The 72,089-nt window shown below is 41.5% G+C and overlaps 1 long non-coding RNA gene and 1 pseudogene across 2 annotated transcripts; one reads left to right on the forward strand and one right to left on the reverse strand.

The window, feature by feature from the left end:
* Window positions 1-35,377: 35,377 nt before the first annotated feature.
* LOC102004783 lies at window positions 35,378-36,070 on the reverse strand (annotated as a pseudogene).
* Window positions 36,071-46,383: 10,313 nt separating this feature from the next.
* Window positions 46,384-49,393, forward strand: LOC102005111. Of its 2 annotated transcripts, XR_001236332.1 has the most exons (4): window positions 46,384-46,581; window positions 47,635-48,118; window positions 48,235-48,465; window positions 49,132-49,393. It is a non-coding gene; the product is annotated as an uncharacterized LOC102005111 (long non-coding RNA). The 2 variants fall into 2 exon arrangements; XR_001236331.1 differs by having other exon boundaries at window positions 48,235-49,393.
* The last annotated feature ends 22,696 nt before the right edge of the window (window positions 49,394-72,089 follow it).

The raw sequence follows: 72,089 nt of genomic DNA on the forward strand, positions 1-72,089 counted from the left end.
TCCTCAATATGTATACCATTTTCTTCTTTTTAAAAAATCTTTTTCTGTAATGAAGAAAATTCGGTGTAATGTAGATAAAGCATGCGGAGGCCACGGCTTTGCCTTCTTCGTCATCACGGTGTGAATGGGACCAGCGTCTCGAGAGGAAGTCTGATGCGAGTTGAAGGCTTCCGCTGGACTTTTCCCAACCAGGGGAGACTGGATCCCTCTACTCGGGGTCTGTGTCTGGATGTTTTGCACCCATGTTCCTTTGCTCACGTGTGCCCATCAGATTTCGATGTCAGATACATCTTGGCTACATTTAATGAGTGGGAAAGTGTTCTTCCTTATTCTCTGGAAGAGTCATGCAAAATTTATGCAATTCTTTCCAAAAAATTTGATAAACATTATTAATTTAATTTAAGACAATCTTCAAGAAAGAATTGAAACTCGGATTTTTTCACATCTTAATTTGCATTTTTAATGAATTGGTTAATTTCATGGTATCTGCCCAAAAATTGTGTCAATTTCCTCACAATGTCCTCTTTATAAGGATTATAACTATTAGTGCATGGTTCGTGCAGAAAAGAGTGTGTTTATCGTGATGTTTCACACATCCATATAGTGTTCTGTGATGACATCATTTCCTACCCCCGCCCCTTGGCACATTCCCTCTTCTTCCACAATGGCTGTCCTACGAGAAAACGTGTGAACACTGCTATTCTGATTCTGCTCTATTTCACCTAATATGATGATCTTGAACTCTATCCATTTTCTAGAAAATGATGTGATTTATCTCTTTATAGGTGAATAATAATGATATTTATGATTTATATATATATATTACAGCCATACACACACACACACACACACACACACACACTGGTGGGTGTCTAGGCTGATACCAAGACTCCACTGTTGTGAAAAGTGCTGTCAGCATGGGTGTGCACTGTCTCTTTTACGTGCTGACTTTCATTTCCTAGATTGTGTACCCAGGAAGGGAACAGCTGGATCACGTGTCAGTTCTATCTTTACTCATTCTGAGGAAACTCTGTACTGCTCTGAGTAGCAGCTGTACTAATTCACACTCCTGCCAACGGTGTGTCAGTGTTCCTTTTCTCTCAACTTCATTAGTATGTTGTGAGGACTTTTCCTGGCCTGGTGGTAACAGTCACTGTATTACTACACTGAGAAAGAATCTCACTGTAGCTTTGATCTCTATTTTTCTGATGGCTAATGGTGTTGAACAGCTCTTCATAATGGATGAGCCATTTTTTACTTCTTTTGAGAAGTTGTCGGTTCAGCTTATTTGGCCATTTACTGATTAGCTGACTTCTCCCCTTGCTAAATGTTGAGCTTTTTATATAATCTGGATATTAATCCTCTGGCAGGTGAATAACTGACAAAGTTTTGCACTGATTTTTGTAAGTTGTCTCATTTCTTTTGCTGTGCAGAAGTGTTTTAAACTGATGTAATCCTATTTGTCAATTCTTGCTATTATTTCCTGAGTGATTGGAGTCCTGTTCAGCAAAGTGCCATTCATGCTACTCTTTTGAAGAATTTCTCCTTCATCTTCCATCTCAGTAATTCATTGAATCTGCGTTGGTGCAGGCTTTTTAATTCCTATTCTTGACTCCACAAGGAGGACTTCAGTTCTTTTGACTGATCTCATGTATGGCTGAAGTTTGCTTAAAATAAAACAAAACAAACCACTGTATTCCATGGTTTGTCTGCTACTGTCTTAGTGTTCGGGTGTAATTGCGTTAAAATTTGGGGGGACATTTAATTCTAAAATTTTATTGATATTTTTCACTGTTTTATTTATTAGAGAATGACAATTAAATAATTATTTAGCTTGAAATTCTAGTAACTTAGCCAAGACATAACTTACCTTTTCATAAATAAATTCTGTCTTTATTTCATGGAAATATTCTGTATTAACATATAACCATATTTTCATTCTGAATATTCCCTCTTTTGGTATTCCCCATTTAGTGTCAAATGTATTTTGCTTCATTTCAAACATTCCCTGTTTTTAATATTCCCTATGCTGTGGGAACAGCTTTCCCTAAAGTGTCATCTTGGTCTCTTCTAAATCTTATGTTTTTTTTTTTCTTGTTTTAATCTCCTGTCTTTTGCTTCTGTGGAGAGAACCACGTAGTAGATGATGCCTGAATGGGACCTAGAGCTCCCTGGAAACCACTGGAGTATCCCAAGACATCAGCACCAAGGACAGCTCACTGGACCAGGGTTGCCTTTTCTCCAAAAGTTTCCCTACATTTTTAAGCATTGCTCTTACAAGTGAATCTGATTCCTTAACTTCCATATCTTTCTGGTATCTGGAAGTCAATGCAGTTGCACAGCTCTTCATCTTCCAAAGAAATGTCCAGATTATGTGACACATTCCCTTTGGAATCAGGAATAAGAAATGGGATGAGAAGCATTCCATATTACCTATTTCCAATTTTTGTGGGTTTTTTTGTACAAATACATATAAATAGACATTTAAATAGACATTTCTTCCTCGTTGAAACCCAGTGGTGGAAAGAATTGGGAAAGATGGTTTAAACGGGTGAACCCTCCTTCACACTTTCCCTCCCCGGTTCTCACTGAACAAGTCAGTAAATGCACCCTCTCGCCTGGCTCCTCCCGATTCCACAGGAGTTCTACTGCTCACTCTATCAATCCTCTTGCAGCTTTCTTCTGTGTCCTTTGTAGTCTGGTTAAAAACTTTCCTAATCCATAATTATTTCAGATCAATTATTTCAGTTAATATTTACTGACTCCCAGAAATCTTTAACTACACTCTTGATTAAACAAGATGTTTTTGCTCCTGTAACCTTACCACATGGAGTGTATACCTTGGGACACTTGTCCTTAATTATAATTCCTTATCATGTCTTCCATTCAGATAGCCTTATCCATTCGTAGGTATGTAGACAAATTTTTCTCTTTATTTTGCCAGCAAACTTGTAAAAGGATTTGGAAGACATTCTATCTTTTATTTATGTATTACCTCTTAAACATTTATAAAGAATAGTCATAGTTGTCCACCAAGAAATATTGTAAATATGGAGCTGTAGTATCTATAGAGAAGTATGTGGGTGCTTTTTAAAATATGACATAAAACTTTATGCCTAATGCATCACCCAGGACCTACATATTAAAAACCTAATATTTTATTTTAAACTTTCTGGGACAAATATTAACACCTTTCTTTCAAAGAGATTTTCCAGATTGCAATTTAAAAAGTTCAAACACAGAGGTTAAATTAAACAAATACACTTATTAAATATTGGTGGAGGCAATGCAAAATCAGCTGTCAACACCTGAAGAGTTCTGGGTTATTTTTCAACTTCTTTTCCATTTTGAATTACTTTAAAAAGTGCAAATTGTCTAGACAAGTAGCTAATGATTTTAACCATCATAAAACTAAGCTTATTATGCTTGCATATTTTTTCTTAGAGTTACAAGGGAAGAAAAATACTTTGAAGTTCTTAGAAAAAGAAGGCAGTAGAAATACAAAGTAATACAATTTCATTACAAACCAAATGCCAACACCATTAATCACAGAAAGTGAAATAATCATACTGACAATTAGACTATTCTTCTGGAGCCAACGACCTTTTGTTATCCTAAACTATGCCAATTTCCAATTATTATTGAATCTGGTGTTCACCGAAAATAGTCTTAATCTAAATGTGAAAAGTAGAATATTGCATTAAAGAAGAAAATATGTAATTATTGCATTAAAACCTAATTATAGCAAATGAATTGCAGGTTTGTTATTGAATTAACTGGTATTTCTTCTTACATTCCATCAAGACATTCAAAACTAAGATGCCAGGCACAATACTGCAGTTTACCAATATTTCAATTTTTCTGTAATTTTGCTGGTGATGAATAAGAAAGTCTTTGATACACACTTGTAAAGGACATATCGAAAGAATGATGCACGTTGCAAAACTCAATAGATTTGGTGTTTATGAGAAATATTAGGAAATTGTTTTGAAATTGAAATGGAAGCCCAATGTGAACACAGAAACCAAAATATTACCAAACCCCAACTAGAGAAATGTTCTCTTTTGAAGGCAGCTAATCAAAGCCCTAGCTGATCTTTTGTCAAGCACAAAAGTGCACCAAACACCATTCTGGGAGGAAAATGTAGGCATTGTTTTAGCAACATTACAGCGTCCTTAAAGTTTGATCCATACCTAATTGACCAAAGTGACATGGGGGGGGTAATGGCCTTGGGACAATAATCAAAGTCTTGTCCTCCCTTGCAGGAAACACTTGGTGGCTTGTGATGTTCTTCTCAGGTCTTCCTCAAGGTGGGTGATGCATCTGAGGTCTGCAACCCTGCAACAGAGGCTGTTGTCGTGTCGAGGTTGCTGAGGTCTACTTTGGGAGCACTTTAATATTTAAGATGAATTTAAGGTCTTTTTCAACTGGTGACACATTTCCTTCTTAAGTTCATTATTTGGGCCTTGATGTTTCAAAATGAGACAAAAATTTAACAAACTCTAAGCTTTGGAAAAAGCTGTTATTCTATACAAGGACACTTTCCTTGTTCAAATATAGATTGGTTACCAAGAAAGCAAAGAGAACATCAGATACTGGAAGTTACAAAGCAATGATAGAGCTCCCACAAACGTGTACCAAGAGCTGAGTCTCTGACCATTACCTGCCTCTCTCCCTCAGCTGCTTGGACCCTTCTTTCCTTGTGCTCTCTGACCTCAAAGGCTCTGTTTGCCATTCACCCTTACTGTGCTGAACAGAATTACAAATAGTACCAACTCACCAGTGCATGGTAGTTTTAAACCCCGCTGCTATGGTTGATGCATTGTCTAGAGGCTTGGCTAAGTGACTCAGCAGTTCTGCATCCTGGGGTCAAAAGGACATACCATTCCTGCTCTCGGATGTTGTTCATCGTGTCAATGTGAGAAGTTTAGAAGGTTAACTGTGTGATTCAGCAGGGAGCCAAGGTGCTTACTTTGTATTCATCTGGAGCCTGTGCAAGAGGAGGGCATGCAGATGGTGTGAGTGCTACATGCCCCTCCTTATACTATAAGGGAGGGAAAGAGGCTTGCTAGCTCTGCCATTCCCCCCTTTGCTCTTGTTGCTTTGCTGTTCTGCCACCATAGACGTTTATCCTCTGCCATGTGCCACTCTGCCTAGGAGCAAGCCAAGTATGGACTGAAACCTCCACAAACTGTAAGCTAAACAAACCTTTCCTTCCTTCATTTTGGACATTGGGTATTTTGTCTCTGCAATAAGGGAAAGTAACCAAGGCAATTGCCTAGCTGTTCAGCGCTACTGCAGCCAGGTGAGGCACCCCTAACTTTGCTGAGAAGCTTTCCCCCACTTCTTTGAACCGGTGAGTTCAAAGTTCCACATTTTGGAACAAATTGCTGGAAATTCAGCAATTTGCACCCTAGAGACTGGATTTGGCAATCAAGGTATCTTCTAGAAGCTCCATGCAAGAACAGAGATTTCCCGAGCTCAAGCTAGGCCTAGCTCTGTGTCCAAGAGTGAATTGCCTAAAAACTTCAGTTATCAGTTTAGCTAGAGCAAACTGCATCTGAAAATATAATACTTCCATTTAGAGGCAAGGCGTTGATGATACTCTGGAGTTAGTAACTAAACAGTATTGATGTTCTTCCCTGCCAAGTTCTCCCTGAGCATGAAGTCACGGCATGTGTGTGGGACAGGAGTGGAGAACCCAATTCCCTGATTTCACAACATGTACATGTTTCATGCATCTTTCCACAGAATCCTCTAGCCAGAAATGGCAGGAGTCTGTCTAGCTCAAATCCACTGAACAAGGCCTGTCCTGCATTTTTTATTTAAGGATAAGAGATTGAAAGGTCTGTATCATTGTTCACTTTTTAGTTCGTTTGCTTTTTATTGCTTGTAGTGAGTTGAATATTTGTTCTCATTTGCTCTTTAAAGGTTGACATAAGGTGAAAGTTTTGGTCTAAACTATCCCAGTCAAGGCTTTTGTGTTCAGAGTTGGGGCTTCAACAAATAAGCACAAGTTTAGTGGATTAAAACAACACACATCTATTCTTCTATGAGTCTGGATTTAGCGTCTACTGCGATCACACATGGCTACAGTCAAAGTTTGGGCAGGTCTCGATTGCTTAGAAGCTGCAGGGAGAATCCACTGTCTGTCTCTTATTCCTACCACCTTTAAAACCAGGAAAGCCTGGGTGTGATGGTGCAGGCATGGAACCCCAGCACTCTGGAGGGCTGAGGCAGGCAGAGTGCAAGTTCAAGCTCGTCTGGGCAAGGTAGCGATTTAGAGAGACTTCATCTCACAATAAGAAATAAAAGACCTGGAAATGTAGCCCAGTATAAAGGTTTAATCCTCAGTCTTGAAAAAAGGGCAACGAACAGCTCCTGGTTTTCTGGCAGCCACTCTCTGGATCTGATGCAACGCTTCCTCCATCTGCTGCCAGTCCTACTAACGATGTGCAACGGGGTCCTCCTGTCAGAAGTTGGCTGGTGAGTAAGCTGCAGCCTGAATCCTCCCTTGCCACATGGCCTACCATATTTCTCGGTCCTGGGAATTAAGATGTGGACATTTGTGAAAGTCAGTTTTCTACTTATCACACAGCCCTGCATGCTCTTTATTTTAATGAGATATTTGGTCATGCTGTTCTTATTCTTGAAATTAGCTCTGCTTTAAAGGCAAATTGACTCATTATTTTGCAGCTTAGCTGGCGAAGCTCAAAACACTGATACCTGAAGGAGGGAATCTCCTCAGTGTGATGTACTCTGTGGGAGGGGTCGGAGGCAGGCACTCTGCAGAGGTGGGAATGAAACGCGCTTCATAGGACTCCAGGACTCACCACAATATTATTCATTATTTCCGATAACCTGAGATGCGAGCGAGAGGGGAAGATAAAGCTAGAGGGGAGCTCATCTCCTTCCATTCAATGAGACCACGTAGCTTATGTTTGACTTGAATGAGTGGAAATGGATCCAGAAGGCATCCAAGAACATCCTCCACCCATGAAGAGTGAGAAGAGAAGAACGTATCAAGTTCAGATGTGTGGCTGGGCCTGTGAGGATGCAGGGTTCTCTTGCTGGAAAACGTGCTCCTGAGCAGAAGTGCGGGGCCCACTTGTGAGGATCAACACTCGTACTCAGCCACCCACTCAAAGAATACTTTGCACAGATCAAGACTCAGAATCCTCAGGGCTGCCTGCATGGCATGTGAGAGAGAGGACTTACCAGAGCTGGCAGCTAATCATCGCACCTCTGACCACAAGTGCTCTCCTGACCTCTCATCCCTTAGACTCTGCTCTAGTTGAACTCGTATCCTCACCCAGGCTTCTTTTTCTGTAACCTGCAGTATGATCTGAAGAGGAGAAAAACATAATTTTTGTCCCCAACACTCATGGATTATTAATCCATCTGTTAACAAAAGATGAATGGACAAGAGAGAAATAAGTGCCCGTAACATCATGTGTCATGTCTCTCATGAAGGGCGGCAGCCACCCAGGAATGAGGCTCCTTCTCAGAGCAGTGGCTTTTCCTCTGCATCAAATCCTGCATTAACAAAGAGCAATAAGTCTTTCAGTAATGAGACAAAGGAGCAAGGAGCTTCAGGCTCTAGGGCAGAAAAACCTTGTGTATGTGGGGAAGACTGCTCCCAGATCCTCTGTTGTGCAGTGGCACCATCTCAGAGCTGGCGAGAAAATGTCCCCAGCGAGGAAGAACTGCCATCTCCAGCTCTAAGCAGAGGGGAGAGTACACAGGTCTCTCTGTGTGAATCTCCCTCCTGCCATCACGCAGAGGGAAAAGCAGAGAGACTTCCTCTCTTTTAGCTCCAGTGCGACAATTCTCAGTATTTTAGGGAGAAATACGTCACAGGTCTCACTTTCATAAAAGTCTCGCACATTAGAAAAACAAACAAACAAAAGAAGGATACAAAAAATATCAAATTTACCTCTAGAGTGGGAATGTTTCAACGTGGGCAGTGATGATACAAATGAAGAAATTTGATAAACCCTAAATTCGCACAGTAAGGGATTATTTCAGTAAGTATAAGGACCACTGATTTCCCTGCAGTGGGGGAGAGAGGTCAGGTTCAACTCTGAAGACAGCAAATATAAATTTGTGCTCTACCATGCCAAGAAGCACAGTGGTAGTTAGCAGATGGAAAATTACTAAGTGATTTCAGAGGTGCTGTGCTGCTTTGAAATGATCCAGAACATAGTTTGCTACTTGAAAGACGTTCTTTCCTGTGTTAACAATTTGACACGATGTCTTTTCAGCTTTCACACAGGAGAACTCACAGTGCACTCTTTCTTATCTGACCCAATGTATGACCTTTGACCTCAACCACTGAACCTCAAAACACATATAAACCCAGGAGTTGGCCTCAGCCATAGCAGAGCTACACTTTGTTGGCTGTTTCTGAGTCCAGCACTCAAGGGGCCACATGCTTGGAGACTTTGAGGCCCCACCCGTCAACACTGGACCCTGTAGCATCCGGGGACCTTCAGAGTCCTCACAGGTCTTCCCAGAGAGTCCTGCCTAAAAGGCAACTGAGAAACTGGAATTTAATAATTTCAGAAATCAGTCACTGTGATTAATACATCCTGTATCTTAAGAGAGTTCTTCTTGAGATTTGTTTATATTACTGTCTCCTTCTTTAAGCATTGTGGATCCAAGAGAAAATATCTCTGCTTGACAATAAATTTGTGATTCAGGAGCTCCTACTTTGAGCGTCCTCGTTTTTTTGCCATACAAAAGTAAGCATCAGGGGACTGTGGCTACCGCAGTCCAACAAGCTTCTTCCTGGAAGCAGGGCAGAGTGATCAGACAGCATCGGGTGGGTGTGGGGATGAGGGACCCAGTTGGCTTACTTCCCTTGTCCCAGGTTTAACAATATGTTCTGCAGCCTCAAACACATAAAGCACTTTGTGGGAGTGTCTGGTGGGGGAGGAATGCTGATGTCACAGTGGCTGGGAGGCAGAGAGGAGCCAGGAAGGGAGGTGCACCTTTCCCGGTCATGCCCGCTGACCCTGCTGCTCAGGCCAGGTCCCACCCCTGCACACACTGGGCTGTCCTGCCCCTGTGATTCAGTCACATTGAAAGCCTCACTTATGAATGGGTGAGGCTTTGGGGGAGCATCCAAGTACAGACCACACCCAGCATGTAAGGTGGTCAGATAAGGAATTATAAGCTTCCTCCTAAACTGACTAAGCTCTTTGCTAAAACTGCATTTTACAAACAATTACATAGATGGGCCTAAGAGAAGGTCCAGGAGTCTGGCAAATATTTGACCAAGAAAATAATTCTTTGTGGACTGTTGAACTTCAGTGCAGTTTCCACTCTCAAGAACTTTTCAAACAGTTCAGGTTCTCATCAATTTGCTGGAAGATGCAAAGATGAATGGAGCAAAAGATCTCTTGAGACCCCAATGATCTTGTGATTCTTATTTGCTATTAGCATTAAAATAGGTTAGAAAATAAATAAGCTACTTCTTTTTCAATTTCCCTAACCACTTAGGTTTAAAAGCCTTTCTGGACTAATCTTTAGGCATTCACTGAACATCATTCACATTCTGACTGGAGCTACATATTCATAACACTTGTAGGTCTTATCTCTGATCAGTACAATGAAACTACACTTTAGCCCTTGTAAAAAGTACAATATAGCTGTATTCCTGCAGTGCACGATAATAGATGTTTTAAATTACAATAAGACACAAAGGAAACAAAGCAAACAAAAACATTCCATGAAATTTGTTGACAACAAAAGCTCCAGTCAAGAAGGCTTTATCATCAATCATAGCATCAATCCAGCAGTATCAAAGGGTAACATTCAGTTCCGGTAAACACCAGAGCGAGTGCATTTCACACCCCAGAAAAGCAAACTGAATCACAAATGCTAGAATGGAAAGCAGTACCTGGCTTCTGAAATAATCATCTCCCTTTATCTTTCAAGAACTGCAACTCCTGTAACTCAGTCCACCTCTGGACTCCAGCTGTGTCCCAAGAGTGCATAATAAACCCACTCCCTCCATTGTGTGGACTTCTCTGCTCCCACACAGTGTGCTACACCCCCAAAAGAAGTGGGCTAGAGAATCAGCAAGCATGCCCACTGTCACACAGCAGCAGTGGGAAGAAGACCTACCTGGGTGCCCAGGACGCAGGACCAAACATGGTACCAGAGACTCTGCTCCCACCCCAGGGCTCCTCTTGCTTTGGGGAAGCTGTTGGTGGGTGTGGGAAGGGACAGCTCCACACACCAGGGAGCCTCTGCTGGCCTCATGGGTGGCAGCCGGCTTCCTCAGAAGTGGGGTCCACACATCTTTCAAGATGGAAGCTGGGATCCATGCAACACAGTCTCAGGAGCAAGACTCATTCATATTTCCATGATATTCTGCTGTGACCCAGCTCAGCCCTGTTCATCACAGGAAGGGGCAAGGCAGAGACACGAATCCAGCAGGCAAGAACCTGGGGTTGCTGGGAACCTGGCAGTCACAATCCCAGTCCTCATATCCAAAACTTTCCTCTACTTCCCCACCTTTCCCGTGGTTGTCCCTTCCATGGTGACCTTCCTGAGAGTGGCAACCTCTCCCTCCATGTCTCATTCCTACTCTGAAACTTCAGAAAGTTGCTAAGTGCGTGAAAGTCCTTCCTGGCTTGTATTTTTACATCTGGACAGCTTCTGCCCACACTTTCAAACTGGGGTGCCGTTCTAGTTCTTGCCACACACCCTCACACTGTGGACTCACTTCCTGTCTCCCAGGAATGTTCTGGAAGCTGCGCGTCGGTCTTTAACCTTCCCACCACACACTTCCCAGTTAGGCTGTGAGGTGAGCCACCCAAATCTCCTGGCTTCTCAGTCCTTAGCTGTCCTTCCTACCAAGAAACGAGTCTGTGCTCCCCAAGCAACACACTGTCCTGACCTCGACTCAGACCTGTGTCAGCAACGTATCACCCAGACAACTCTCTTCTCCCATGTTCATTCACTTTTAAAAATATGTATCCATGTTGTATGGATATATGCTCAGTGTAATTTCCAACCTGCAGGAAAGGTGGGAAAGGCATCACAGAAAGCTCCCATATATACATCCCTTATCATACATGGCTGGGGCAGTACCTAAAGAAATTATTTAAATTTTTCTGTAAAGGAGTATTGTCTGTTCTTCACCATTTACACTGTATGTTTGTGGTGTTTACTTATATCCCTGTAGACTCATGCATTAGTTTCTAGTCCTTAGCTCCCTTTTCAACCACTCCAATTACTGCTCTTCTCCAATAAGAAGAGAGAAGTGTCTCTGGCAGGGACTGAGCCTCCTCACTGTTTGCTCTACCACCTGGAGTCATAGACTGACCTTGCTTCTAACATTCCTCTCTCCTAACTACTTTGGCTTCCCTGAAGATGCGGTTGAAATAGAATCAGAACTTAGTACTTACTTTCCCCTGTAGTTCCCTGTGCAGACGTGGGAGCACACACGGGAGCCCAGGTCTGTGGCTGTAAAAGTAAGGGGCAGGGAAAATGCTCCCTGATCCTAGGGCTGGGTCTTCACCTTGTACTGAGCTTGTGGCTTCAGCTGGTGACCTTCACAAGTGCCTCTCAGGTTGTCATTTTGCCTTTCTTTTCAATTCTTTCTTGGGGGAAGTTTTGTTTTATAATCTTCAGGTGAAATAGGAAGGTTGGGGAAGGCTGGAGCTGATTATTTCTCTTCTTTCACAGTGGAAACCAGACACAGCTGGAGGTAGGTGGCTCCTTCCATCCTGCTAACAGTCACCATTGGGTACTGGGCTTTCTTTAGAGACACACAGTGGGAATATTTCAGAGTGGTGCTGCTCTCCCTCCCCTACTATAAACATAAGGGGATTTTTCTCCCATATGAAGAGAACCAGGTGGGGTTCCCAAAGAGAAAACTCCTGAAAGGGTGGACCCTTTCCCCTGAGTCTGGCCCGGAGGAGGCGGCAGTCTCCCAAGCAGGCTGGTACTCAGCCTCCGGCTGCTGGTCATACTATGGAGTAGTTGTGGTCACTTTGAGAAACTGTGATATTCCACAACCTGTTTTGCTTTAGATTTCTTTGTATCCAGATACTTGTCCAGTTTAAGGCACAGTGTTTGTGGTGAAAACTATCATCAGATGCATCTAAGCAGAGGAGAGTTTCCCATTCCCAAGGATTTCAATTCTGCTTCCAAGATCTTTACTGATGGAGTGGAAACCAGAAGTGAAGGTGATTGTTCAGGTTTTTTCCACAGCCTCATTCTTCCAACGAACAAATCGTCCCCTCGTCATGATTCACCCCAGCACAAGAATATTCTCTTACCGTATAGGTCTTCTCGGATATAGCTATTTGTTTTATGTGTATCCTTCCATTTCATTGCAATAGAAGGAAAAGCTTTCTTCTGCTACCCAAAGCTTGTACCAATCTGTGATTTCTGCCTCCTGCTATTATCGAGTTCAGTGCCAATAGTTTGAACTTCTCTCTTCCTCTTTCTTTGTCTTTCTCTTTCCCTTTCTTCTCTTTCTATTTTCTCTCTCCATTTTTCTTATCTTTTTCCTTTCTTCTCTTTCTCTTCTCTTTCCCTCTGACTTTCTCAGTGAGAACTTTTGAAACTACCCTGTACCCTTAAACAACATTATTCGTTGTGAACTGTAACCGTCACACGTGTGATCGATCTCCCCAGGTGAGTCCCCTCTAATTAAAGTCTGTGTCATTCGTCCAGCCTTGCAGGGCAGCCCCTCTTCATCCAGCCCCTGGTAATCGTTGTTCTTGCCTCTGCCCTTTCACTTTCAGACATTTTAGATCCCACCTCTAAATCAGAGCACACAGTATTTTTCTGTCAGGTCTCACTTCTTTCACTTAACATAGTGTAATTCAGGTTCGCTCATGCTGTTAAAAATGCAAGATGTTCCTCTTTTATAAAAGGCTTCGAAGAAAGCACTGCACTGCACTTACAGCTATTTTCCTTATCCATTCATCCTTTGAGAAACACAACCTACTTTTAAATACTTTATATTTTGAATGCTGCTGTGATGAGCACGGAAATGCAGATAATCTTGAGATATCTTGCTTTTGTTTTATTTGGATATTTTTACCCGGTAGTGAGATTGTTAGTTCAAATAGTAATCCTGTGCTGAACTTTGGAGGAAGCCCCAGTACTGCTTTCCACGATGGCCAGCATAACTTAGAGTCGCACCAGTAACGCCCACGGCTCCCCTTTCCTTTGCACCCGGTCGCTTCTCCTTACCATGCGGCGTTTCATAACAGCCATTCCGATAGCTACGAAGTGATGTCACCCTGTAACTTTGATTTGCGTTGCCTGGTGATTAGCGATATTGAGCATTTTTCCACATAGTTATTGAGCATGGCTATATCTCCTTTAACAGTGTCTCTTTAGAGTGTGTATTTCCTCGTTACTGAGTTGTGTTCCTTATTTTAGACTTAGCCTCTGATCAGATATTGCCCTTGCTATTTTTTCCAACACGTTTTGTTGATTTTCTTTTTCTTTTTCTTTTTTTTTTTTTCAGTTATAAGCTTTCTTATTTTGATGAAATTCCTTTCACCTACTTTTGCTTTTATGGCCTGATATGTTGAGTTTATACTCAAAGCATCATTATTCATATCAAAGTCATAAAATTGTTCCTGGTTACTTCACATAGTTTTATGGTTTCAGGTATTGCAGTCAAATCTCTAATCCCTGTTGGGTTGATTTTGTTTGCACTGTGATATAAAGCTCTCATTGTGTTCTCCGGCATGTGTGCATCCGGAGATACTGTCTGTTCGCTGTGTGTTCGTGACTCACTGGTCAAAAGTTAATTAACTCGAGTGTGTGCCTCTGCTTCTGCTCTCTCGCGTGTCCCCGATCCCATGTCAGGACCGTCCACCTTGCCCACGACAGCCTTGCAGAACACTTTGATACCAGCTCCAGCTGAGTGCTTCCAGCTCTGTTGCTTGCTTCTTTGACAAGGATTACTACAGCAATGTTTTTCTTTTATATATTCAGCTAATTTCTCTCATGTGGACTAACAGCATTTACATTAAAAAATAAAATGCTTGGCTCTCATATAAAGAGGCTTGCAGAAGTGCTCTAGGACAATTTGTGAAAAGGGCTGCACGTATGCTCAGCCCACCGATTAAGGTGAACAGTATTGACATTGCTGGGGTTCCCGTGTGTCTCTGCTAGTCGTGTTCCCTCTTCTGCACCTCTGAAAGCATTCAACCTTAGTGAGCTCTTGCTTCTTATTCCTGTGCTTTTATTTAGCACTATGATATGAATTATGCTTTAATAGACTGCTCATCTGCTTTCATGTCTTACTTTTCTTCCACTTTGTAATATATTGCTAAAGTTCACAGCCATTTTTATGGTTAGAAGTTACCTTTCGTTTTATTTTTGTGTTTCATTTTATTTTCCCTAATGAATTGAATTTTTTCTTACAGCTACCAAGCAACTTGCTTACCTAAATTGTTCCTCATAGCCATTTAAAATATTTATAATTGGGGTCAGGGTTTAGCTCAGTGGCATGGCACCTGCCTGGCAAGCATGATGTTGTATGTTCGATTCCTGTTACCATAAAAAACAAAAAACAAAAAACCCAAAAGAAATCAGCAGTACAATTTAAAAAAAAAAAAAAAGGCCCAGGAAGATGGCTCAGAGCAAGGTCCTGAGTTTGATTCGTGGTACCAAAAAAAAAAAATTTTATAATTTTTAATTTTTTTTTTTATATTCACCATTACAAGCAACGAGTAGAACTGCAGAGTATTCACTTATGCACTCAAATTTATGATACTTTCAAATTTCTGTCCAAAGTGGTTATATTAATTTTTATTAACACCATCAATAGTACAATTTGTGTTTCACACTCTCAGCATCATATAAAAATTTAGTCAAATCATGATGGTTTCAATTTGCATTTATTTGAATTCCTAGAGTTTGAAATCATTTCTAATATATTTGTTAGAAATACTCTTTCCTCCTCTGAAGTATTTATTCACACTTTTGTGCCTTTTTCTATTGGGTTGTTAGCACTGGTGCATAACTGACAAGGTAGAATGTTCATCAAACTTTCCTTCTCCCCATGAATAAACACCTGGAGAGTGTGTATGTCTGCATGTATTTGTGTCTGACTGTGTGTCTCTGTGTGTGTGACTGTGTGTTTGTGTGTGTGATTGTGTGTGCAATGAATTGTGGCCTGGCCAGTGTAACAGGAGGTGACATAGACCACTTCCAAGATTCACCCCTAAAACATTTCTGCTCAAAATTATCTCTTTTTTCCTCATATAACAGAATCCAGATGACCTAAGAAGGAAGTAAAGTCTCAGACTATGTTGCACCATTTATAATTTATAAAGAAATTGATTTTCTGAATCACCCGGGAGGGCCATGTGCCACATAATAAGTAGAGTAAAATATAAGTTACGGGCAAGACTTATTTGTGTTAAATCATGGATATTTTAGGCAATTTCTTAAAGTAGATCATCAACTCTAATTCATCCAGGACTTTATTTTGATTCTTAGTCATAAATCCCAAATGCTAAATTGTCTTTAGTTTATGTATAGGAAGTACTTTCCCTGTACTTTGGACTGTCTTTGCAGTCCCTGTTGCATCATTTTGTAACAGAAAGTACTAATGTATAACTGTATTTGGTAGTCTCTTCTTTGAATCTTTGCTGTATTTGAATGTTGTTTAGAAATCTATGGCAAGTTGGACATGATTGAAACATACCTTTTTCCTTCTAAATAGCTGAAAGCTTTATATTTCATATTTAAGTATTCAGTCCAACTGGATGTGAATGTTATTTTTGAGAAAAAGGCATTAAATTTATTTATTTATTCATATGGATAAAAAGAAACTGAGTACTACAAATTTGGTGATGCATTCTTCAATGTTGAACAGTAAAACCAAACTCTCTTTGCTTGCCTGTTCCATTTTCTGTCGCCTTATGTCATTGTAAAACTTATGTATGTATTCTTATTTTGTATCAAGATTGATTAATTGTCATAGAAAATATCTTTTCAGTTTTGTAGGCATATTTCTTAATTGATTTGAGTATTGTCTCCCTACATAAGATGTGAGTGCAGTTACATTTCAGAGCCTACAACAATGTGAATAAAACTATACTACTGAGACTGACTTTTTGTGTCCACATTTTTCAGTCAAAAAAGTTGCTCAAACAGCTTGCTTCTGCACTTTTCAAACACAATGTAAAAAGTTGCATAATTCTTGCACAACTGTGTTTAGTTATCCTTAGGTATCTTACAGTTTGATATTAAAATAGTAGTGTATTTTTTTATTACATTGTCTTTTATGCTGACATATAAAAGTTCAATTACTCTTCAATATTGGAAGATTTATCTTACTCTGAACTGAGAAAATTCTCTTTCTCATTATAGCAATTCATTTGCTCTTTGTTTTGGATTTTGAATGTGGAAAACAATTTAGAATGAAAACTTTTTGTCCAGGATGACACTGAAGAGGGAAAAAAATAGTAGGAACACAGACTGACCCTTGCTTTGTATAAAAGGGTCCTCTGGGTTTTGTAGGTATCCGTTCTCTGAAAAAGAAATTCTTTTCTGTGTATGTACTGACATTAATTTTGTCAGTTTTTATCATGCCATCATGTTCTCTACATGCACATATGTGTTACTTACATGGGTTATAAAATACATAAACTTTTAAATGATCAATATGATGAAATATAGTAATTGATAATTCTAGTGCTATCCAACCTGGGTCATGAACCAGATATGCTTCTGTATTGCTGAGATTGGTTTATCAATATTTTGCTAATATTTTTATAAATATCACTGTGAGATTAACCTATAATTGACCTGTTTATTTCATAATACTACCACTAAATGCTCAGTGACTCTACGTGTCATTATTATCAGCATTTGTCAATATTGTTAATACATGTATTTCAAACTATCAATTTTTAAAATATTTCTGCTATTTCTGTATCTTAAAACCCTATTTTCTCTTACTTTATCTGTTTTTTCTTTTATAATCTATTAACTTTTCTATTATAGTGCCTTTCTTAAGTATTTTTACAATTTCTTGTCTTTCACTAAGTTTTTAAGGGTATTTACTTCCTTCCAATTTCATTTCAGGTGAATATAGTTTTGAAATGCTTTATTTCAGTTGTACATATATATATATATATATATATATATATATATATATATATTATTTTAATTTGTTTCCTCCTCATAATATTTACAAGTGTATTTTTCTCATCAATTTGCAAAATAGTTGTTATTGTTGATGCTAATCCTAATTTCATTGTGATTAGTGTATATGGTGTGTTTTATGCTAATAGCCGGACTATTTTGTCGTTTACTTCATGACAAATGTGTGGTCACTATTTGTAAGTGTCTCACATCATCTGAGGACAGCTTGGTGAGAGCTGGGTGTCCTGTTGATGTTCCTTTACATGGGAACATGATGTTATGCATGTATTCTCCCTTTAACGTTCATTTATTCTATTGCCTTTAGAAAACCTAGACAGTCAAGCTGACTTAATGACTGCACTAACAAACGTTATCTCCCAAATTGCTTTCAATGTTAGATGTGATATTGAATTCAGTGTCAGGAGTAGGGTGACGTCGTAGGAAAAGCCATCAAGAGAAGGCATCTGTTGAAAATGGAATAGAAACCACCGCTGCCAAGACCTGCAAACCTCAGGCTGGCGACAGAGCGAACCATGGTTACTGCTGACTTCTCTTCTCCTACCCCAGACTCCTTTCCGCTTTTCTCTTCAGAGACAATGCCAACCACTGTATCCCAAGACAATTGCTCTCTGTGAGGTAACACTAAAGACCACACATTCTAGTTTATAAATTCTCTGAACTCTTGAGCCAAATCATCTGTTGTAGCCTCCATTTGATCCCAGTGATGTAAGGTTAATAATAATATCCTAACTCCTATGGTTCTAACTCATGAAAGCATCAGCAAAGCCCTCGGAAAAAGGCATCAATTGCAATATGCAAAGTGGTCCTTAGCTATGATAAATGATACGTTTTCACTAGTGTCGTCCCTGAAGGGTTCTGATCCCTTTGCTTCCTGTAGGCAGCATGATTTCTCCATGAGATGTAACTCCCTTTCAGACAGAAGCTATGGAACCATTTGCTGTTAAACTAGCTCATCCTGGTGGAACCTTACCAGTTCTGTCCAGTCTACACCAGGGTCCACAGAAAGTCAGCCTTCTACACACAATTGCGAGCACATCCAATGCTGAGCTGCACGTTTCCTTCCTAATGACACTTCCTATTGAGCCATTGTACCCCTACGGGCCTAATCAATTTGTTATTTCCTGACAGGAGATGACCTGGACTACTTATTTCCAGTAACTCTGTCTTGCTTCCCAGAGAGTGGGCACTGTTTAATAAATAATAAATAACTATAATTTAGTTATTTCATTTCTACTCTAGTTTTACAATCCTGTGCTTGTTTCTCTTCTTTCAGGGAGGAACGATTTAAATTACATGACACTCCTGGACTTTGGGTCTCCACTGCTAAAGCTGTCTCTGGATGGAAGTCCCCACATTTTTGGAGTTTGGGAAGAGGAAGTTTGACCAAGGCTGAGTCCAAAGGAGGCTGCCAGTTATTCTCTGGGCTAAAGAGAAGTGAGACAGTGGGAAATCCGAAGGAAGCAAGAGGTGAAAGAAGGGTGGGGACTGCTGTGCTCATTCTGGGCTCCTTGCAGCAAAGACCTACTCTCTTCTTCACTAGCAGATGACAGCTACTGCACGGATCCTCCACTGGAGCTGTGTGGCAGCTTCTGCCAGTGAATGGCTGTATTGCTCAGCTTTCCTATAGCTGCTGCAAAATAATCGATGCCCATAAATTAAAAGGAAGACAGGATGAATTTGGCTCACAGTTACAGAGGTCAGACCATGGTCTCCTGGTTCAAGGCATCATGGTGGATGGTGGTGCTAGTGCAAATCTGCTTTGCTCATTGTGGTAAGGAAGCAAGTCAGGGGAACAGTGGCCAAGAGCAAGAGTACAGGGAGCAGATACGGTGCCCGAGGTCGTGTCTCCATGGCCCATGCACACACAGCACCTGGAAGTGTCCCGCCCTCACCCCTTCAGCTCCTCACAAGCCAGACAAGATGATGACCCCGCTTGTATCTCATTCATGCTCCTCCCTTGCCTCCTTCTGGCCTTGTCTGGTGGGTGGTCTGCACATGTTTGCCTTCAGGTTCTAAAATTCTGGTCAATTTCTCCAGCAAGGAAGGAGAATTCAGTTTGCCGTACTGGAAGTTGGCAGAGCCAAGCATCTCTGCGAAGTTTTCTCTTTGGCTTGGGAAACATCGCTGATCCATCCTCTGAAGCTTCTCACCAGGGCACTTTATGATTCTAATTACCAGGACTGCATTACAAATCATTTGTCTTCATCCATTTAACCACTATGATTTACAGATTTTTTTTAAGGGTGGGAGGGGGAATTTATATTTTCTATCTGAAGATGCCAAGATTGATTTTTCAGAACTCTTTACGTGGAAATAAATTAGCTGCTGTATTTTAAAGAATAAACAGAACATCTGGAAAGTGTGTTTTACTACTTAAACATATGGCACTTCCCCACTGGAGAAAGAGTACATTACCAAACGAAACAACAGAGAACTTATAATGTATTTAGGGTTGGAAAAAAGAAACAGAAACCCCGTACATTGAAGTCAAGTCAAACAGGAGATGTTTACTGCTTACAACGGTGAGATGCAGCCATAGATTTTGCATTGCTGAGCTTTCACATTAGCAGAGAATGGGAATATAGAATAGAGGCTGGGAGAGGATTGCTGTCTCACTTCCAAGCACGCCTGCCAAGCTGTGCCCTGCACTTCACCATCCCCAGGACACATTTGTATGCCATACATCCCTGTGGATTAGCATTTATATTTATTCAGAGGTTAAAGGGGCTTTGAGCAGAGCAGCCGATCTGCGAAGCCCAACCTGGACACAGAGTAATTAGATAACAATATACTTGGGGGCACAACTTGTGAAAAAGGAGAGCAAAATGAGCAAGGAATGCAAGCAAACGATCCACATGAAAAACTGGCCAATGTGGGCTAGGCCTTTGCAGACACCCAGGCATCCACTGTGGCAGCGTGAACCAAGCGACTCCATGATCCCAGGAGATCACCCAGCCAGCCAGGGAGCAGCAGTTCTCCCCCACGGCTCTCTGAACAGAGCCTGTTCAGTAAATGGAGCTACAGACTCATCAGTCATCACAGCTCATGTTTTCTTTAACAAAAAATAACAACTGTGTCTTCTTCTGCTAAGTTTACAAACTTGACTCTCAGCTTACTGTTCAAAGGTGGCGGCTGCTTCTTTGTGAGTCACATCTCTCCTGCCCCTAGGGGATGCACTTCCCACCAGTGAGCCTGGCATGCGGTGCGCTGAGCATGCGGGCTCACCAACCAGGACCATTCCTAGCCATCCAGTCATCGGGAAGAACTGGAGGCTTTTTATTATCCCAGAGTGAAGATCAATGATCTGCTCAGAAGCAGGCAAATCCACACAAAGAGAGAATCATAAATAACAAATAAAGGAGCACGAATGCTGGGTGGTTGAATGAACCAAAGACGGTAAGCCTGGAAGGAGACCTTTGAACACCTGACACCTTTGAACACTGCAGACACCTGGGCGTTTGTCCTAAAGGATGGACTGCACTTTCTGCAGATCCCAGCCTCCAGTTACAACAAGCAAGTAAATGCCATAGTAGAAAGACTTCAACACCACCAGAAAGAAGAAATGGATTGGATTTTCCCAAGATCCTTATTGTTGAAACATGAGCTCTAAACTAGGATGGGATCTTTGGAGAATTGTATGAATCTCAATTTTTGCCCTGTTTGATAGAAAATAAGGGATTACCAGCAATCCCCACTGTCAGTGTTAGAAGCAGGCTGATAATCAGATGTGCCTGGATGTCTACGGGGCTCAGAAGCAGAGACCTGGCTGATGACCAACGTTCTAAGCAATGGCCAAGAAGACTTCCAGTGCCCCTCCGAGTGGCCTCCAACTCCCAAGAGCCCAGGCAGGAGCAGCAAGCTCCCACCCAGGGAGACCCAAACACTGATGCTGTCAGGCACCCCGGAGGGCAGGGCCTGCCCCAGGCCTCCCGAGCCTCTCACCTGACTGGGGCATGGAAGGATGAGCCTGAGAGGTGAGGAGAGAGCTCTGGTCAGACCTCAAAGGGAAGAAAAGTGCAAATCCCACTTGGACCCCCAACTGCAGGAGGAAGAGAGGGATGAAAGAGTCCATCCAAGAAGCCGGCATTTTCTGCTTTGGGCATCTTTGTTGGAAATAAATACGTCCCCAGAAAACAAATGATGCTAACATCCTAATGAGGCAACAATGCATAAGACAAATCCATGAGACAAAATTCCCAATCCAGCCATCCCCACAGATTTGCACTCCTAGAATGATTCCTCCATGCCTGCTTCTATAGGGGTCTCTCCACTTAGATCCAGCAGTGCACCACTGTAGCTATTGTTTTTAATTTTTCCTTTAAATGGGACCAAACTTCATGTACTTTCATCTTTTTAAAATTAAATATCATTCCTTAAAAGGCTCCCCATGTTATTATTTTTTATGGATGACTTTGCCCTATCTGAGGTCAATGATCTTCTATATCAAGGATTAGCCACCATTTTCTGTAAAGGCTGGGTAGGACCGAGTTGGCCTTTACAGAAGTGTGCGCTCCATTACAACTTCATACTCCACCATCGTACAGAATTGCCTTCCATAGGAGCAAATCATCATGGCTCTGTTCCAATAAAACTTTATTTACAAAAACAGAAAGCAGATGGGTAGATTTGGCCCAGAGGCTTAAGTTTTATATACAGCATTTGGGGGGCTTGGGGGTGAGAGATTTAATGGAAGTGAAATGAATTAAAATATCAATTTATAGATAACTATTTGACTGAAATATTAAGACTTTCCATTTTCAAAGATGATATACTATCCCTTAGTATTTTAAGAAAATATTTGACCAAAAATTTATATGAACTCTGTGGAGAACTAGACACTCCTGTTTTCATCATGCCCAGGTAATTTCTTTGTTATTTATTTATTTATTTATTTATTTTTTGGTTTTCTTCCAGTACCGGGAATCAAACTCACAACCTTGCACTTGCCAGGTAGGTGCTGTGTTGCTGAGCTAAATCCCCAGCCCCCTCTTTGTTATTCTTTCTGTTTGTCTAGGTAGATAATCTTCTTGGTGAAAGGAATTATACTTATTTTCTCCAAATTTACATTTTATTATTTATATAGATCTTACTCCATTAACTTGAATAGCCAATGCATTAGTCTTGAATTGCTAACCTACCCCTGAACCTGTTAGTCCAGAGATATCCTTTAATGTGTGAACATAAAGGTCAATGTTTTCTATAGGCTCCTGGTAGGATTGTTTTAACATAGTAAATTATCTTTATAGTTTGATTACCTGCACATTTAAGTCTGGAGTGGATGCTCAACGTATCAAATCCTGTCTGATGTCTATGATGAAGATAATAATTTTATTTTTCTCTTTTAATCATTTAATGACAAGTTCAACTTTAATGCTTTTAGTAGGATCTAGTTTATCACACACTATTATTCTTTCCCAAATACTAGGCATATTTTTAGTTTTCTACATTTATATTTTAAGTCTAATTAGTCTATATCTTTCCATTAGCTGTATGTGATTTTGATATGAAATACATTCTAACCTAGGCTCTTTTGGGTGTGTAGGGATGAATTTATTTTCTGTTGTGACCCAGAATGGTCTAATGAGTCAGTATCAACAGTGTGTATTATTAATAATAACTATTAACCATTGTAATCCAGAGACAAACATGGTAAAATATAACCAGCTGTGGCAACTGCTCCTCCATGGCAGAAATGGAATTTTGTTTGTTCAAGTCATTCATTCATTCATGAAGCAAGTAGGCACAGAATGAGATAAATACTGCAATATTCTATAAGGTTCCTAAACAATAAAGACAATAGTAAGACAGAAAATGAAAATAAGAGGCTGCAACTATCTGTGTGCTGTCCAGCAGACATGTCAAAGCGCAGGTAGCTTGTGTGTACATAGACATGTGAAGAGTAGAAAGGTCAAGTCACATATATATCTGGTAAACAATCCACATAGAGCTCTGGAATGTTAGAAGTTCTAGCTGATGCAAAGGACAGAAAATCGAAGAGAACCATGGGTCAACAAGTGTATTAAGTCACAGAAGTGACGGGGGGACTGGATCCCGAACATGGTATCTACCATCCCTGCTACTTTGTCAAGTCATGACCTCCTTGGTCATGTATGTTCACTGTCTTCCTCTGATGGCATTTGGACCTGAGGCCTCACTGAATGACTTTCAGAGCTATGTGTGCTGGTTCTCATCCTGTCTCTCAGTGGCATTCCAGAAATTCTCCCGCATCTCTCTCTCTCTTTTTCTCTCTCTCTCTCCCTCTCATAGCCCAATTTCCCCTTCAGTGTTAGGCAATTTACATCAACACACCACAGTCTCTATAAGCTCTAGATTTTCCACCCACCTCCAAATACTCCTTTACCCCTTTGCTCGTGCTAATGTATGTATTATGGAAATATGATGTGCTCTCCGTGTCCCAGAGAGTCGTTTCCTACTTGTGCTGAAACCCACTTCACTCAGAGTGCTACTCACGCATCCACTCCTTCCCAGTGACCTGTGGCTTCTCCATGTGCAACTCCACGGGATGTTTCCCGTCTTCACCTACAGGCACAGCAGCAGCACTGGGCCCGCTCATCACACTGTTCATCTTAAAAGTCTTCTCCATTCGGCTTCCAAGACAATCTCGGCTCTTTCTGTTTTGCTTCTGTACCATCCTTTGAGCGCCAATGATTTGTCTTTTCCAAAAAGTCATAGTATCTTACGTCTTATTTCCTGGGCTTATGTTCTGTCTCACTTTTCCCTCAGCGGTCATTTCCACCCTATTAAATGATAAAATATAGCTGGTGATTGCTGCATTTTTACCCAACTGAGGCTCATTTGAGTTTCACATCAAAGAAATAATAAGATTCCTGACATCTTTATTCTAATATCTAGTGAACGTCACAAACTTCACAAGCCCCAAAACAAAATCCTGATCTTCCCACCAGGAAATGTGGACTCTCTCTTTTTGCTTCTCCTAACCTCATGTTCAACCCGGATCCCTCTTGCTTCTTTCATGTACAACCACCAACCAGTTCTATCACTTATATGTTCAACATGCAGAGCATCTGTCTGTCTTCCCATCCCCTCTCTCAACTGCTCCTGCTCTGCTGTTTTTGGCTCTGTGCTACCGCCTTCCTTACACCAAAGCAAAGCTTTTGACAGCACAAGTCCCTTCTAGCATTTGTCTGCATCAGACACACACGGATGCCTTTCTCACCGCCTGCCCAGGCTGCTCTGTTGCGCTGGCTGCTTTTCTTGAGCTTACAAAGGATTCTTGCTTTCAGATTTTGTTATTGCTCAAGCCCTGAGACTACAGAACTACAGTTCTCAGACTCTTCAATGTGAACCCAAAACTTTCAATTGATATGGAGATTACAGGATCTCTGAGTTTGGATTTGCATACCAAGGAGAGGGTGTGGCCCCAGAATTGTCAATCCATCCATTCCTGATTTATCACATATAATTTTGCTAACCTCTGTTTCAGTGAAAATTAGAAGTCTTCCTATCCACCAAAAAGCACAAATCACCTTTGTCAAATACAAAAATTTAGGGCATTAGGCTTGACAGAGAATATTTTGTGTTTATATGTTTAATATTTCAAGTTAAACTTTCCTCATATATGTGATCTATGCTTTCATGTTAGACAGCTTTGAAAAGGTAGCTTCATTGAAGCTGTGAAGCACAGCACAGGGTGGGTCTGTCTCATAATAATTGTATTCCTTTAAGGAGCTGTTGAAGGTCTTGTAGAGGAAGAACCAGTTTTGATATCAGAATTAACATTCTGATAAATCATGAAGGTGAGCTTGAAGTCCTGCCTAGTATTTTGAAAACTACCTCAATAATTAAAGAAACTAACGGTGTTTGTCAAATTAAAGTTTTGGCAATAGAAATATGGAGAAATGAAAAAATATTAGAAAGAAATTGTTCTCTTTAAGGTAAAATAAATATTGAAAACTGACTTTTCATGAAAGATTAAGTCACAGCCTGGGATATAGCTCAGTGGCATAAGCATCTGCCTGGCAAATGTAAGATCCTGAGTTTGATTCCCAGTACCAAAAAAAAAAAAAAAAACAAAACAAAAAAAAACAAACAAACAAACAAAATATGCAGGGAATGTAGCTCAGTGGCATAAGTGCTTGCCTGGCAAGTTTGAGGTCATGAGTTCGATTCCAGGTACAAAAAAAAAAGAAAAAAAAAAAGATTAAGTCATAAGCTTTTAAGACATTCACTGTATGTACTACATTAATGTATCTTTTGCACCTATAATAATATAATTATGACCATCTTAGAGATAATGGACAGAAGATGACCCACATAACTTCCTGTACCAAGAAAAGGAACACGTTGAGGAAATCTATAACTATTGGAAGATGTGATTTTGGCTGACTTCATGGGTAACTGACAGTTCACTAAGCCCATGGCTATGAGAGCAGGGAGCATATGGGAAAACAAAATCAATACATTTAGTTTTAACCTTGAGTTTTCGAAGACTCATGAGGGAATGTACATAGCCAAATTATGGATTTTGCAAGCAATAAAATGTAAATATAGAACATGAAATTAGTATTTTTGTGTGATTGTTGAAGCTGGAAGTCAAGAATGAGATCACAGGAAGAGCAGGTAGACCAGGAGTAAAAGGCTGTGATCCCAAGGTTCCAGGGTGGCCGAGCAGAGCGGCCTTTGAAAATGAACGACCTGAGAAACTGGTGTGACAGATGCAGGGCAAGTTTTCAGGGCAGGGACCATTTATAATCAATACTACCTGAGGGGCTAATGGAGGAAAAGGTGGAGACCTTCGTACCCCCAATGTCAGAGTGAAAAAAACTGGAGAAAATGTATCTACATAAAACTGATCAGTTCATAGAACCACAGTCCAGAGGACCAAAAGGGGGATTTTTGTAACCTGTAGAACGAAAGCTTAATATAGTTCAGTTGCAAAATTAGAAGGATATGTAGATCCACTTTAATCCCAGAAGCAAATATATTGGGCCCTCATTACAAAGTTAAACGAAAACAGCCCTTGAACTTCTATTGTCCAGGCTCTCTCCCCACTCCTCTCTCTCTTCTCTCTCTTTCTGTCTTCTTTCTCTCTCTTGCTATCTTTCTCTCTTACTCTCTTTCTTTGTCTCTCTTTCTCTCTCTCTCTTTCTATCTCTCTCTTCCCCCCCCATCCCCACAACTCTGCACTCTTGATCCAGATGTATCCACAGGAAGGGGAAATGAGACCGTATCAGATATTCTGTTTCATACTGGCTTTCCCCACATGGTGCAGCTAAGTTCAAGCTGTCCTTGGAATCCTGGTTGGCCGACACTGGGCATCTGTTGTCACAACTCAAACTCTCTGCAAGGACCAACATTTTCTGCCTTCATTAAATGCAAATGATTAAAGGCAAAACAAAACAAAACGAAAAACCAAAAACAAAGAAACAACGAAAAGCAGTTACCAAGAAGAAAAAAAAAAGTAGTTTCAAGGAAAAATAAAGAAGGTAGACAGCAAACCATAGATCTCGGTTAACACCCTCACTGGAGGTAGCAGATCCCAAAGAAGGGTGCCCTGGTGTCTCAGCAACTTCCTGTCTCTATGCGTAGGCAAGCGGAGGCATCCAGAAGGCTCACTGGAAAATTTACACGAATGAAAAGGAACAGAAGAAGGAAAGGAAGAAATACAGCGCAATGCGATGCACTAATTACTGACTGCTTGGGATAGACCTGCTGCCTTGCTTTATAATTCCACACATGTACTTATCTGGAGCTCAATGTATTGCTCTCAGTATCATTACTCAAACCTTTCCACGGAGCTCTCATCCAGGACCCCTTACTACCCCATACCACTCCTAGTACTTTGGGGGCCTCCCTCAGAGCCACCTGACTCTAAACACACTTTCTATCATCAGGATGACTTCCTGCAGCAGCCTTGGGCAGGTCCATGTCTTGGCTCCACGGCAAAACCAGACTCAGCCTTAGTTCTTTCCAGAAATTCACACACAGGTCTATCTGTACACTGGAACACATAATAAACATAGGCGGACTCAATAACATTAAGCATTTGTGGGCTCACTACCCATTAAGTGAAAAAAATATGAATCAGAATGTATACACGTATAGACATATATATGTAACATACATATCACAGTCTTCATGAGAAAGTTTCAAATATATATACATAATGCACACAAATGTATTACACGATGTATCTCTTATAAAATGCTCAAAGTTGCATAACAAGCTTGATGGCCACTCTCCTTCCTCCTCCCCTCCTCAGGTCTTCAAAGTGTTTATTTTTCAGCCGTTTCAGCTATTTACTCCTAATGCCATAATGATTTGTGAATACTATATGTATCTACATACCATGCTTCTATAAATATATGCATCTGTTCTCACCTTTAAGCTGAGCTTCCTGTCTTTATAAATGAGAGGCGTGCACAGGTTGACTGAGAAGTGGTGCATATTCCTGGAGACAGAAACTAGATGCTGGGTGAGCAGGAAGAGGAAAAGGGGGTGAAATCAGTTAATGGGCCCTGGGTCTCTGTTTGGAATCTTAAAAACATTTTGGAAGAGATGATGGTGATGGCTGTATCGCGGTGTGGCCACTGGAATGATTTAACTTTTTTTTTTTTTTGGTTTTTCTCTGGTACTAGGAACCGAACTCATGACCTTGCGCTTGCCAGGCAGGCGCTTTGCCACTGAACTAAATCCCCAGCCCCTTGTTTGTTTGTTTGTTTGTTTGTTTGTTTTTCTTCTGGTACCAGGAATCAAACTCACGACGTTTTCCTTGCGCTTGCCAGGCAGGCGCTTTTGCCACTGAGCTAAATCCCCAGCCCCGATTTAACTTTTAAAATGGTTACAATGGCAAGTTTTATGTGATATATGTGTATATTCATTATATAGAAAGAAGTATTTTTAGAAAGCAACACCAGCTTAAGAAAGCAGGCCTCAATTTGGCTCCCGTCTGTAATGGATCTGCGTGAAGTAAGGGAGAACAGCAAAGCTCAGTGACCAGCGTAAAGGTGCAATCATGGGATGGGGTCTTTGTCCACTCTAAACTCCCATGAAGATTTTCCTGTGGAACCAGTGGTTCTTTCCAAATAAACGTAGGACTTGTTCTGGTGCCTTTCTAGACAATAAAATGTAACTCATGTCCACACTTCTTCAAATTCTATTGCAATATTGATAGGGACCATGATTAGAGTAGAAAGTCTTGTGAATTGTGCAGAATTGTCTTGGTCTCTCATATGGAATCGTGCTGATTCAGAATTTTTACAATATCCTGTGGGGATAAATTCTACGGGAAATACACTGTGTCCCCTTCGAAGGATTTTGACTGTGTAATTTATATTCATATTCAATGTGGTAAAATCATTGAGTCTAAATGCAATAAAAACCTCTAACAAACCACAAGCAAAATAACAGTAATAAAAGAAATTAAAGACACACTTAACATTTAACCTTTAAAAATATTCAGCATTTTAAAGAAAATATCTTAGGAAAAGTCAATCACATACTTTGGGTAAAAAATGGTATTTACATGGGAATCACTCTAAGTGATATTAACATATCCATTTGAAGAAAACAACGTTATAGTAGCAGAATCACAAGGATTAACCCTTTTCAGAGTCAGACGGAGATCTACAAACTCATTCCATTTCCAAAGCAGAAAGTGGAGTGACTCAACTACCAGCTGATAGCTCTCAATCTATTTCACATTACAGGAGAGAAGGGCTTAACCTATAATGATCCAACAGAGGCCAAGAATAAAGTGAAAAAATGTGGGCTGAGTCACTGAATAAGCAAAGCGGCGCACACACCTTTCCTCCGGGAGTTTATTCAGACAATTGCCACTGCACAGCTGGTCTGAAAAGAACCTGATGCAGACGTGGAAAGGTTGGCCTGGGGCCAGTTCAATAGCCAGAAAGGAGTGTTTGCAAAAGCATGTGCATTTCCCAAATGCTCTCTGCCATTCCACAGCCCCTTCCATGTCTGGGAAGCCAAGAGACTTCACACACTGAGGACCAAAGGGAGAATTGACTTGGAGTCAGTGTAATGCCCTGCAGGAAGTGTAGACGGTCCCATGCCAGTTGTGGAGCCTGAATTCACTCAGGTACGTTACTCACCTCAGAGCCACTCTCTTTCAGACAGGGATGATGATCAGGTTTTCCCATGAACTCCGCAATACCAATCAAGGGCCGCTGTGGCTCTGCAGTCCTAGGCCCAGGGTGTTTACGTAACTCTATAACTGCAGATAAATTTTAGTCCTCACCTCATTCTTCTATAAGAAAGGTGTTGCATGGGGAAGACATGTGATATAGAGTGGAAGACCGTCAAAGGTATAAAGTAAAACTAACTTGCCAACATTTATGCAAATTGTAAACCACACTCACACATACACACACACACACACACACACAAGAGCAGACAGGAAAATAAGACTGACTACACAAAAAAGTACTGCAATTCAGGCAATAGGGTCCTTCAGGGCGTGGCGACATTCTAACTTTGGACTTGGGGCCACTTAATATTTCCCTTCCTGAACTTCAGCTCTTTTCTGAATATTGAGAAAAAATGTTGTGTCGGTGTCATGGTGTCCGTGCTGTATCTCCCTGTTCCCTCCAGGAAACACAGCAGGAGGTAACTGCACACACTATCTCTCCTGTACTCATGTTTGACTGCGACCTGTCATAGACAGTTCTTGTGAAATTTTCCCTCGCTGGCATCCTGCAGACACTGAAGCTGACATCTGGGGACGTTTCAGATTTCTTATTTTTGGCATCAGGGGTGCTTGCCCTGTACTTTATTAGGACAACTCAGCCTGAGGTTCTGACAGAACCAGGAGCAACTGTGTCGTGAGTGATCCTTCCTCCCATCACGGTCCTGAATCCACAGCACCCCTGCTCTCACACCTTCAGGACTGGTTGACGGTGTCTCATTCCCCTTAGGAGGCCTCTTGATCTCATTTTAGATTAGTTGTGGATTTTCCCACTCACAGCGCTGATCACAAAGAACAGTCCCCAGCCTCCTCCCTCTGCCCCTTGTGCTTTCCTCTATCCTGCTGAGGTCTGGCCCCGGACTGTACTTTTCCAACGTCTTGTTTCCTTTCCCTCTCCCACTCCAAAGTCTGTACCATGTCCAAAACACTGCTTTGGAAGACCCTAGGGCAAGCTCAGAATTTGCAAATACGTAATTTAACATTACGCCTGGCAGTCGTTGCTGGCTATCACCAAGGAAACAGGTGGCTGCTAGAAAATAAAACAGCTGGTTCTCAACGAAAAGCAAACTGAACAAAAAAAGAGTGGTTGCCGTGTCACAACAGGGATCCACAGTGTCCACGGCACAGGCCATGCTGGTCCTAGGTCATGGGAAGTCAGCGTTGTTTAAAAGTGCGGGGCCAGTGAGTGTCCATTCCGAGGTACCACACTTGGGGATCAGCTAGCCGACGCTCACCTTTCTCAAACATCAGTGAATGAGCTGGCCTCCCTCCCTCCTTCCCTCCCTCCCTTCCTTCTTTCTTTGAGTAGAACTTGCAAGTGAACTCCGGTACTCCCACATACCTCCTCTGCTTCCTGTCCTTAACTTCTCCTACTTAAACTACGCATGAGTGTGTCACATTCTCCATAACTGGCACTTGCCTTTGTCTTACAGCTGGTACCTCAGCCTGCTGGTGAGTAGTGTTAACGGGGCTCTGAGTGAGTCACTGGTGGTGGCTGGGCAGGGGTGAAAAGAGCGAGTGGTCATCTTGAAACAGAGCCTGTGCACAAATTTGTGGCTGCGGTGTACAGAGCTTCGCCAGTTCATCAGCATCCACTGGGCACTGTCCACGCTCCCTATGACCCCACAGCTCTCTCCTCCCTCCTGGAATCTCCCTGTGGCCCCTAATCTCTGGTACCTTCTGAGGATCACGCTCCACGCTTTAATGCGTCTATGCCCTGGGTCCTCCTCCTGACCCTCCTCCGATGCGGATTCCTTAACTTCAACGACTGCCTTAGGTGTTCGTGACAATGTCTTTTTAAGAGTAAACGTCCTCAGAGGCAGGGCAAGGCTACCTGGGGACAAGACACTGTGGAGGTATTCATGGGACTCTGTTCCCTGGAAGCCTAACTATACAAGTGACTAGTTAACTTGTTGATATTAGACAAATTTAGACTTGTGTTACGAAGAAAGCTGGGAAATGCTATTAAAATACTTAATGCTCTTGAGCTGACAAAGCTCCACTTCACTCCGTGGAGTGAGGAGATTTTTCAGCGAGTGAAGACACAGGGAAGGATGTTTCTCAGTGCCGAGCTCCTTTCTCTCTTGCCCCGGACAGTTTCAGCCAGTGGGACAAAACCCTGCTGCTGCTGACATAAACAGCAGCTTCCAGGGAGAGGTCACCTTAGGAAATCGCCACGCGCACTTGCTTGTTGTTTCACAGCTTTGTTGCAAGGTCTAGCTTGCAAGCCCATGCTTCCTGCTGGAAGCCATGACCTGAATCTGAGCAACCGCATCCCGGAGAGACCTTGAAGCGCTTCCCCATGCCAAGCAGCAGCTGGTGCTGGAAGCAACATGCAACGTCCTTGAAGATGGGAAGGAAAGGCTGCAGGCTGGTGTGGACACTGCTGCAGAGCACAGGGCGCCCTGTGGGAGCCCGGGGTGACCACAGCAGAGATGTGGGACAAGTACAAGCTTCGGAAGTCCAGACTGATCAACTTAGCTAAGATTTAGACTTATATGGAATGAAAACAAGTTCAATTTTAGAATTCTAGAATTCTTCTTCTTTCTCTTTCTCTTTCTTTTTCTCTTTCTCCTCCTTCTTCTTCTCTTTCTTCTTCTCTTCTCCTTTCCCTTCTCCTCCTTCTTCTTCTCCTTCTCTTCCTTCTCCTCCTCTCCTCTCTTCTCCTCTTCTCTTCTCTTCTAACCTCTTCTCTTTTCTCTCTCTCTCTGTCTCTCTCTTTTTCCAGCCCCACCCAAAGCAGGTCCATGCTTTTGGTGACAGCTGAATCAAAACTCTAACGATACAAACCTCCTTCTCTGTTATAGAAAACTAGATTAAAATGTAATGTGAAACTCTTTTGCTTGCCCTTTCTCTGTCTCCCTGTCAGGGATTCTTTGATGTCAGGGCAGTTGCAAGAAGAGCCCATCCCTGTGAGACAACTGCAACCTTGAACTTCTGCGTGATCACAGGGAAGGGAAGACTCTGAGAAGCAGAGAGGACCACGCAGATTGCAGCAAGAGCGGAGGTTGTTGAAGGAGACCCTGGACATAGACTTTGAACTTCTAGGTGCATCTCAGTCTGTGTATGGGTGGATCTGAACCTTAACACCAGCAACAGACCTTGAGAGCTGGATACAGAGTAGTTCAGAGCCCATGCCATGAAGCTCCCACTGAGTGATGGTCACTGGGTTGGACATGAATAACATGACAAAGATTTAAGAACCGAGCTGATATTGAACAGCTCCTGATCCATACAGGGATGAATGGAACTTAAAGGCTAATGCCTATTAATTAGACGTTAGAATAAAAACCTCAACATTATCTAAGGGATTTCAAAAAGATCTACAGACTCATACAATGATATCCAAGGTATCCACGGAGTGATACAAAATTAACGGATATCCAAGAAAAAAATAAGACAATCGCAATTCAGAAGCAAAAGAACCATCAGCAGATACTCATACTGAGAGGATGCACACATCTGACATTTTGCAAAAAGATGTTACGACAGTTATGAAATCTGGGCTAGGGATGGAGCTCAGTGGTGGAGCACTCGCCTACCACATGTGAAAGCAAACATACAAGAACATTCCGAAGAAAGATATTCATGTGCATGACCCATAAATCATGGAAAAGTTTACCAAAGAAAGAAAATAAAAAGAAGAAACAAAAGGAATACTTTAGAACTAAGGCACCCATTAATCAAAAAAATAATAATAACCACCAAACACCTGGGATTGACTTATAATAAGCACTTTTCTTTCTGCAGCTGTTGTAGCAAATGGACGTGCATCAGAAGGTGTAAGCCACAGCAGTTTATTCCCTCACAGCTCCGGAAGCCAGGGGTCTACAGCCAAGGTGTTAGCGGCAATGTGCTGTCCGCGGAGCTAAGCAAAGGATCTGGTCTTCGTCCTTGCAGCTTCCGCCTGTGTGCAAGTCCCAGCCTGTGGCTTTGTGCCTCTAGCACTCGCCTCTGTCCTCACATAGCCAGCCTCATCCCCGTGTTCCTCCTCTGTGTGTCCATGGTAAGGACATCAGCATAGAATTCAGAGCCTGTTCTGATCACCCATGGTGATACCATCTAAAGACCTTTAATGACATCTGCAAAACTACTTTCCAAATTGGGTCACATTCACTGATTCTGGGAATTAGGACACAAACATAGCTTTGCTCGAGGTCATCATTCAATGGAGCAGAGTCCGTGAATGTTATAAATCAATCACATGAAGAAAAGTTAGAATTTTTAAAAACTGAACAGATTCTTAGACACCTATGAGAAAATAGCTAATATTTGTGTTGTTAAAAGAAAAGAAACTGTTTAAAAATACAAGGATAAAATATGTGGAAAATGTTTCAAAACTTCTCAAATCTGGCAGAAAACTTCTCAAATCTGTCAGAAAACACATTAATTTCAGGTTTTCAGTTCAAACATTTCTTGTCAGAACATTTACTGTAAAAAGTTGATAAAAGAAACTCTTGATTTAGAAGAGAAATGATGGAGAACCAAAGTTGGAAATAAAGAATGAAAGATAAGCAACATAGTTTGTACGTACCTGAGAAAACACAGTGAGCTATTATTCGCCTATTGAGAGCACCCCAGTATCATGAATTTCACAGTAAGAGCAGAGAATGGCAGAAAGTTCCTCGTGCATCAGTGTAAAGCTTAAGCAATCACAACATAAATGGAGCGGGGCCTGTGAGAACTTTCACTACTGCAAAATGTCCATATTCTACCTAACAAGTAAAGTATAAATTCCATGTAGGTTGCATGTCAAGTATGTATATTATAATTCTTAAAGCAATATTTTTATAAGTACAGCAATTTAAAATATACATTGGCTAACATAAGGTAGACCCTCGAATGTCGTTCGAGTAACTCAAATAAAAGGGAGAAAAACAATAGAGAAGAGGGGGAGCAAAAAGGACATGTTTTAATAAATGAAAGCATGTATAAAATTACCTTAAATAATGTAATACAGGCAGGCCAATTGAAATGCAGAAATTAACCTGGGTATGATGGCATGTGTCTGAAATCCCAGCACTCTGGGATTAATCAATAAATAAAAATTTAAAAATAAAATAAAACCGGTTAGAACATGGCTCCAGGCAGAGATCCTGGATTCAAATAATGAAAAAAGTAAGAAAAAAAAAAAAAAGGAAAGAAAGAAATAAAAGTTGTGAAACTAAACTGAAAAATAAAAAGGAAAAGAAGACAACACCTCTCTAAAAGGAGTTCATTTAAAATATTCTTTTACATATTGGCCAAAGTAAATGTGTAACAGCTATTGTAGCAAGGCTATAATATGTAAAGTTAATATAAAAATTCAACCCATCACCCTATATTCCACCAATGAACAAATGGATTTAAAAGAAAAGAACACATTATCTTTTCTTTACTATTCCCCCAAACTAACTATGGAGGTGTAAATCTCAGAAAATGTATACCATATTTGTAATAGAGTTTTAAAAATAATGAACACCAGGAAGGTAATAAAATAATCTCTAATCTGTTGGAAATTAAGCAGACCCTTCTTTATAACTGATGGGTCAAAAAGGCCTTCTCAAACAAAGCAGAAAATATATTGATTTGAATAGAAATACAAATGTAGAATAAAAATTTGTAGTATACAGCTAAAGCTGCATTGAGTGGGAAATATATAGCAATGATTACTCTTACCTAGGAAAGAAGAGAAATCTGAAAGGAAAGAAGAAAAATCTGAAACCAATAATTCACCAATAAATTAACAAAAAACTCCATTTTACTTTTTTTATAGGAATCAGTCTTTATTTTGAACTTTTAAAAATAAAGCAATAGCTGACAAAAAGGGAGGCTGTCTTCCTCTTTTTTTAAGATTGTATGAAGCTTCTTCTTAAAATATTGGTTCTTGCTGGGCATGGTAGCACACACCTGTAATCTCAGCGCTTGGGAGGCTGAGGCAGGAGGATTATTGGGAGTTCGAGACCAGCCTGGGCTACAAAGTGAGCTCAAGGCCAGCCTGAACTGCATAGCGAGACCCTGTCCAAAACTGGTTCTCTTTGCTGTACTGCTTTAGTGAATGCCAGTATTAAAACTTTCAAGGACTTCCTTTGGCATATCTGTCAGTTTCTCTGTATGAGCCCAACCTCCAGACCAGTTCATCTCTCCTTTGCACATCATGGCGATCAGGCACTGGGCAGCGTGATTGTAGCCCCGCCCACAGCAGCTACCTAATCAAATGTCCCTTCAGCGGCCGGGCAGTCGAAGCCTCGCCCACTTTCTGTGGAGTCTGGACAATCATCCTCACCACCCAGGCCAGCTTCTGAAGGTGCTGAGACCCGCGTCAGTGTGGAAGGGGGCCACCTCCTCCGTGGAGCCACCTGGGGCTTCACCATCCTCGTTTGCTCATGCAGTGCAAATGCTCCAGTCGAAGACTGTACCAAACCGGCCCGTTTGGGGACCTTGGCCAGGGAGTCGCACACGCTGACACGCCCAGGACTGCGAATGCAAACTGGGGCAGCGACTGCCCACCGTACGCCGGGTCCTCTGGCTGCTCCACCCTCCACTTTGACCCGATCAGGAGCCACCATCCGGACCCGGCCCTTTTCTCACTCAGCAGCCAAAAACTCCATTTAAAAATGAGTAAAAGCGTTGAACGGATTCTCCACAAATAGGGCCCAGGGGTAAGCAGTAGCCCCAGGGAGAAAGCTCAGCCTGGCTACCCGCACAACGCAAGACCGCAGGAGGGGATCACCCCACGCCCATCCGCGGGGAATCGCGGAGGCAGCCACTCTGACACTCGTTAGGAGCTCATGGTGGAGCTGGCACATCCTGCCTCCCTACTGCAGGGTATGTTTCCGGGACGAATGAAAACTCACAGCCACACAGACCTCTGAACACCGTATAAATACTACGCTCATGGTTTCTTCAGAATGGAAGCACCCTAATGTCCTTCACTTCCTGAACAAAGAACACAGCAACGCGAAGGGACAGACTCCGGATATCCTGACCAATCTAAGTGTCCCGCCACTCAGGCACCACTGTAGGGGACAGATCCAAAGGTTCGCCCAGAGGGCAGATGTCACCGGAGGCGCGGAGAACTCTGCAGGCACCTTGCACAGGCAGGAGGGGTCAGGTTTCCCACACTCCACAAACACGACTGCGCCTACACTGGCCACACTTAGGGTACGTCATCTAGTAAGTATGCAGTGCGTGTGCAAACGCAGGAACTTTTTGAGACTATATACTGTCTGTAACAAATACAATGTTCTTCCCATACCCAGCCGGTTTACGCAACGCACATGGGGGATGAGTCCTTAATTTATTGGGTAAAGACCTATACTGTCACAGCACTTGTGACTTAGGAAGTTAGACACACTGTTTCTTAGGGCGTCAATGGCTGTGAGGGTTCCTGACACGCTCACTCACCGAAAGGCTCACTTTCCTTAATTTGTAGTGGTTTGTTGGGGATTATGTTAAATTAGCCACGATAGGAGCAATGCTATCAAGCAGTGTCTGTTGTGCCCTGTGGTGTCCTATCTAAAGGCGTGTCCTGTCAATTTTTCTGCCATGGATGATGCTGAGAAGGTCCCTAAGTTAGCATCACTGGTGGCAGCAAAGACAGAGTCGTATTTTATTTAGCTTCCTAGTTCCCTGCCTCTTTAGAGATATTTCTGTGTTGAATTTTTCTGCTCTTCAATGTCTTCACCATCTTCCCCTTATTGTTTTTTGTGGGGTTCTTTACCCCTGCTTAGCGCTCACATAGATACTCTTGAGTGGTTTCAACCTTAAAAATTTCACCAGTGAACTTGCCTGGCTCTGGAACTATAGCTTGTTGTGTTCTCTCTCTCTCTCTCCTTGAAAAATCTCTTTTTTTTTCTTGAAGAACTATGTGACATAACGTCTGCTATGGTTCTCTGCTAGTGACTCAGTGAATCCATATAATCTAGATACAGCTGTCACTAGTCACTAGTCCACAGAAGGTCACTTCTAGGCTATGAACATGCCGTCCATGGACATCATTCCCTGTTCTCTTCTGTTCTATCTGTCGTATTTGATGACACAAGTCATTCTGCATCCCTAACACCCCATTTCTTTCACTTCCGTTGCCCACTTTTCTGTCACTTATTTCTCCAACAGCCTGACTTTTATTCTAAGTTCTTTTGGGGACTTTCTGTTTGTCTGTGTACCCTCAAATATTGGTTATTCTAATTTCAGTATGCCATACTCAATTTTCTTCACCATATCCATTCACACTAATGTCCACAGGTTCCCCAATCCTAGAGGTCCAATGATTTAAACATCTCTATAGTAGCACTGGCTTATCTCCTAACGACAAGTATCACAGACCAGGGTGATGTAGACGTTCAGTTGTCCCTCTGATACGGCTATCTTATGTCTTATTTATCGAGGTTGCACAACTTCACATTATCATGAGAATTGTCCCGTGAGAGTCTCCCCACTCTGTGTCTGTCTTTCCTGTAACTCTACATGGAAAGGTAACATTCTTTCATAGGCTATACTTACACAGCTCCTAGTACTATCAAGGGATATGTGAGCCCTCCATAACATGATGGCTTCAAGGCAGCTCCTGAGAGCTCTATCTGCAGCACATCACAGAATAACTTATGAGTGATGCCCATGGCTGTGCTGAGTTCTGTCAGAGAAGCAAAACTTCTATAGACACAGAAATACATCTACAGCTGCATATTATATGAATATGTACATATATTTGGATGCTTAGCTTTCTGATAAATATAAATTAAATGTATATATTCATATCACAGTGTGTATATGAGTGTGTGTGTGAGTGTGTGTGTGTACAGAGGTTGGGAATCAATTGTCTTAATTGCTTAGGATTTCCACCTTGTTTGGGATTTTGGAAAGTCTCTATGTGGGCAATGACCTATCTTAGAGATGGGAACCAATTCTGAACAAATTCACTTGTGTTCCTGCTCACCTTTTTTAAAACCCAAAAGGTGACTGTGCACAAGGGTTGGTGTGCCTGAGATCTGCATACAAATTTTACACGAAATCAGATGGGAAATTTTCATTTTTGCCCTCATGGCAGGACTCAAGAACTTTGGATTCTGGAGCATTTGGAAGTGCGGACATTTTGATTGGGGACATGTACTGCACGTGATACAGGGTGTCCACACACGTGTGCACCTGTAGACAGGGTTGAATATATATCTAGTAAGACAGATGTTGTAAGGATTTGGTCTTGGATGACAAACCGGTCCATCACTGACACCAGGGCCTCATATTTCATGATGGATCATGAGGTCCACAGGGTGCACCACTGGAAAGGGAGAGCAGATGGAAAGATTTAAAGTGGGGGAGATAAAGAAGCGGCTGGGACTCAGGCATAAATTGGGCCCCAGGAGGATTAACTGAGCTTGCGCAAGCCCTTGCTGCCCCAGGTTTCAGAGAAGCATGGACTCTGCAGAAACCAAGGTCCCCCTTGTAGCTCTTTGCAGCTGGTTGTCCCAGGCGTTGACTAAGCTGCAGGAGCACCAGGGAGAGGTGCAGCTGCTACAAACCTGCTTCTGGCTTCCACCCATGAGGTGAGACCTCAAATGCATGCAGCATTCATGTGTGAAGGAAAGCGACTTTTACTTGCATTCTTCAAATTTAGCTCAAATCATTTTGTACTGGCTCGTGTTTATGAGGAACCCACAGGTATCGAAATATAGAAAGAATTGTAGCTCATCCTACCCAACACCACTGCCCTGACCCAGCCATTAAATGCAGTGTTGTGCTATGTTACCAATGTGCGTAGAAAAGATGTCAGCTAGATGTAAGACGTAAATTAATGAATCTAGAGAGAAGGGAAAGAAATTAAACTCTCAACAATCATGAGAACTATAAAATGTTCCACAATGCATAGATGTGTGCCCTTATTTTCTTTTTTCTTTTTTCTTTTTTTGTTATTGGGAATCAAACTCACCACCTTGTGCTTGCCAGGCAGGCACTGTACTGCTGAACTGTATCACCAGCCCAACTAATTTTCTATCACTAAAAATGTAAGTTTGTTTTATGCCAAGAAAACTCAGTTAGTTCGAAGCCATATTTAAAGAACAAGCATAAGTCCCCACCTTCTAATGCATCTGTTTTGCCTGCCAACAGCTCCCTTGACTTTTTTGTTTTTAAGTGTTGTTCAGTGGTCTGTAATTTATTTTATTTTTATGTTTACTTTCTCTGGCACAGGGGATCCCACTCCGGGCTTCAGCACGTGCTAGACAAATGTTCTACCACTAAACGACACCCCAACCCCTCACTTAGGTGTTATTTTAAAGATGCTTACCAATTTCATGCTTTTCTTAAAATCTTAAACATCTTTTACATTATAAAGATCAAGGTGGCTGAGGAAGGTATGACATAGGAGAGAGAAGGACATGCAATTTTAGAAAGAATCAAATACCTCCGTTTGATGGGAAATTCAGACTTACTTTGAATTTGGGGGCAAAACAGGCTGAGCGCCTCTAGGCATAGTCTGAGAAGTTGCTTCAAAGCTCAGCTTCCCACTAGGACACTTGGGAGACGCTGTTTCCAGCCTATCCTGAGATTCAGTTCTCATTTTCTGCTCATAGCTTTCTTTCCTCCTTGGGTTGATCTTGTAACTGTTTCCAATCCTTCATTTATTTATTTGCTCATTAGAGTATTCTTTAATTATTCCTAGGTGAATGTTTCACAAACTCTGTGTTTTGCTAATAAATAAAAAATAACATTATTACTCTCAAATATGTTGACAGGTTCTTGAAATATGTAATCTCAATTAAACTTTACATTAACATAAAATTAGTCATTATCATATTTAATTTACTTGGAAAATTTAACTTGAAAAAATAATTAGTTACAGAGTTAGGGTATGAACATAGGACTGTATAAATTCAAAACAGAAAGGAAAAGGAAAAATTTATTATATAAGTATTTCTACCCATTCATTAAGGACTTGATAGATTTATCTGCAAAATACAATAAGGTCCTAACTTGGTCCCACAGGGCTATAATCCCAGCACTCAGGAGGCCATGACAGGAAGACTGAGAGTTCAAAGCCAGTCTGGGCAAATACGGAGACCCTGTTTCCACAAATCTAAACAAAAATATAGAATAAGTAAGTGATCAATTGAAGGAAAGAACTTTAATTATTAAGGAGCTTTATTAACAGGCAAAATAGAAGAACACTAATTCCAAAAAAAGTGAAACCTTCCATGGAAGGTGTATTTTCAAAACACATATTTTGAAATCTGTGAGCACTTTAGAACAGCAAAAGCACAAGGTTGTTGCAGAGCTGGGGCTGCAGGTGAGGCAGGTGTGATACTTAGCATTCCACCACTATTACAAAACACCTGAGCAAAACAACTTACAACAGGAAAGTTCAATTTGGGCTCAGGGTCTCAGAGGGCCTGGTCCATGGTTACTTGATCACATTTCTTTGGGTGTTAGACGAGGCCCAGCATCAAAGCAGAGAAGTGTCAGCCACCAACGCTGCTTATGTCATGGCGACCGGCAGGTGGAGTGTGAGGCTACCTGGGAACAGAATCCTACTGCACCCTTTCAGGACCTGACCCCATGGGATACTTCCTCCGTCCTCTCATCTCCTAACGTGTTCACCACTTCCCTCCAAAGTCACCACAGCTGGAGACTGCCCTTGCAATACAGGGCCTTTGGGGGAGATTCTAGGCCCACACTACAACAAACAAGGAGCTGGGAAACAGATGTCTTCCTAATTCTGTGTTAGTCAGCTCAGGCCTCTATAGCAAATACCAGAGTGGTGGCTTAAGCAATAACAGCATAATTATTTCCTCACATCCTTGGAGACTAGAAGTCCCAGATCATGGTCCCTCGGGACTGGGTTTCATTCCAAGCGTCCTCTGGTGGATTGTGGGCAGCCATCACCTCATCTCACCCTCACAGGGACTGTTCTGTCTTCATGCACAGAGCAAGAAAAAGAGGGCTTTCTGCTGTCCTTCTTGCCAACACATTCACCCCACAGGTCACAGCCCCACTTGCTTGAATTAATTTAATCTTAAAAATGATCTTCTAGGACTCATCCTCAGTTACAGTCATACTGTGGCTAGGACTTCAATGCACGGATCTTCTGTGCAGTGCACTTCAATCCATAGCCTCCCCTGTGTCCTTATCCCACGGAAAACACATCCTCACTGCCTCAGATATACGAACTCACACTGGCTTCCACTCTAGTAGCTGACATCTCACATCTCACCTAAACAAAATGGAAAGCACGTGTTCAAGAGAACCCAAATTCTCAGGGAATCCAGTGACTCTGCAGCATCGGCCCAGGTTGAGTTCTTACTGTAACAATTGAGAGAAAGGAGCAAACAAAACACTGAAGCCTGAAGGATGTAGAGCTGAGGCAGGTGGGTCTGAAGGATTAGGAGGGGAGCGGCAGCCCACGTGTCCTCCAGGGCTCCAGCTCTGATGGAGCAGGGCACGGTTTCACCATTAATCAAACACAGTGGGGAAGAGTTGTGTGAGGGATGTCATGAGAAGGCTCACACAACTGATGCTTTCACTTTCCCTGTAAATCTCCAGCTCTAATACATAACTAATAGAGTACATCAATTTAGCACTTGCCTTTTGAGTCCTTCCTGACCCTGGCTTCCTATCTTTGGTGACCTTCATTTATATGGGCCCTTGACAAACCGTAGTCTGAGTCATTGAGAAAACAGATGGTTCTAAAGTAAGAGACCTAGTTTAGATGACGTTTTGGAGTTACTCCATTGTCCGAAGCCAGAAATATACCAGGTGAGCTCCTGAAACTTCTTCCTAAACTAGGCACTTGCTTCCAAGTTGCTTAAGCGGAGCTCACACCCTGGGTCCTCCTTGATGTTTCAAGGGACCTTGCCGTGGAAAATGATCCCTCACTGAGGTGGGCAGGGTGATGTCTCCTCCTGCTCCCCAGGAGCTCACCTTGGCCCTGTTCCTCGGGGATTCAAGCTGGGATACTGTCTGTCACATTCCCATCCTGGAGACAAATCACGTGACAACCACACTTCAAGGAGGAGAGGTTTACGTTGGCTCACGGTTTCAGTCCGTGCTCAGCCGGCTCAGAGGCAGAAGCAAGATGGACGAGGGGTGTGGAGGAGGGAAAGGTGCTCAACCCATGGCGGCCAGGAAGTGGACAGAAAAGGCAGAGCTGGGGACAGAACGCATCCTTCCATCTGTCACCCGGTGACCTCCTCCACCAGGACCAGCTCCTCACAGCACACCAGCTCTGAACTCATCACTAAGGAGTACAGTGTGCTCGGGAGCTGCCAGCTGCCACACTCCTGAGACTTCTGGGGATATTTAGATCCAAATCATAACAAATACCATTTCAGCTCAGGTACAAACACAACGTGCACACATGTGCACACGCATGAAGGGGTCTTCACTTCCTGGGTCCCCTCCCCACGCAGAGCCCTTGGCCAAGGGCACAAGCACACATGCCTGCAGCTTTCTTCTTCTGACTTGATCCTGTTATTTATACTGCTCTGGAGCTCTGCTGACAGGGAGCTGTTATCACACAATCAAGATTTGTATTTGAAAGTCTACTATTCTAAATTCAAATGAGGCAAAGGTAAGGGTGCACAGACAGATTCTACTGTAATTTATCACTTAGTTAAAAGACCTCTTTGTTTCTAATCTATGAGGGATCTAACAGTCAAGAGTCTTAGTGCATTCCCATTGTTCTCTTACCCATAAGAAAATTAAAGGGGAAAATACGTCAAATTAATAGTGTAATCTTGAAAAAGTCTGCATAAGATAATGTCAAACCATGAATAGATGGTCAAGTATTTGGTTTTCCTCATCTTCTACCGCATCTACAACATATATTCTTTACTTATTCTTTGAGCTTAGGTTGCAATGAATAAATTCTTACTGATTATCTATTGAAATCACCTGCAAGCTAAATAAATTCCAGACTTAATAAAAAATGCTACTAGATATTCTGCTTTTGTTAGCATAGCATCTGAATCTGCCCTGAGTTCCCAGCACCCCTGACAAACATGAAAACCCTCAAAGGTAAAACAATGCTAGGAGTACCTCAACTGGGATGACTGCTTTGAAGCAATTAAAATCTGAGTCTTTTTTCCTGCTGTGTTGGATTCAGGCACATAACAAATAAGAAAATTAAGCAATAATGACTTTCCCCACTAAAGAACTTTCTTCAGAATCACAAATAAAAACTGCATTCCTAGTGATAGCTGCTTCTAATATGCATTCCTGAGTATAGGTACTTCTATTATGAATTTGAGATGAGGGTTATAATAGTGTATGGCTTTGGTGCATCATTTTATGATTTGGCTAAATATTTTGCATAAGAATTCTTATGTTTATCATTCTATTATCTTTTGAGAATGAATTCATCCAATTATTTCCATTTAATATTCAAGGCAAAGTAAATTTAATGGAATAGCAGGCAAATTAGAAGCCTAATAGAACAGGTAATGCAGTCAGAAGTTCAGAGCACTGTGAGCTGGGTGAACTGGAATTGTACACCCAGTTTTCCTTCTGAAGCCACGTAGGTCTGAAGCAAAGGCATCTTCAGGGATAAGTTTTGGGAGTCTTTTCTGCATGTGAAAGCAAACAGATTGTTCTTGTGTTCTTACCAACCTGCCCCACACTGTCCTGTTCACAGGCCCAGGCTGTCCTAGGAAGAGCGGTCCTTCAGTGTCCTGTGCAGTCTGGGAATGGCCGACTTCATCCTGCTTTTCCTCTGGCTTGGGCAAACTGGACCAATAGGGGTTACTGCCCTTTGCCTTTAAATCTTGAGTAAACTCGGCTGGGTGTGATGGTGCAACTCTGTAATCTCAGCTAATGCTAACTTGAGGGTGGCAGAGAGTCGTTTATCAGGAGGACAGCAGTAAAGCAGGTCCAAATGTGCCAATTCAGAAGGACTTCGTCTCAAAGTAAACATAATAAATACTAAATAAACAGGCTGGGGGTCCAGCTCAGTGAGTTCAGTATTTAGAAAAGCAAAAAGAAGCAATATCAGCTTGAGCAATAAGAAACATAGTGCCAAATGAAGTGGGGAAAATTTCAATTTCATTCAGACAAGGGTTCCCTTAAAAATCTGGAGCTTAGGCCTGGGATTTAGCTCAGGGGCACAGCACCTGCCTGGCAAATGTCTGGTTCTGAGTTTGATTCCTGTACCCAAAACACCACAAACAAAATAAAACAAAACAAAACAAAACAAAAAAGACCTCAGCCTCACCTCACTTGGATCCTGTATTCTCTGGGACTGGGCTGAATTGTTAGAAATTACTCAATTATTTCATAAATTATCCAATTCCTTCCATTAAATTTTCACTTACTGTTTATTACCGTGCTTTCACCAGTACATATTGCATACATGTTTATAAATATCTCACTCTACTCCATCAATATCTATAATTATTATGCGTTAATCAAGTTTTTATAAAATGTTTAAAGAGATGGAAATGTTCATTATTTTGATGTGATCATTACACATTGGATGCATCCATGGAGTTATCATGCTGAACCCCATAAATGTGTACAATTAACAATTCACTAACAGTAATTTTTTTCTCTTACAATTAACACTGAGAGATTCACGTTTAATAAAATACCTCAAATGAGTAGACTGGGTGCACAGGATCATTGCGTGTGAAATGCCTTAGAATAGATTCATACTTCTTAGACATAACTGAAATGAACAATATGTGTTTTCACTAAATATGTAGTACATAGGCACACAAGGACTGCTACGATCTGAATGTGTGTGACCCCTAAACTTCATCTGCTGAGATCTTAGCTGTCCATATGCTGGTCTTTGGAGCCCTCTGGAATACAGTGGGTTCCGAGGGTGCAGACCTCTTGACAGTTATTTCCCCTCAGAGAGAAGGCCTCAAGGCATTTCCCCAGATGAGGATAGAATGCAGGTGCTGTCTAGGACACTCCAACTGCCGCTGCAAATAGAACCTGTACACGGATTGGGAATGCTCAGCTTCCAGAAGTGAGGGAGTAAATTTCTGTCCTTCATAAGCAGCCCACTAACACCTGGCAGAGACTCAGAAATGATCAGAGTCAAAGTGGAGGCAGTTTTGTTTGTCAGGCTGGAACCAAAAATGTACTAAGAAAGCTGGGAGGGGATCTGATGAGTCCATTGTGATAACAAAATCTGCGTGGAAGACGCTGGTGGAACCACCACCTTGCCCAAAGGGCCCCATGAGCTTCCACAGAAGGTATTTCTACAAGAACATCGACCAGCAGCTTCGGTTCAAAGTCAGAGTCCTGGTTGTGAATCTTTGTGGCTAAGAAGTATTGTTGCAAAATATCTTACATGAAGCTCAGTTTTGTTTTTCATACCTTCCTCTCTCTCAGACATCCTTCTGTACATCCATACTTTGCCATGGCACCCGTCTTCCTGTTGCAGGGCTCTTCTCTCCCCAACTAAGTCTAACTGAGTTTTGGGAAAGCTATCTCTGATCGGCTTTAACACGGACCAACAGAGACAGTGACAAAGGTTCCTGGTGAGGACCAGAGTTCATGGGGCATTAGAACCAGAAGCCCGGCCTCCCTGCTTGCTGCCTGGCCAGCCCCCGTGTGAAGTGGACCAATCAAGTACGTGCAGACTTACTTTGCTTATTAGCAGGGATGTAAAAGCAAAGTTATATATTATGCTGTTGTATTCCCAGTATCTTAAGGTTCTGGATCACAATTTTTGAAAAAAAACTGTGAACAATTATTACAGTGCTTTACTACATCTTGGACGAGTAGTCGATAGCCTTGGACTTCTGTTGTTCTTTGGTCTTTCCAGCGTCTGAAACCCTCATTTCATAGAGCTGATCGTAAACACTGCCAGGCATCCCATGCTCCGCTGGGCATCTACCTGCTTTGAGCTGCTCTTCCTGAGCAAGGATGGGAGGTGAGGCAAGACACTGCATCTGTCTCGGCTTCTGGATCGGGCACCAGGCCGCGTGGAGGAGGGCGTGCCGGAAGTCATCTCTCCAGGCAGAGTGGGCGCTGACAGACTGACGTCACAGGAGGAGGCTGGTGTGACGCTGCTCTTGAGGACAGGCCTGTCAGCGTCGTGGCTCACACCGGTGTCCACTGTGACAGCGGGAGCATGATGGGGGCGACGTCCTCTGATGAACTCCCCTCTGGTTTAGGCCACCGTGATAGATGCATAAACTCCGAATCTGCTCCTCTGACCTCCTGGCCTGATCATCAGGACAGATGCATCACTTGGGAACATAGGAGAAATGCCGGCTCTCTGGTCTCAAGTCCCACCTCCTGGGTCACAGGTGACGTGCACTGTCCCCCAGGGGAGTATGCGGCTGCTTCAAATTTGCAAATCACTAATCTCGAGCCAAGGTGTGGAAGGAGACCATCAGGATTCAGATCCTAACTTTGCTACCTTGCTACCCATCTTCCCTGAATGAGTGGCCGCCACATGACACGCATATCCTCTGTAAATATTGTCATCCACTTCCCTCTCACTGAATTTGCAGCCAAAACAGTTGAATGAGTTTATATTGCTCACAACAGAGAGCTAAAAATCATTAGAATGATCCGGAAAAACTGATGTTAGCTGCCACGCTGTAGGGCTTATGTCTCCAGATTCAAGTTATTGGCTAGAATGCACCATGCTTCCAATGTGATAATTTTTCCCAGATTTGAACATTAGAAAAAGAGCAACGTCTCTTGGTCTTTGAAGACTGACTCTGTTCAGAATGAAGTTCTTCATTCCTTAGCCTGGAATGGAAGCTGAAGGCCCTTTTTCTGTTTGGTTGGTGGGTTTTTGTTTTTTGTCTTTAATTTGATTGTCTTTATCAGGTTTGTGTCTTGGCTAGGTTTCATGAGTATGTGTGTGTGTGTGTATGTGTGTGTGTGTGTGTCTGAGTGTGTGTGTGTATGTGTGTGTGTCCTAATCGCTTCACATATGGGGCTATTTTTCTACTCATTTTTCTTAAGGGGAATTGGTGAGGAAACAGTGATGTTTACTGAGGATTTCCAAGGCACATAAGCTGACCATGTACTTTTCAATTTTGTTCATCAAAATGTTTCAATTTTCCACCTGCACCTGGGATTATTGTTTCGCCTCCAGTTTCCCTACCAGCATGGCAGGGTTCTCCGTGTTCCTTGGGGAACTGGAGTGCTGGAAGTAGCCCAGAGTCACATTCACAGATTCACCCTCAGAAGGGCCACTTAGGGTCAGCACTCTCAGGATTCCTTTGCCATCAACATAAAACTATGGACTGGATTATGAATTTGCATGTCGTCCTCGTACAGGCACAATGCTGGTCTCCTATCTTTCCATTTTTATCACAAAGTTGATCTTTTCTGTATTATTTCAGTTTTAATACAGGTGCTGCCAAGTGAGCAGAAAAGAAAAATAAATGTTCCCAGCCTCTGTGACGGAACCCAGGGCCTTGTGCATTCTTAGTAAGTGCTTTATCATTGAGCTGCACTTCCACTCCTTACTTGGATTATTTTAAACACCTTAATTTCCCATATATCTCACCACTTGTTTTCTTCGGGGCCTCACACGTTTGCTATGTTCTCCAGCCTGAGTTTCTTGCCCCTGACCATGCACAAGTTTTCAGGTGCTCTGAGCTTCCGTGGGCTACAGCGCCAGCCATACCCTTCAGTGGCCGCCAACCTGTGCCCTGGAACCCGTGCCACGGCTCTAGTCAGCTCCTGGGGTCAGAAAGACAGAAACCAGCGTCTGTGAGAACAACAGCCCATGCTGAGTGCTGCGGCAAAGGGGAAAGCTTTGCCTTTGTGTCCCATTCTGAAGGAGGGCAGGGCAGTGGGGCGACCTCCTCCCTCCCATACCAGGTGTGCTGTGGAGAGATGGGAAAATACGCCCTGAATAGTTCACCGCCTAGACTGTGTCTTTTTCCTTTTCTTTTTTGAGTTCTTTTGGTTACTAAATATCTCTAACCTACTTCTAGAGCTCTAGAAACCTGCTTCGGTGTGTATATTGCTGCACATCTGCTGCTTGCCCCAGGGAGTTCCCAGTTTCCATTCGAGACCTTCTCCTGGACCTGCCTCATCACCATCCTGCTGACTTCACTCCTGAGCCTCTGAGCATATTTAAGTCCGGGTTAAGTCTTTGTCTAGCAAGTCCCCTGCTTGGGCTCCCTCAGGCAAGACACATGGCCCTATTTTGTCCCTGTGAATAGGTAGGTCCTACATGTCTGCCTCTGTACACATCTTATGATTTTGATGTTGCTACTGCTGTTGAAATCAAGCATGTTTAAAAACTGCATGTTTAAAAACTGGAAAATAAATATTTATAAGTATTATAATGTGGTAATTATGATAGTAATTTTTCCTCTGCTATTTTTTCCTTTAAAATAAATTGAAAGTTGTAATAGTCCATAACTTGCTCCAATCGTTTCTGCAGAGGATGTATTATTTATCCTGTGCAATCACTGAGGATTCTGTCTGTTGGTCTGTGTCCAGGCAGAGTCTGACAGATACTTTTCTGAACAACATGAGTTGCACAGTCAAACTAAACTGCCAAGAGCGCTGCCCCCTGTCTGCGCATGTGCTGGGGATCGTGAATATGCAGCCAGGTTTGCCCTGATCCTTGAGATCACCACAAAGTGAGGGTTTAAATTTTTCTCACATCTGTCTAAGCCTGGGCTTTACCTGGGCATGTGGGTGAATTTCTTCATTACTCAGTAGACCAGTGTTCTGAGTTCCCCAACTTCCTGAAGTAATTCCTTCCTTAGCTTTTCTTCTCAGACTTTATTTGTCTATCTTTTGTGTCAACAATAATGTGTTGCTTTTGTACCTTAAAACGTCTGGAACCACTCTGCTTTCCTGCCTGCACTCTTTCTCAGTTAGGAAACCGGAGCACTGTGTGAGACATTCCGCACCTACAGAGAACTCGTCCACCAACACAGTTACTAAATAAGGTTCTGCTAGGTCCCGTCAAAAGCTAGGGACCGGAAGCCCAGGGCCCTGAGAACACCACCTATGATCATGAAGCCTTCTACAGGATCTGTGAAGGGTCAAGTAAGCAAAGACATTATTTACTAAAGACCCCTACATATTTTCCACTTTCTCACACCTGATTTGGGCTAAAATATATACACAAACAAATGAAAATGCTCTAACACTTTCCTATCATTTTTTAATTGCTTATTTCTAAATCTTTCATCTATCTGATTATTACAAACCTTGAGTCAATTTCCAGAGCTCTATAAAGTGGTCTGTGACAATTTCTGCTTGTTTTTGGATATTTCTTTCAGGAGAGAGGTGTTTGGAACGAGCTCCTCTGTCATTTTGCTGATGTCATTTCCAGATGATTCTTTATAGTAATAGAGTGTTTTGTGCTTTTGTATTAAAAATCTTTAAAATTGGGATCTCTGAAGAGTTGCATATTTTCCACTAAGGTTTGACTTAAATGGTTGTATTTTGCCTTACTGTGTAAATTTGTGAACAGTCATCTATATAAATATGTAACATCAAAAAATTAACGCAACCTAGGATAAGAGCAGTTTTTGTCCTCTAAGCCAGGTGAACCGACAGGACAGAGACCCTTCAAGTTTTCTCTTACCAAATCCCCAAACTGACGTTCAAAGAACAGCCCCTAAAACGAAGGCTAACAAATGTCGCTCTCTGATCTGAAGATTAAGAGGTCTTTAACAGAAGGGCTGTTGGATGCCTCTTCATCAGTGTTGACTCTGAGTCATTTGGTACTGATGTACATGGCTGTGACTTAGAGAATTCGTTCTGAATAACTAAAGTTACAACTACTTATTCATAAATCAACTTTAGAAGTTAGATAGAAATTGGTAGGAAAATATTGGAAATCAAAATTCGATCATTAATCTAGCTCATACCCAGTGCAGTGGTAAATCCACAGTTAAAAAACTCAGATATGAGTCTCGTATGCTGTGCTTTACAACTCATGTTTTCTGAAATGTCTTCTCTTCTTCCAGCTGCTGTTATTTGTTATACTGTAAAAGGGAAGCAGAATTAATTAATTTTGAATGGAAATAAAGACATTGGCATTCACCTGTACAAGGACAACTAAAATAAAGCAAAAAATAGATACTGAACTTGGAAAAGAGGTAAAAAAAAAAAAGAACACGCCTCATAAATAGATGAACACAGTGGAAGAAAGGAAATAAAAACTTAATCATTGCAATAGCCTACTGAGAAATTGATTTGATAGGAGATGATAAAGTGTCCTTAGGGATAAAAAAAATGAGGCAGGGATATTAGAAAATTCTGAAACAACCAAAGAAAGACATATACTTAAGGAAAAATTCAGAAATTTGAAATTTTTTTCCCAAAATATGTGCATGTATGTTAGGTACCAGGTATTTCTAAGTTAGAAGAAGAAATAGGAAATTTATCTCCAACAACTGAGATCACACATTAAAAAAAAGAGAAACACAGAATGAAATGACTCACACTTGACCAAGGTTGATCTGTTTAGTGGAAGAATTACATCTAAATAAAGTAAGGTTTATAAGAGCTTTTGCAGCATTATTGAATCATGTTATTTAAATGCCAAGCTAAGTAATAATCTTTAGATGTGTGTTTTAATGTCACACATATCACTGCATGGCAGGAATATTCAACATTACAAAATTTTTCAGGAAGAAGAACATGGACAGGTTGGTTCTGTCTTATAGTTCTCAAGGTACCAGGTATGAAAAAAAGTGGTGAATTATTTTTCATGTATTAGTATAACAAACAAATTGGCTTTAATTCTCCTCAGAATGCTTCCCCTTGCTTGCAGCACACTTAGCTGATCCTTCTGGCCACTTTCCAAAGCTGTTGTTGCTGCCTGATGTACGGATCGAGTCACACATTTACCCTACACGATCATTTTGATATTGGGGAAAGGCCAGCAGTCACATGGGGCCAAATTCCAATGAAGACACACTGCAATGTTGTTATGAGCCTGCTTCCCGTAGGATAGCATTTGGCAGGAGCATTCCTTGGAGTTTTGATCACACCTGGAAAGACATTCCCAAAACAGGACTTGCAGAACTGCTTCGGAAAGTGGCAAGAACAATGGGATAAGTGCGTTCCAAGAGAATGGAAGGATTTTGAAAAGCAAACATTTCACTTATATTTTGACCACTATATTTACAGCCTGTGTGTCACCACGCATCCCTCCAATATGATGCAGCCTGCCATTCTGGATTGAATATAGCTTGCCCTAAGAAATACAGCAATTACACAGGGAAAGAATGAGACAGTCTTCATAACAGACAAAGGCAGCACTCCCAGTGGTGATGTGAAGAAGTTTGTAAAGACAGCACTCCAGAGAAACAGTGAGGCATAAAGGTCTGATGGAGGGGAGGGCTCCATATTTTTTAAAAACAAAATTAACTTAAAGAAGAAATTGCTTTTTGTAAGTATAGAAAGTAACATGAGCACAAATAATAATTTGTAAGGTAACATTTCCTTCAAATCAAGACAAAGTGACATCAGGAAGAGCTCTGTTATAAATGAGATGGGTAGAATCAGTAAAAGGATTTGATTTAAAGGTCAATATTCAATTAATGTAATTGCTAGGATACTGACTTGGGGTTTGATTTATGGATATTTGTAGGACTAAAATGTCCTGTTTTTAGAAATCAAAGCAGTTTTCACAGTTTACATCACACGTTACAACCTCATATCATCTGGGGGAGAGACTGTGGGATGGAGACAGGACCCAGTCCCTTGCAGCGCAGGAGTGGGATCAGCCACACACTCTGGACAGCGCTTCCGGCCAAACCCATCAGGCATTCTCACCTAGGAGTGCATGATGCTAAGAATCTTGCTTCACCAAAGCAAGACTTGTCAGTGCAAGAATTTCACTCAAAGCAAGCCTTGTTAATAATGCAATACTTCTAAACATATCTTCATTTAAATGGCAAAATGGGTAATATTCCAAGGCTTTATACCTTCTAATACCACACATTTTGCTGAATGACAGAAATACTCAGTGTTACAAAACTTCACTCAGGAACATCTACAGGGTTGTCTCCCAGTTTTAAATTTAAATTATAGCACCAGTGGTCTAATGTGTGTGATCCATGCTACTTCAAATTTGAGAGGACTGAAGTGAGAACCAGCAGATTTGAAGTGCTAAAGGGAATGTTATCGATAGACCAATAGTGGGATATCATCACTGTGACTGGGTGAAATAGCCATTTTGAGCCTATGGAACAATCAGTGAATCTTTGAAAGCATAAGGCATAACTTTACGGTTCCCAAAATGCTGCTTATTGGCTACAACCAATTTCCAAGGTAGCTGAAACTCTTTCCAGTTTCGCTCACTGTAAGGGTACCTCCGATGTGGTTTAATGGGAGCACACCCGCATTTGAGTCACGGCCCTCAGGGCAGGATGCTTAGTGTGCATCTTCAGTCATTCTCCATCCATTCAACATAAAGGAGGAGAGGCTTAGCGTGCCTCCCAGTGTTAGTGGGTTCAGTCCATGGTCAGCTGGATCCAAGCGGAAAGAGTGGAAAGGTGCAGCAGAAGAAAGCTGACCGCTTCAGAGCAGTCAGGAAGCAGAGGCACAAGCAAGGAATCTGGGAGGTAGAGACACCCTTGCAAGACACGTCCCAGTGACCTGCCAGGGCCAACTTGACCCCACTAACAGCATGTTCAGCTCCATGTTCACTGGATGAATCCAGTGATGACTGCAGAGTCCCAAGACCCAATCATTTCCCAAAGGCCCCGCCTTGCCACACATGCGGCTTTGGGGACATGAGAGCAAAACACAGCAGTGGGCGTAAGATTAATCAGATGACATGAAGTCAACTTTATTTTTCATTCCCTTGAATAAAATACCTCATACCTAATCTGGAGCCTACAGGCTGGGAAAGGAGATGGGAAGACAGAGAATAATGTATCTTTGCTGAGGAGGTAATCCAAAATAAAGGATAAGCCGGGGGTATAGCTCAGCGGTGTGAGTGCTTGTCTGGCAAGCCTGAAGTCGTGAGTTTGATTCCCGGTACCAAAAGAAACCCAAAAAAGCAAAAAAATAAAAACAAAACAAAGGATAAAGCAAGAATCTCCTGAAGAACTGTGAACCAAAGTTCAATAACAGGGATTTTACTACATATTTACTTGTGAAACACTTTATTCAGGAAATTTGGAAGTGTGATATTTAAAGCAGGCAGAACAAAGCTGCTTGCATTAAAGGGACAGCATGCTCCATGGGTGACAGTCCTTTTCTGTTTTGTGCAGTGGACTTTGATGTCACTTGATGGTGTGTCAGTAGGCAAAAAGCAATCTCTAGACTTTGCTTTTAAAAGTCAAATAGATCATTTTCTAGCCTCTAAGTTACTCAATTTTATTTCTGCTTTATCTATTTCATGTTATGTGTAGATTTAATGAATGAGGCCAATTCAGGCAAAGTTACCTGTTTATCTGGTGTTAAGTAAGGAAGTCTTATAAAATGAAGCTCCTAAAATATGATCACTTTGCTCCTTTCCTAATGGTTATGACAACTAATATGAGCAAGTTGTTCTGCTACAGGTCTTAATGCTAAGAAGTTTCAAAGAAAACTAGGACGAACTTCTCCAAGCTGTTCTTTACCCTCAAGGATCTTGCAAAATAGGATAAAAACTACAAATAATTCATAATCCAACTAAAAAGAAATGCATGGCAGGGTAAAGGTGGAAGCCTGTGGCTTTGAGCTACTTTGGAAAGGCAATCATTAAGGGAATATCCTTGGCCAGGAGAGGTGCTCCTCCTCAGCCCCATGATCCCTGTTTCCCCATCTGGAAGCACAACAGCAGTTCCCTATTCAGATGATTGGGGGATGTTTGTGAGGATCAGATGCAGCCACCCTCCTCTGTGTTCAGCTCACACTGGCTGGAAGACAGGCAGCTCTGTCCAGTCAGTTTGGAAGAGGCAGAGAAGATAACTTACGGTTAGGGGTTATTGATTGTGAGGTATAATGGAAAATCCATTGGCGACTATTCGGAAGATATATTTGCACATATTTAGGGTCAGCCATCTTCAAAAGATTACGCCATCCCTCTGTGTTTCTCATCCTGATTCATGTTCCACAGCCGCCGCCTTTCTCTCCTCTGCCTGAGACACTGGGCGCCCTGGGAGGAGGCCAGGAGAGGCTGAGCCTGTGGAGATTCGCGGAGATTGAGACTGATTCTCATGCAAATTCCTCTCCTCTCTCCTCCCAACTTTCTTATCTGTACCTTGTTTATTCTTCTTTGTTCATGCATATTTAATTAATACCTTCTTCCTGTCAAATTTATTTTATCTCCCCCCAGACTCTTTGTTTTCCTGCTCTGCTGGCATATTCTCTTGCATAATCAAGTTTACACAAACATTATCAGTTCAATTGAGCAGGTAATTATCGAATGATATCTACATACCAGGCTCTGAGGCTCAGTCTGGGGACACACAAATAACTAAGATATAATTTGGGGCTTTCGCAAATGTCCTGGTGATGTGCTAATGATTCTTGTAAGCTACGCCTGAGCTGGTAAATCGTGTAATAACCTTCCCCACGTTCACAGATGACCGGCAGAAACGTGCATGCCGTTGTATGTCCATGCCTGCTGGCTGGATGGTCCTTGTCTGACTTTGTGGCCCAGATCACAGGGACATCAGCAATGTGTGCAGTGAGAAGGGCTGGAGGGATGAGAGGGAAATTCTCATCCAAGGATGAGGGGGAAATTCTCTTGTTAATAGAGCTGGATTTATGTGCTCCGGAAGCCGCATGACAGTGTGGAAGTGGTCACTGGTAAGCTAACCCTAGGTTTGCATAATTGATGGCATCTATGAAAGTACAAAGTGGCCCAAAGGACAATCTTACACAACAAATATCCTGGCCCCGAACCACATGTAGGCAGCATGCTGTGCTTAAGGAATCTTGCAGATGTCGCCATCTAAGGAGAAATTCCCCTGGGCACGAGTCACCTGACCAGACTCTGAGTTCCAGGCTCCTGGATTTGGAGGACCTCCCTTCTTCATATAATACAAGTAGAGATGCAGGCATAGATAGCTCATGTAGGACCCTGGAGACCCTCAGAGGGCCACTCGAGGAGCTTTATAGGTACAGAGTGAAGCAAAAGGTGCCAAGTGTCTCCAAAGGGGAAGAACCATCCTGGCATGAGAGCACTAGGCAGCCAAGCTTTCAAGGAGGTTGGAGCACAAAGGGGTGGAGCGTTCAGACCTGCTAAACTCATCCTCAAAGGCTGTGCCTGAATCAGCGAGTCTACCACGTTTTGGGGAAAACTACCTCTCATCACAGAGCAGCATCCAAGAGCAATTAGATTCGTTTCTCAGACCAACACAGCCACCTCCACCTCCTCCTCCATCCTGGCATTGTGCATTCTACCTTCATTAAAATAAACAAATATACGGGACATGGAAAGGAGCCCATGTCTGCTTTGTATCTAAATTTTCTTCATGAAAGTGTGTATCTTTGCAGTTTTTGTAAAACCTTTTATAAAAATATTGCAAAGATTGCAGTGAATACCTGAAAGATGTTTAAATCCGAGTATCAAATTAATTGCCCCTTGGAAATTGAGAGACTGACTTTAGGAATATCTAATTCAGGATTAAGTGCTGAAGAGAATTTCTCTCAATTGTGGCAGAGGCATAAATAAAAGAGTACATGGCTCCCTCAGAGCTTTGAATGATTAACTCTGTGGAAAATGTGTGTGGTTCCATATCTCCCGTCAATTAGCCTGTGGATATCAATGTGTACTGAAATCTCATTCCTCCTCAGGCTCAGGTAGGTATGCTCCTCTCTCTTTTGCTTCTGCAGTCTCCTAAAACCTCTTCCATCAAACAAAATTATTTCTTCCTGTCTGCAATCTTAGGAGAGTCTGTTGACCGGAAGTAGCATGTTTAGAAGGTGCTCTAAGAGCACAGTCTTTTGGATTGAGTATATTGTTCAAACCCCAGCCCCAAATGGCCTACCTCTTGACCACAGGATGATAACCTCTGTTAGAGAGGAGTCTTCACTGTGGAAGACTGGGGCCAATAAAGTCCCACACGTTCCCTGAGGTGGCATTGACACATAACAGCTTTAACATGTGGAGCAGGTGCTGCCCAAAGGTTCTAGCCACTTTTGGATCCCCACTCCAGGTTCATGAATGTGAACCCAGCAGCCAGCTTCTACACTTGTCATAGGTTCGCAAATATCCGGATTGTACTCTTCTGCCTAACTGTGCTCCTGTCCTATAAGTGATTGGTCATTTTGTACATATCATCCCTGCACGCTGTGAATCGTAAAAGCAATGGGTTTCTACGGTACTAAACACAGCGTATAATAGATAGGGAGGTATGCTGTTTTTATTATTATAACAAAATGTGGTTTGCAGTTTGTGACGGCTTTGATGACTGCTTCCTGCTTGAGTTGCATCGAGACTTCCTTTATGGGATGCAAATTAGGCTGTGTTATCTGACTGACGGACACGGTTTTACTCAGAGCCGCCACTTAATAAGGGAGAACAATTAAATAAGGGAAAAAGGGAAATTTTCTGATTATTCTGTGTATCTGGATATTGCAGATCTACGAATAAATAATCTTTTTGATTAATGACTTCCTTCATATTAGTGGTTTAATGTCCTGCAGTATTGGGCTTAATCTCATTAACGAGCAAATGCATGGGTGTTTCACATGGGAGAATCTTTATTAGAAACTGGATTACAACAACAACAGCCGTGAGTCCTCTTTGGAAGGCTGTTTGGGACTATTTAGTTTGGTTTAAGGAGTGTGAAGTAAAAGACCAGAAACTTTTCAGAGAAACTAGGTTATATTCTACACAGGGCTTCTCTGATCTGTGCCAGGCTAGTGACATCAACATACATCAGGATGGGAGGTGTGCCTAGTTTAAACCCATTCTGCCCTTACAGCAGATGAAATTGATGTTTTCTAGATAAACGCCCTCCTACGAGTAAGACCAAAATGCGCTATCTAGAAACAATATTGGACACCAACAGTCAGAGCTTGTTTAGAAAGCACGACAGTTGAATAGTGAAGCAAAGACACATACAGTCACTCCCATCCACTTCCGCAGCACAAGGTCAGCCAGCGTGAAATCCAAGACGTCCCTTCCAGCTTTGTCCACTTTTCTTTAAGCCAGTGATTTTTCCTGTCCTTCCCATCCCTGGTGCCTCATTCCAGAAGACATGAAGAAAGGAAAAATTCCTGCAATCCCAGGACGCTGGGAGGCTGAGCCAGGAGGACAGTAAACTCAGGTCCAGCCTGGGCAGCTTAGCAGCAAGTCTGTCTCAGAAAACATATATATATATATATATATATATATATGTATATGTATATATGTCCTGGGAACATGGCTGAGTCTGAAGGCTCTGGGCTTAATCCCTAGTGCCAAAGAAGGGAAAAGTAAGAAGTCAGCTCCTTCCTTTCAGAGCTCATTCTTGCAGCTTGCAACTTCAACTGAGCCATGGTTTTAACTGCAGTGCTGGTAAGTAGATCCCTAAGGCTCCGACGCACACCTCCCAAGCCCGAGGCTGACCTGATCACTGCGCGCAGCCCTCCTGTGGCATTCCTCACCCACGCTTTCCTTGTAAGCCAGCATTTGATTCCTTGGTCAGAACACATACCTTCTCAGTCTCTGGTGACAGGGACCCAGCCTTCCTTTACTGACATCTGGTCCACGTCTAGGATCTCCGCGTTCTTACCATGGTGGAGGTCTCTTCCAGCTTTCCTCCCGAAACCCGGAACTGATCCTATTGCTGATTGAACACAGTGCACCAGAATTACACCTACCCACGGAAACACAATTACGACAATTAGACGATACTGAAAGAATGATATCCACCAGGGTGATTCTTTTTGTTTTTGGACATTGTTGTCCTCATGATTTCCGGAAGAAGATAAAGTGATAATTTTATTTGTGATGGGAAAGAAGTTTTCTTTGAAAACACATTACTCTGCCTTTTTAACTTACGCTTTGAATGTGTTAATGCTCTATTTGTAAAACAATAAAAGAGAGAGAGAGAGAGAGAGAGAGAGAGAGAGAGAGAGAGAGAGAAAGAAAGGAAAAGGACATTTTCAGTATAATAAAGGCTGTTCATAGGTCCCCAAATTTTTATGTAAATGGCTTATAGTAAATATTGAATGAAGTAATTAACACTAATTTAAAAAATACACAAGTGAAGTGATTATTCTAACATCAAAAATGCATGCTCTATTAAGTTGATGACATTTTTCATATATGTTATATTTCATTTTCTGCTTTCCATCAATTGATTTTTTTAAAAAAAACAGAATAATCTATGACTCTAAATAGACTTTGTTATACTATTATTTATTATTAAATAGACCCTAATAGACCCTAAATAGACTTTGTTATACTATTATTTATTATTAAACATACTTCATTTAAATGGCTACTTTACTGTCTGCTTGAAGCAGAATTACAGACAGCTCTGAAGAACTCTATGTTCACAAGCTATTTTTTTTTTTTTTTTTTTTTTTTTTTGGTAAATACACATATCGCAGATGCTGCAGGGAGAGAGTCAGTGCTAATTAGACTTATCTCTGCGGGCGATTTCTCCAGGCGTTCATGCTGCCCGTATCTTTCTTGGTACATGAAACCTTCATTTGAAACTGCTGATTGCTGTAATCTACTAAAATATTCTGGCATCCACCTGTATCTATTTCCTGCTTTCCGGCCAAACTCCACCATTTCTGGTTTTGATTAGGCATCAGTGCGATTCTGCTTTTCTACTCTCTTCCTGACTTTTTCTAAATACTGAAATGCAAAAAAAAAAAAAAAAAAAGGACTCAAAGCAAATATTTTTGACACTGGTACATAAAAGTGGGAAAATGGCAGCTTCTATCAGGGCGCTGAAATTTGTCTAAGACCCTGGTTGATATCCTCAAAGCTACAGCCTGAGCATTGTACTGTGCACCATGCACAAGGTGCTGCGCTGCACTTCCGGTCCTCCCGGTCAAGGAGCCACTTCAGAAGTCGCCTTGGAAACTGCGGCCAGCAGTTTGTTCTGAGAGGAGCTTCAGAACCGTCACAGCTTGAAACCTAAAGGAGGAATTAGTATCACTGAATATTCCATAAAATAACTGTGACACCAACTTACTAGTTTCTTAAATAAAATGTTTGCCTCATTAAAAATATTTTATTACAGCATCAGTTGAAAAGAATGCCATTATTTTATGACTTGTGATATATGGTGGTTTTTTAAACAAGAGACATTAAATAGTAACAAACACAAGCATGGACTAATATTTGGACAGATTCCAATCCAAAGACCCTTCACAGAGAACACACACCTCCATCGTGGGTGAGACCCAACCGTGCGGAAGGAGCTGAAATTGTGAGCCACTTTCAGCTTAGCCTAATCTCTCTCTGTATGAACATCAGAGCGAAGGAGGGAGAAGCCACCTCCCTGGAGTCTTCTATTTGTTCTAGGCCTGAATTATGACCACGAGCTCCCACGGCCTTTTGTGTTCAACCTTTGCTTTGCTTCTCTGTCTTATGTACAACTTTTGAAATATTCATTTAAGTATACTTGAGTGAAAGATGGTCACCTGCCTTAAAAATTTTATAGGCAGATTCAAAGTGCCTTCACAGATGCTGTGACCTCCTTAAAAGAAAAATAGAAACCTAGACTGTGAGAAGACAAGAACATTTTGATGTTGCCTTTCAAAAGCCTGTTTTCAGCCCTTTAGAGTGGTAGGCAGCTACTTATAATGTAAACTCCCCCCCCAATCAAAGAAAGTATAACCAAGCGCAATTTTGATTTGGACCTATAGTGGATTACCCAAACTTCACCACCTTCAACACACCCTCACCTCCCATGTTAGTTTGAAAAATACGAAGCACGTTATCTGCTAAACAAACTCAACTCATGTTTGAATGCTTCTTTCTTAAGACTGTATCACTGTATAACTTCCACTATTACTCTTCCCTTTGAAACTAGTAAGTGTTCAGCAATATTTAATACCACGTCATTAGGCAAGGTCTTCAGGAACACGTCAAAGTATTTCATACATACATAGATACACACCCACACAAGAAGAATGTCCCCGATGCTTTGGGGGTGCTTTACATCTGCAAATCATTGTGTTTAATTTAAGAAGAGGGAGCAGTCTTTTGCCGTAATTCATTCTGTTGTATTATTAGCATATCTTGTCCTTAGACTTCAGTCAATACTTTCCTCTATATTTCTTGTCTTCACTGTCATTGTTTAACCCTATTCTCTTCTGAATTTTACGAATGTGTCGCTCAGGTGACTGATACCTTTCTCATCACGTTGATTTTGCTCCTACTTCTCTAGTGCCATCGAACAAATGCTGCTGCTGCTTCTCACACAACTTCCTTTCATCTCATTTTTATGTTTTTACTTTTCTGGAATCTCTGTTCGCTATAGTTAATTTTAATGCACCGTGCAAGTAGTCCTATAATTTATTTTTTCCCTAAAATTTCCCCATAAGCATGTCTACCCTCTTTCCCACATGGACAGCATTCCAGTCTTAGACTGGTTCAAAAATATGTTCAGAAGGACAAGTTTCCCATGGTTGCTTTAAAAAGAGAAGCTCATTTATACAAACTCAGAGCAGCCGAGCTCTCCTTGGGTCCTCCTAACACCCTAAATATGTGGAGAGTGGAGGGATCACTGTCTCACAGGAGAGAGGGCTAGCACAGAAAACTGTTAAGTGGAGATTTAGGCTGAAGTTTGTGTCAAGTATAATAATGAAAAAGGAAAACTATTGAAGAAAAATATGCTAGATAAAGCCAAGCTTCATGTGCACACCTGTGATGCGAACATTTTGGGAGCCCGAGGCAGATCGCATATGTGAGTCCAGCCTGAGAAATTCAGTAAATTAGTGACAAGGTCCTAAAACTTAAAAAAAAAGATAAAGGGCTGGGTAACTAGCTCTGCGTGAAGGCCCTGTGTTCAGTCGCCAGTACTGCGCCCACATGCGCACACATGAGTTACGTAAATAAATTCAACTATCATCACTAGACATTTATTATTAGCAGATGGAGGGAAAGTGGACATAAAATAATGTTCACGTTTACTACCTTTACCTATAAAGGCAGGAGGTTATTAGCACACTTTTTTTTTCCAATCAGAAAACAGCTTTATTATTTAAGTAGTAAAATAATACCTTTATATAAATTTGTTAAATACTAAATATGTTAAAAATCCCTTGATAAAATCCAGAGATTTTGATGTATTTCTGTCTCTATTTTTATACACAATAGAGGCAGAGACACAAACTATCAAAATTTAGGTAAATGTGGCTAATGGTGTTTTATAAATTTATATGTAAATTTATATGTACCTTAGAAAAGTTTTTGTATAGAAATACGGGATGCTTGTGAGTGTTTGCAGAGTGCTGTACAATTCAGATGTACGCTAGTTTTCACACTCACTGATCACATTTATTTGAAATTTTCAAAGGAAGGATTATGTTCTGATTCATCATGCATCTTTATGTGTGCATCTTTGGGAATGTTCCTTCTTTACCATTCAGAGAAATGAAATCATTCTGGAGCAATTGACAGGAACTGAATATTTTCACATAAACCACCCGTATTTTCGATGAAAACTTTGACCTATACTTTGCTTTTATTGTCAGCATTTGAGAACCCATATCTGTGTGTGCTACAAAAGATTTTTTTTTCTTTTCTTTTGGTTTTTATCATGTTATTTCATAGATATAAAGGATTATTTGTATTTCTTTTTCTTGGGATACTAGTGATCAGGACAAGTTTTCATAAGACGATATTCTTTTTTAAAAATAAATTAAAAGTCACACCTTTGACCCACATTGCTACAAATATATTTATCTGTGCCTAAGGCATTATTTCTATGAAGAATATTAAACTATCATAAAATGATATAGTACTATGCTTGAGTAAGTCCAGTTTTAACAACAGAGGAATAATGGGACATGTTCCTACTTTGTTTATAGAATACAAATAAAAAAATTCTGCGGTTTGATTGAGTAATATGCAACAGAGAATTAGACATGTGTGTTCTAGAGTGACATTATAAATGTTTTAAATTAATGTGTTTTAAAACTTACAGAGATATGTGTAAAAATGAATTTTTTTCATAGAATTTATAACAAAAAGTGAGTAGCTAACACATCTGCATATCTAGTTGAGTTTTTTTCTGCTTTAAATGTTTCATTTCATTGCACTTTCAATTGTAAGTTGTTTATATATTAAAAAAAGCATTTTAACATCATGCTGTGTGCTTTATTATTGTTGCTTATTAGTTCCATGAGATTTTATTAAATTCTTTGTGTGTTTCTCCATAGATAGACATGTTATCTGGAAATAAAAATGTTACTAATTTATTTTCACTCTATATATGTTTCAGTGCTTTGCCTTACTATGTTGCTAGCACTTGCAGTTTGATTTTGAAATAAAAATGGTGCAAGAGAGAGGATACTCTCACCTTGCTACAATCTCATTTGGAAAGCTAGTCCCTGATCATCAATTATATAGTGGTAAGCTCTTACCATATCTATTTTATTGCAATGTAGAACTTTTCAATTTATGTGCTCAAGAAGTTGTATCATGGATGTTTGAGTTTTGTGAAATACTTTACCTGCATATACTGACATGATTACATTTTTTTTTACTTATTCTGTTGACACAAAGTGTGGCACTGACTTATAAAAGCACATGATCTCTATATGGAGAACTATAAAACACTGAGGAAAGAAAATACAAAGAGTCTATGTGGAAGTGGACATATTCACGTTCAAGGATTTTGACACTCAACACTGTTAATGCTAATCTTCCTCATTTGACCTATATTTTAATGCAATCTCAATCAGAATTGTTGCATGTATTTTAAACTTATCCACCAATTGATTATATAATTTATTCTGAGTGACAAAGAAACAGAAAAATCAAAATGATATCAAAGAAAAACAAATGCACAACCCTCGTGATGCTACCCTGAATTTGTTAGGAGGTAGAAATACAGTAATGAAAGCATGATCCAAAAAAGAAAAAGACTTTGTGATGTTAGAAGCATTGGCTCTGCGAAAAGTAATCTGAAGAGAATAAAAAGACTCTTCACTGCTTAAAAACAAAATATTTGCAAAATGCATTGCTGACAAAATTTAGTATTCAGATGGATGCAAAGGTCATGAACAAGTCAAAATCTTTTAAAATAGTGCAGAAAATACCTCAATTAAAAATGCCTCAGCACCTGGCAGTGTTCGACCCTCTCTGGGGTAGAGTTCTGCTACCTGAGGTCCTGGGCTGAGTTCACAGCTCCGAGCAAAAACCAAAACAAACAAAACAGCAACACAAAAGCATTAAAACAGACTACTCTGAGCAGATTACTAAATACTTAAGAAATCTGGCAGGAAATATGAGTACGAAAGTAATATGTACCATAATTAAAGTAACAAGGAAATGCTACTATTCACTTCAAACTTGCTAAAATTCAGCAACTGACATCATCACTGTACACAGCAGAATTCCCATTCAGTGTTTTGGGGTGTGGAAGTGATTCCTCCCCTACGAGGAGGCCGTTTTGAAAACGCTGAGCATGCTCTCATCAGAGGTCTGTTCTGCATTTAACCAAATGATTTCATAAGTTTATTTACATAAGAACCGGTACACAAATGTGTCCTATAGTTTGATTTCTAACTGCCGCCAAATGGAAGCAACTAAACTACTGTTCCTTCTAGTGAGTGGAGAAAAGTACTGTGGTCCATGGATTGAGGAGGTGATGCTCAAAAGTGAGAAGGATCGTCTGTGAAGGTGTAGGGTTTGACTGTCTCCTGAAGTCCATGTGGATGCTCCACTGCCATTGTAGCAAGTTCAGGAAGTGGGGTCTTTAAAGGTGGCTGTCACGGAGACTGTGCCTGCCTTCAGGATGAGCACCTTGGCTGTCACAGAAGAGCACTGTTGGGAAAATCTCTGCCTCCTGACCCCACCCCCTGGGAAGCAACACCTTCCACCATGCGGGAGACAGCACGAGGCTCCACAGATGCTGCCACCACGCTCTTGCATTTCCCAGTGTCCAGAGCTGTGAATATTAATTTCTTCTCTTTATGAATTTCCCATCCTCTGGTGTTCTGTTAGAAGGACAGAAAACAGACTAGGACTTAATCCATAAAAAGAAAGAAGAAAAAGAAATAAAACGGGTGAGTATCTTAAGTGAGAGAAGTCATTCTGGAAAGGCTTGCTAAACTGTATTACCCCATTCATGTGACAGTTCAGAAACAGCATAGCGACAGGGACAAGAAAAGATGGTGGTTTCCAGTGGTTCTCCAAGGACAGCAGGGGAAACACACAGTGACATGCCAGGATGAAACCCTTCCAGGTTTGAAATGGTGGATTCGTGATACCATGAGTGGGAAAACCCCCACTGAGCTTTACAGCATAATGGATAGATAGATTTAAGTGTGTGAAACTTCCAGGAAAGAGTTTAGGAGCTTGGTCAAATTTAGAATTCAAACTATTTCAAATCAAAGTGCATTATAAATATATGAAATTATCTCACTGAAGGGAACTTCAAAGATTTCTGACCTAAGTAATACTGGCAGTGAATAGAGACCATAAGAATAATGGCAAAATAAACTAAACATAATTCTGCACTCCAGTGGGTAAAACTATCTCCCAATGGAATATTGATTAACAGTTCTAACATCAGTATTCTGGAAATGAAAACTGAATAATTGGCGGATGGCTGGAGCCAGCCCTGCCTCTGTCACGAATGACCAAAGGAGGAAGTGTAGAATGACCGTTGATGTGCTGGATTGGCTTTGAAGACATCAGCATGAACTCATGATGAACTCAAAATGGATATGGACATATACACATATAGACGTCTATATAGATGCTCCACCACACGGGGGTGAGTGTATGTGAAACCATTTCCTTGTTTTGTCAACTAGAGAGGCCAGAGGCAACAACACCTTGCTGATAACAAACACACAAACACACTCCGTAGCCAGATTCTGTGTCCTAAACACATTTCGCCAATAACAGAGCCAGAGACCACAGGACAAGCAGCTGGTTTTCAGTCTGAGACATGGAGCACACACGAAGAGGTTGAAACATTCCCTCTGCCAGGTCAAAAGTAAGGCAGTGCTCAAAACAAGGCACACTCTCACGGTGAGGAAATGTCACAGAGACAGCAGAATCAGGTACAAATGTTTGGATGGTGAGAGCCGGTGTGTGAAATACTGGAGCACAGGCTGAGGACAAATGAAAACCTGCAACTCCCCGCTGACATACATGAGCACAAGTCAATTAATAGATAGAAGTAAAGATAAATATCCTATGAAGAAGTAAAACATTATTTATGTAAATACTGCTTTCTCAAAAGAAGTGGGACATAATTCACTGCCCCTTAACTGTGTCCTGGCAGAGAAAATTCCTTTAAAACAGCACGGTGTGGGAAGGGCCACTTCCCAGTGCGCAATTGGGCCCGCAGACTGGGGACCATCAGCAGCAGTGAGTCCTGCTGGTCATGTAGAACCTGTGTGCGGATTGCTCTTTAGCTCTGTTCTCTCCCGCCTAAAACCCACAGCCCCAGAGTAATTATGAAATATTGAATAAACCCCAGTTGAGAGATATTCCATGAAACATCTGGGTTATAATTTCAAATCTATCTACATTGTGAAAAACAAGGAGAACCCAAAGAATTACCAATCTAGAGGAGCTTACGGAGAACATATGACTGAAAGTGGCACCCTGAATGGGATCTTGAGTCAGAGAAAATGCAAAGGGTGAGTATGGAGAGAACTGAACACAGCGCAGGTTTATTTCTGTCAATCAAAATGTGTTACTCCTGGCTCAAAGAGTGGGGGTTGTCACAGACGTCCCTACAAATGCGAGACATGAATGAGAGGAGACGCCAACTTCAGGGTGGACGAGAACTCCACTTATCTTCCTTAGAAATGTTCTGTGAATCTAAAGTTAATTGAAGTAACACTGAATTAAATTTAGGAAGCAAGAAGAGTTAAAGTGATCCTGGCAGATGGGTGCAGGACGGTCACTCTGGGGAAACTTTATCCGTAGATGGTAGCTGCCGCACGACTAGATGAAATTATGATGCATCTGTGCAATTACAACCTTTGCGACCTTCAGAAATCAATTTCCACTCAGAGAGGCTGAGCACTGATTCCACCACCCTGCTCAGGCACGGAGGCCGCTCCGCCGGACTTTGGAGGACGCTCTCTGTTCCTGACACTAGTGCTGGGACTAAGGCCACAAAATGAAGAGCAGCATGTCACTTACACGGCTCATTTTCCTCTAGAAGAAGCCAATGTTTTCACAGACTTCTTGCCGCAAACAAGAGGCAATGGAAATACGCGGTGCTAGGTGAATGTGAGACGATCTGTGGAGCAAATCTGAGCCGTGGAAAGAATGCTTCCCAGAGCGAGTGGAACTGGACAGGAGCCTAGAGGAAGAGAGGATTAAAATATTGAATTAGAGGAAGACCATTTTGAGCTGACTCACGGACAACCTCAAAGTCGAAAGTAGTGTAGAATATTGGAGAAATTAAAGAACTCCCAAACTTTGGTGTAACTTAGAGGATAAGTGACAAATCGTAGAGACCCAAGAAAAGTTAAGCATCACCATTCTTGTCTTTTGGGCACATACTGTAGATTTTTTTTCCACCAGTAATGGGAAGATACTGAAGGGTTTTTAAAAAGGAGAGTTTAAGATCAAACTTGTAAATGAATACTTAGGAGGCAGTGGAAAGGAGCAACAAGGAATGGAAGGTAGCGTCAAGGGCCTTGGCTGGAGAAAACCGAATCCTTCTCCCGGTCTGAACAGAACCACTGGGCGTGCAGGGTTCTCACTGGGAAACCCGCGGGTCACAGAGTCAGGACTGGGCCACCCGGCCAGAGAGTGTATGTGGCCGATACTCTTGGAGGGCGCTTCAGGATTCTCAAACTTACTGTGGAGAAGGATGCGCGTGTATTACTTCCTAAAAGATTTTATGTTGACATAAATATCTGCATATATATCAGTAAACAAATGAGTTTTTATGATATAATGCAAATAATTCTAGAAAGCAAACTTTGTTTTTTTTTTTTTTGGTTTTTCTCTGGTACCGGGAACCGAACTCACGACTTTGCGCTTGCCAGGCAGGCGCTTTTGCCGCTGAGCTAAATCCCCAGCCCCTAGAAAGCAAACTTTGAAAAGCATAGAAAATATAAGTTCAAAGTTTTTATTTTTAGATTCAATAGATATGAATTGGATTCTAATCAATATAATCAGAAGACATATATCAGTGTCATAGAGAAACTTTAAAACATATTTTTCACTGGCGTTCTACATATTAATGATTTGTGAAGAATCATGCCTCATAACTTGTTAATTTTAAAATTATAATTAAACAAGAAGTTGTGAAAGAACTGGCACCTGACATACTTAACACCTGTACACGCATCTTTGGTGAACACCGTGTCCACTGATACTTAAGTTTTCAATGTGATGAGTAATCTTGCTTCTTGCTGGTTAATTTAATTGTGTTGCTGATGGCAATGCTCCCCTAGAGAAATAATTTATATATAGGTGATTTCTTCCTTCTACTTTCATGAAACTCACACTAGAGAAACCAGTCTCTCACAGAGGTGGTGTGACAGAATAGAAGAAGGGACTTGGTATTAATTTTGGAAACACAAAGTAGTCACTTCTTCATGGGCTCACCGTGAATGAAGTGATGCTGAATTTTCAAAATGCAGCTTTACTACTTCATCAATAGCCAATTTCAATGAATTAATCTATAAAGTTATAGTTTCTAAAGTACTTTACAGGAAGAAATTGATTTCAAGTCAATTCATTTCCAGCTCATTGAGAGTCTTTGTTGAAGAATAGAACATATACTAAAGTTTAAGGGTATTCTGTGGAAACCTTTCTGAGAGGTACACTATCAGAGTCATTGGCTATTTCACTGGTAGCTATAAAGTACAGAATAAAAATCTTTATGAAGACTACTCTTCCAAGCTTCTGTATTTATTAATGATACATTTTCATAGATTGTTATCCACTACTTAGTCTCAGTTTATTGTAAAAAGATGTGGATATGTGGTGTGGTGCTACGCAGAGTGGCTAGTGCGGTTGTCCTTGCCTCATCACACACATGGGTTGGTGTCCCACCCAGCTGAAGGTATCCCTGAACCTTGCACAGTGACAGTTTGTTCTCACCATTGCTTAATATTTCCATTCCCCATGCACCTTATCACAAAGCAGGGCCACTGTAATGGGCACTGCTCCAAGGCCCCAGCAAGACAGCTCCCTTCGCTCTCAGAACAGGGGACACAGCGGCTTTGCGGACGTACGCCGTGCGGCAGGAACTCCACCACAGTGGTTCTGGCGGCGAAAAGGCCCTTTGTGTCCTGGCATACAGCTGATCCTCTGGACGGCCTTCTCCCAGCGTCCTTCTTTTGGCTGGTGTTGGGACCTCACACTGGCCTGAGTTGCACAGCCCAGCTTCTGCACCCAGAGTCGGAAGACAGAGCACGGAGACCTCATAGGACCTGAAAACCCTGCAGCACTAGGATGCTTTTCAACAAGTATTTTGTAGTTAAAACAAGATGATTCTCTACAGCCAAACCTGCAAAAAGCATGCAGGTAAAACAATTTCCTCGTCACCTTTACCACACACTTAATTGGTTTTCTCCTGAGCCGGCCCAAATCACTCCGTCCACCGTTTATCAGAAGGACAGGCTGCTGCCTAATTGTTTTAATTTCAGGACTGCCAGAACATATCTTTGTGCAGATATTTTCTCTGATTTGTTAAATTGCCTTTGTTAAAAGGATGAAGGCCTATAATTTACAGAGAGTAGTGGTTAATATTTTTAAAAAATCTCTCATTTGAGTGTAAAAGTCCTTCAGTTCTGAGGAGGAATTTATTCAAAATGAGGAGTGCATAGTGAGCCAAGTCTTCCATTTTTTTTTTTTTTTTTTGTCTTTTTGAGACAGGGTCTTTCTATGCAGCTCAGGCTGGTCTTGAGCTCACTTTGAGCCCAGGCCAGTCTCAAACTCACAACAATCCTCCTGCCTCAGCCTTGCAAGTGCTGGGATTACAAGCGTGCGCCGCCACACCCAGCAAAAAGACAAGTCTTCTAAAGCCTACAGGGGCAGTAAAAGTTTGTCTACTGTCATAGCTAGTGATCAACTCATCCTCTTAACCAAATTTTGCATTTTTGAGCAGAGGCTAATTTTTTCTTGAGAGAGAATAGTACGAAGGAGTTAAAAAGAAAAGTACTGTGTCTTTCTCCTAAATAGTGAAAGTCAGCATACAATCTGCTGCTATATTCAGTGCTGAAATCATTTGACAGTCTGCCCTTCTCTTCATAACATTTTAGCATTGATGTATTGGGTTTTTTTCCTGGATGGTAAGAGAAAGCAACACACGTCTTTTCCTACCAGTCCTTCAAAGCAAACTCTAAAAATAAAGCTGTCTTAATTAAATTGCAAATGTAATCACCAGCATTTGATCCAGTGAAATGACACGGGCTGGCATTCTATGAACTTGTTGAAGGCTTGCGTAGAGTGCTGGAAATCATCGCTGGCCAGCCCATCTTAGTCAGGTAAACTCTGTCAAATAAGGACATGTGGACATAAACGTGTGGAACGCACAGAGACCTTCTAAGTTTTAGGCTTCTGTATGTATAAAAGTAAGAAGGAAAGCGTGCTCATCCCAGCTCTGTGCCTAATCGTTCCCCGTGCTTCCACAGAAACTCAGTAAGTCCATCTAAAAATGTGAAACTTCAGATGAAAATTTTGAGAATGCAAGAGGTTCCTGAGAGCCCACACTCTCACAAAAGTTCTGTCCTTCAAGGCATCATCAAAATGTGTCTGCCCAGAGGAGAGGCTGCAGCCGGGAGCGCTTACATTCACAGCTCGGAATGTAGGAGCGATTTGAGACCCACATAATGTGCGATGAAACAGGCTGTTGATTGAAGCAAGTAATAAAAACACCACAGAGCGAAGTGCCTTAGGCTACCAGCAAATAAAGTTCCTGAAAGCGGCATTAAGAGATCAGGGTGCTGAATGTTCATTCTGCATCTTCTGCAAGATGCAGTGGTTGATCTGTCTCCTGCTTCTATGTGGTTAAACATAATCTGTTTTCATAGAGTTTGGAAGGGAATACTTGCTTATTGTAAGGGTGCCTCTGATTTGCAGATAGTCAGGAAGAAAAGCTAATCAGCTAATGAAAGGACTTTTAGAATTCCATAGATAAACCCAGGCCTCCCAGGAATTACATGATATTTTACTTCATTTATTAAATGGAAATCAAGCAGATGTTGTATGTCATTAGACCCAAAATGTGTACACTGATCTCCACACTTTCTCCTGCTGAGAATTTTAAGATCAGAGGACAGAGGATAAAATCTTCGCTTTACAAATCGTGAAAACTAAAATACATATTATCCTAAAATTAATCACAAGGGCTCTTACCACTGGGAGAGTTAGCTCTGTATTATAGGAAACCAAAAATTAATTTATAATCTTCACTGGTCACTTTTTACATTTGCCAATCTTAAAAAGTGACAAAAATGAAAATCATGATCTACCACCAAAGGTATTGCTAAATAAACTACTCAGGTTGGTAGAATGGAATGTATACTTCAGAGCTGTATTTGACATCGCTGCCCCCAAGTTTCTTGGCTTCTTGTTGGTGGAGTCACTTCTACCACCAGACTTGGGTCAAATATCCTGAAGCACAAAGAGAACAAAACAAAGAGAATCTGATGAAAAGCAAAGGCAGACCACATGGTAACTATAAGTAACATCAAAGTGTCAGGATAATGGCAGAAACTCTGTGTATTTGGGGGCTTAGAAACTCCAAATGACTCATTTTCTGTTTCTTTTTGAAATGGTCTAAAATGTAATACCTATTAAAACAAACAAGCGAACAGAGTTGTACTGGTCAGATTTTTGTCACAGAGACCTAGTACTTAAAATATACAACCTAGAGGAGGAGAACTTTGCTAGGCTCACAGTATCAGAGGATTCAGTCCATAGTCAGCTGGCTCCAAGGCAGGATCATCATGGAAGAAGAACATGAGGAAGAAAAGCCACTTAGTTTTTGGTCCCCATGGAGCAAAGCAAAAGATCAGAGAGGAAAGGCCAAGTGACCAGACATAGACTCAGTATAGCTTCCAAGGTGCTCTCAGATACAACACAATGTATCTGAGTTCCTATGGTTGGTCCAAAGCCATCAAAATGATAAATTTAAGCCTTGAGTAGGAGAAGAGTTGGAGAGCTTTTTCAGGTGTGTTATAAGTCACTCTTTTCAATGGCAGGGAGGCAGAAGGGTTAGACTTGTTGGGGAAGTCCAAGAGGAGGAGCAGAAAAAGAAGTTATACTGAGATGGATCTCTTTATTCCTTTTCCATAAATCACCATGGATCACTGTTTATTTTGCTAAAGATTATTTTAGGGATGCAGAAGTAAGCAAAAAAGAAGGAAAGAAATATTCTCACCTTGAAGCTGGCACTAGCATGCAAAGACAGAAAGAAATCAAGGAAAATGTGCAGTATGCTGGGTTGACAAGACCAGACACACGCCCAAGGCTGTCCGCAGTGTGGGTGGGTAACTTCCTGTTGTCTCCCGTTGGAACAGGCCCAACTTCCTGTGCCTTCAGTATAGTATCCTCACCCAGGCAGGAACAGCCACTGCTGATTATCTTAGACAGGTGTGGGCAGTAAATATTAACTTATATTCTCCACTGTAGCATAAACATTCATTGCAGCAGCCAGGGTTATAGCTCAGGGGCACAGCTCCTGCCTGGCAAGTGCAAGGTTCTGAGCTTGATTCCTGGTACCAAAAAAAAAAAAAAAAAGAAAGAAAGATTCATTGCAGT

The sequence above is a fragment of the Chinchilla lanigera genome, unplaced genomic scaffold (genome assembly GCF_000276665.1).
Source record: "Chinchilla lanigera isolate Chin_1 unplaced genomic scaffold, ChiLan1.0 scaffold00055, whole genome shotgun sequence".
NCBI lineage: Eukaryota > Metazoa > Chordata > Mammalia > Rodentia > Chinchillidae > Chinchilla > Chinchilla lanigera.